Here is a 70,898-nt window from a genome sequence, read left to right as displayed (position 1 = left end):
ACATTGTTCTGCTGCATCCTCCCCAGGAACGAGGCTTCAGAGGTCACCCCTCACATCTGAGAAACTGCAGCTACCTCATCATGTTGGATGGTCCAGAGAGCCTTTTTGTTTGCCTTGGTGTGCCAGTGGGGAAAATCCAGCAGGGAATGGGGTCGGTGAAGGCTTCTGCCTGGCAGGAAAATAAAGAAAAAGGAATCTCCTCTAGGTTATGTATAAGAGATTTCTCCATATTCCATGCTGAGAACTACAGAAAGCTGAATTCAATACACAGGTGTTCATAGATTCATGAAAGTCAAAACTTTAAAACTACCCAAAGTCCCAGCATTGAAGTTTTGTGAGAAATTGCTGTGACTTGTCCAAAAACTGCTGTTCCAACCTTATAATGAACACCTGAGATAAATACTGTAATAACTGAAATATTAAGCTTATCTGAAAGGACTGAGGCAGGAGCTTTCTTGCTCTGGAATTCTTGCACTTTGAGAATGTATATTTCCAGCAAATATTTTGTGTGTGCTGATGACTTTGGTGCTGACTCTGCTCTCACCATTAAATACAGAAATCAGAGTGCAGTGATTTACTGAGAGCTGTGTTGTGTGGGGCAGGGTGAAGCTGAAAGAGTTTAGAGAAGTGGCTATTTCCTTTCTTCTTCCAGGTTGAGTTTTGTCTTTAAAACTTAAGTTGGATCGTAAAAAAAAAAGGAAAAAGGTGTCAAAATAACAGGATTTGGGTAAGCCTAGCAGTTGTTTCATTGTATAAGAATTCAGAGTTCAGAATTACATTTTAAGATCTACTGCACCTGAGAAACATGTGATAGTTGGGCTTCTCTGATTTCTGGCTTGAACATTAGAACATGAGATTATTCTGAGCTTTATCACTGATTTCCCAAATACCCAGGAACTTCTGTGTGTTACAGCCCATCTGGAAAAAGAGTTTAAGAGATCTTTCATCTCAATCTCTCTAGATACCACTGTACCTCACACAGACCATATCAGAAATCAGTTCAAAGGGCAGGATAACACTCAAGAGTTAAGAAACAGAAAAGCAGAATTAAGGTTAAAGCTGATAAAATTAAAAGCAGCTTGAAAAAAGAGAAAGATGAAGTATACCAGAAATACGAAGTTATCACCAGTAGAAATTTTTCTCTTTTCATTTTCTAATGTGAAATTGAATCTAATTACAACTACTTGAACTCTGAAGCCTGCTGCTGTTTCTTTGTACTCCAACAGGTCCTCTTACTTTTAATCAGTTAAAATTGTATGTGGATTTAATCATTAAAAATTACAGTTAGGCTTTAGTCCTTTTTCATAATATCTCTTTTTTTGTTGTTGTTACTCGGTTGCCAAGGACTGAGAAATTGCAGTGAAAAAATTAAAAGCCTTTGGTATTTTCATCTCTGCAATTTACTTAGCTGCTGGATGTAAAAAGACAAAAAGAGAATAAATTGCTTGAAAGCAAATAGAGGCTTCATTTTCCCCTGCCTTTGAGTTACTGATATCACATTGGACACCACATGGGAGGTTTTGGCTGAGAAATTAGCATGAGACTATCTGGCACATCCTGAAACACATTTTCGAGGCAATTTTCCAGGCAGAACCGTTTAGCACTGAATACTGAAATACATTGTGATGCTGGTCATTATCAGCTGGCACATGTGCTTCTTCAGCAGGAAACCCCATGGCCCAGGGGCTCACTCTGCAAGAGAGGTCACTTGGGCACGGGGACAGGGACATGGGCACGTCTCCTGTGCCCCCTGCAACACCTGGGCTCCAGGCACCACAGGAGCACCCTGTGCTGTGTCCTTAAGTGCAGGGCTGCTAACATTTCAGCCTAAGACTTCCTCAGATGATTCACATCTCTACTTTTACCACACCTGATTGCTTACCAGCCTCCCATGCACCTTGAATTCCTTCCAGTTGCCCTTTCTGGGTTTATTTTGAATTGCTGGGGGTCTCAGATGCCTGTCCCCTGCCAAGCACCCCCAGCCCACCTGGGGTCCATGCAGGAAGGGCAGTGATTTCTGACCCTCTGTCCTTGCAGGCAGAGCCAGTTCAGAAGAGGCTATAGCCACGCTCCTGTGTGTCCAGAATTAGTGAGGGCTGATACTAGCACTTATGGATTCAAGAAACATGGGATCAGCAGGCTACTCTCCAACCTTCCTCTTGTGACAGATAAAATGCCAAATGCTCTGCCCGGGAACACAGTGAGCTGATGTTTGGGGTGAGATGCTGTGTATATACCCACCTGGTGCTCCCCAAGGATGTTACAGCAACATGTCTGGGGTCAGGATAAGGATGAGATAATGAGGCTCCTCTGGGTTTGCTTCCCCTCCCCATGAGCCTCCAACCCTGTACCATGGCCAGGCTGCTCTCTGGCCACCCAATTCAGAGCTCACCTCCTCTCCAGGCTAGTGCCAGGATGAGAAACAACGTCTGGAAGACCAGATGGAGAGCTTGCATCTTCCTCCCTGCTCTGCAGGAGTTTTCTGCATATATAAACAGAGAGAGATATGGGGGATGCTTCCAGGGCAGACAGGGATTGCAAATAAGACCACGCAATAGGAAGGCTTACTTAGCCCTTTCTCCCCCTCAACAGCTTTACTGTTTTACTTAATCTCCCACTTTTACATCTTCCCCAAGAATATATCTGAAAAACACACTCCTGTTTATAATTTCAACACAAACAGCCAGGCTCTTCACACTCCTTTTAACTCACCCTTTGATTCCCCACCGACTCCTGCTTCTGCTCTCTCAATTTCCCTCTGGTCAACCAAAATTGTCCTAGCAACAAGGATCTTCTCCAGTCTTTCCCCCTCCTTAGAGACCTGCTTAAATACACCAAACCCCCTTATCTTACTCTAAAGCAGATTTTTATAACCTCTCCCACAGGTCTTTGCAGCTCTGGAAGCAAAAGGTGCAAACAGTCAGAGCTGCCCTTGGAACAGGCGAGGTTAATCCTGTAGGACTTGTTCAGCAGCAAGGGGAAATGAATCCCCCCTCCTCACTTGCTCTAATGATAATCTGTCTTGTAGAGCAAACAAACTCAACTGGGCAACTCCTTCCTTGTATATGTGGGGGTCCTTTCTGTACTGCAACAGCACTTAGATGTGCGGGTGCCATGGGCTGTATAAATGTAGGGCTCCTGGTATATATGAGAGTCCAGATGTCAGAGAAGGGACGATTTCCAACTTCTAAGTGGCAATCAGAATTAGATGCAGATCTATTTTTAAAATCTCCCCGTTCTTACAAGGTATTACTCTTTCATCACCTTTCCACTGTGCTACAGATCTCAATGAGCTCTAATTCTATGAGAGAGGAAGAAAACATTTATCTTCATTCCCAGCGTGGTCCATGGACACACGGTTTGTGTGACAGAACAGTCTTCCAGGGTCTCAGTGGAAGCACTGGAGCTGGAACCCAGCAGTGCTGAGGTTCAACTGTGTTGTGTGGAATACAGCAGCTTCTATTCCCAAAAGGTATCCCTGAGGAAATTTTTCTAGAGGAACATCCTTACAGCAATGCCAGTACAAACACTGAAAATCGTAGCTCAGACACTCACCTCATCTCCTGTGCACAGACCTCTTCCTCCTTGATGTTCTCATCCACACTCCCATGCTCTCTTACTCTTGCAACCCCTGATGCCAGGGACAGAGAGAATGGGCCTAATCCCATGAGATGCAGAGTTCCCAGAGCCTGCAGGCAGGGTGGATGGTGCTGGGTCATCCTTGGGGTGAAACCCGGGCAGTATGGTCCTGCCAGGTAGGATGTTGCACCAAGGGCCCAACACTGGTGCACAGTGGGCCCTGAGTGGAGCACGACCATCTGTGAATTTACTATTCCTTCTCAAATGCTAATTAGTTATTTACATAAAACTTTGGAACATTTTAATTAGTTGTGTTAATTTAGAATTCACAGAAGAGAGCTATAAAAGTCTATTATATGGGACGCTTATTCAAATGAAGCTTGAAATGGCACATGGTGATGTACTCACAAATCTCCTGCCAACACAGTGAGAAAAACGAGAGGGTGGCCAGGCTTTGAGTGAGACAGCAGGAGATTGGCATTTCTGATGCACTGGGTAAAGCTGAGAAGCTGGTCCTGGTTAGGGAGATGGTCCTTTCCCACTTGAGGTCTCAGTCTGACAGTTCCAGATTCATATTGTCCCAATGTTGTTGCATTTGATGTGTCCTCCTCCTCCTCAGGGGAGGATTAACAGTTCTCTCTTTTCTATCTTTTCTATCTGTCAACTATTTTTTTTTAACTTGCAGGAAGTCATGATTAGGTTTGAGTTGGTTTGAGATGATTCAAATCAGGCTAAAAATGGCCAACAGTTTATTCAGCCAGAGAAATTAGATAGACAGACATCAATTCATCAGCCATATGTCCAAACCACCCTGTTCCTTTAGGAGATTAGGTGATGCAAACAAATGCACTTCAAATACAGTATTTCCAGGTCTAGAAGCACCCCTTGCTCTGCTTCAGCTCAAACTCTGGGACAAGCACCACAAGGCAGCAAACCTCCCTCCTGCTCTGCACAGGCTGTGACAGCACTCCCAGACAGCATCACTCTGCCATCCCACCTGTGGGTACTGCACTGGCAGTGAAGGCACAGTGTGCTGGTCCTGCCTCAGCTGAGCCTTTATTCTCAAGGCAGGTGGGAAAGGCTTTCCTTCATCAAGTTCATCTTTTTCACAGCACTAAAAGCAATTAAAGCAAAGATGCCTGTAAGTGGCTAGACTGATAACTCTGTAAATCCAGCTATCTCAAGTTGCTACAGAATCTAAATTACCCCATCACCATTAATCCCGAGATAGAGAAATGCCCAAGTAGCTATATAAGATGAGATACTCTGCCCTAAGAGTCATCTGGCAGGGAAAACCATTTTCTGTATAAAATACAGCCCACTTTACCTCTTGAGGTTTAAGACTTGATTCAATAAATCTGGAATTATGCTATGGAAAATCATCTTCCTTGATGGAAGGTAAGTGCCAGCATCACATTCAATTGTGACAGAGCTGCTGTCTGCCTAAAGAGCTTGAGGACAGCATGGAGCAAGGGAAACACAGTGGTCTATCCAAAACATTATAAACAGAATTCATGGGTGGTGACATTAAAAGTGAGAGGAAACAAGAAGCTCTTATGTGGTCCATGAAAAAACACCTGTTTTCTTGGTGCTCGCAAGATATCTAGGAATATTTTTATGTCATTTTCTGAAAAACAACAGAACAGCAGGAGCATTTCACTAAACAGACCCACTCCACTAAAATCAGTGCGTTAGCTGGGCTTCTTGTACTCCTCTGAGGACCCACAGTCTGTGTTTTGCAGACTGTTGGGTACATCATGCTAGAAAGGCCATGTTTGCCAAACAGAAAGAAGTTTTGGGCTGCATAGATTCCATGGATGTCTATAACTCTGTGCAAACACTGGAGAATGTGGCTGTACATAGCAGGGAGAGGTCACAGAGGGCTGCCATGAGCAGCAGCAAGTGTCCTGCTCCTTGGTCTGTGGCTTACTCTCGCAGAATAAGAAGCAGAGATCAGTCCTGCTATCAAAGCTGTTAAGAAGGGGAGTGGAGAACATGCTGTGAAGTTCAGCTTTATGTTGTCTGGGAAAGCAGATGGACCAACCCAAGGATGGACTAGTTCACCTGGAGATGAAATAACCAACCTGGAGGTGTCTGCTTCCATCTCTAACGGCTTCAGGGAAAAGGATCAGGATGCACCTCAAGACTGTGCAATCCCATGAGAGTAATTTGTTGACTTAATGGAGGCCAGGCCAGCCTGAGATTGTTCAGCTCTTATCAAATAAGATACTTTGAGAATCATTGTCATCATCAAGGCAAATTGGAAATATTCTCTGGGCAAGAATTTGCTTGATAACAACACAGAAGGGAGTGAAGCTGGAAGGCACTGTCAGCCAGCTGGCAGGTAGTTCATGGGTGTCAAATCCTTTAATCAAACCTTTTAAAGCTCATCAGAAGATTTTACAGCAAGTGTATAAATGCCCTGTGAAATCCAAGGCTGCTGGAAATTATTTAGGACAAGAGCCAAACACAATTCAGAAAAAAAATTAGACATCGCCTATGGAAATTTGCAGAACAATATTTTTTGGAAAGCTTTTCTGTTATGATACATAAACTAGATTCATACTAACAGAGGTGCAGAAGAAACATAATTGACAATTGCTCTCTTACTTTCCTCTGGCTGTAGTGGGAACCAGAACACCAGAATTGTGCTCAGCAAAGCAATCCTTATTTCCAGTTTTGAGCTCTTCCTGTTTATTCAGAGCTCGCCCATTGACCCATCTTCCTGTCACAAACTGATTAAGTGCACATGTCAGAAGGATTGCCAGCAATCGACAGCAATCACTGGAAAAGAAAAGGGAGCTGGAGGCAATAAAACAAGCAGCTTTCCACTAGTGACTTCACTGTGAAGGAGCTGGAAGTCATGACAGGCCAGTGGCACATGTCAGGGTAGTCCAGAGGAAAGATGGAAATGGTTGGGGAGCTCAGTCAAGACAAAGTGCCTGCAGCCTTGACTCGACCTGAGCATTGATCCTTTTCTCCAGGTTCATAAAGGCAGGCTCCCAGGGTGGGCTTGGGATTGTAGTCACAGCATCACATCATGCATTGCTGTGCATGAGATGCATCCCAAACCTCACCCCTAATGCCTCCACCCCTCAGAAGTCTGTCTCACAGTGCCCAGCATGAAAGCCTGCACGGAGGAGCAGCCTGTAGGAGGCAGGACATGCTGCCTGTCTCTGTGAGAGGATGGAGCAGGCTCTGTCTCATCATCAAGAAATGAATAGGCTTAGTCTCAAAGTCTTCCATCTGCTGGAAAAAAACCTGTGGTTTTAATTAATCCAAGGAGGAAAAGACAGAGGAGGAATGGTGAAACAGAGTTTGGGTGTGGAGGTTGTGTTTTTCTTTTGTTTGCAAGTTCAGTATTTTGTGCATGAGAAGAAATGCCCCAGCATAGTAGAAACAGGTGCTGGGGTGAGTTTGTCCATAGCATCAGGGCTGATCTGTGCTTTGATATCTGCCAGCCTGGCCAGGACTTCCCAGAACTGCAGGCAGGGTGAAAAAAATCACTTTCAGAAAGGGGTAGGTCTTTCCTCATCAGCTGGGAGGGGTGAGTAGATCTACTCTACACCTAATCAGAAAACAGTTTTGCAAAGCTTGTGTATCCAGTTGATGAAGAACTGCACTTGGCAGAGAGAAAATGCACAACACATCCTGTAAACCTTTCCTAAAAGGGCATCACAAATTAATCACTCTGATTAAGTTCTTATATTTTTTTTAGAGCATCATTTATCAGTTTAATTCAATGTTACTTCAGTTGCTAAGGAGCCATGATTGCAAACCTCCACCAAATAGGAATTTTGAACACTAATGTCTGGTCATCTAATTGGAAAATATTACAAAACTCAAGCTGAGGTCTACCCTCTCCAGTCACACTGCACAGTGAGACATGGAAATGTTCTGTATTATATATAATAACACTATTTATTAGTCAAGACTTGTAACTGTGGGAGAGAACAGCAAAATCACAAAAGGCTCAGTAGAAGAGACTTGCAAATTAGTCTCATTACTCTTGAAATTGAACTGCTTTCTATGCTCCTGGCAGAGATACCTCAAGGATACTGAGATTGCCTGTGTATTGCATTTCAGATCATGATCATTCTGCTTTACACAGTAATGTACTAAGTCTCCATCAGGCCAGTGATGGGAATGGGGATGTTTACTTAGTGATGTGTGAAATGATGAATAAATCTTCAGGAATTATTTTGGGGGAGAGGGCAATGAGGGAAGAGCTTTATTACATTCCTGGATCACCACCAACTGCAGAAATCCAGAAATTTTGCACATCTTTCAAATAATGAGCATCAAATGGGGGAAAAAAAATAAAGGAGGTTCAACGCTGGTTCAAATTTCTGCACTACCAAAAACGTTCCTTCATTTCAATTAAATCTTGACCTATTTTTAATCAGAAGAGCCTGCTGTGTCTTTCTGCTTCAGAAGACTGCCATTGCCAGCAGGATGCTGCAGTGTCAGGTCCCAGCTCCCTGGGGAGTGGTGGAGGCTTTCCTCAGGGCCACTGGGGGTGGGGATGCTCTGCTCCATGGAGCCATGGATTCCACGTTGTCCAGAGCCCCTCTCCCCACTGCCATCCCTGCAGGGGACTCACCTGCTGTCACACGGGAGCTCTCAGGTGAAGCAGCAACTGGAACCCTAAGAATGAATCAGCCCTCAGCTCCCAGCCCAGGCCTGGCACAGGCTGGGTCATTGCACTGCACCCACTGTGGGATCACAAAAAGGGACCTGAGCTGGCACTGAGAGGGACAAGGCAGAGAGACAGGTCTGTAATTTTTCTAGATGAATGTTTTCAAAGAAAAAAGATAGAGCAATGTTTTGAATAAGCTCCTGTGACATAAATAATAAATAAGCAATATAAACCATATATACAGACATATACACATACATGCATGCATTATGAAGAGCTCTTCTTTACTCATTAATTCCCTTAGGAGTTAGAAAATCACAGCTAAAAACAATGATTTGTATGCAGAGATAGACTGCACAGAGAGACAGAATTTTCTGTTCTTACCAAGACAATACTTTTTGGAAAAACCCCAACAAATTAATGTGAGCCATACTCAATAATTTTGTCTAAACAAATAGCAGAAGAGATATTTTCAAAAGTAAGGGAATAAAAAAACGGATTGATTTTTATATTTGTAATTTCATAAGCTTTGATTTTATAACACTGTTCTCAAGACCTGAGCAATTCCACCCTTGTATGATACTTCTAAAAAACTAAGTGTTTATTGTACTAGCATGAAACAGGGACAAGTACTCCCCAGAAAATAAAAAGGTAGAACTCCATATATTTGATTTTAACAGTCTTTAGAACAATTTTTCCACTTTTTTGATTTGTTTCCAAAGTCAAAAGGTTGCCAGTTCTCCCAGGGAAAGTCCTGTGTCTGACAAGTGGGCAGGTGAGCCCTGAGCCAGCAGCTCTGCTTGTCCCTGCCACTCCCTGCTCTCACCACCAGCCTTGGTGGGCACAGGCAGTCCCACTTCTGTCCCAGCACTTCCACTTCAGGTTGCATCTTTAAACCACAGGGCACGAATCCTTGAGCAATAATATCCAGCCTGATATTGCATAATCAGCTGAGCATATAAAAATCGGGAAGATTAGAATAATGTCTACCACCAGAATGACTTTGTTGATACTGACCGATTAAAAAAAAAAAAATTAAAAAAATAAATGTGTTCCCTGGACATTATGAGGATGAGATGCTCCCTTAACACTTCATGGGACTTTCAATCAGTATTTCCTGCTTTTTCCTGGCTTTTTGCAGCATCCCCCTGACTTTATTTCTGATCTTGAACACTGTAGGTTTAATCAATCATTGCTACTCCTGCTTCTGGAATCTAAGCGGTTGTATTTACTGAGTGTTATTAGGCCATGGTGATGAAGCAGCTCTGCTCGGATCTTTAATCCACTCCTTGTTATAAAAAAATAGCCATAAGATAGAGCTGCCTTTACCTGGAAGCATTTTATCAGTTGAAGCCCTGGACACTACTTGGAGAGGAAAAGGACTGATCTTCCATGTTTCTCTTGGCTAATCTTAAGGTTAATAGAAAGAGGACAACAGATGCTTTGTGAATTATTGCTTTGCAAATTAAACCTTCTTTCTTTGTTGAAGGCAAGGCTGGAATGTTCCCTATTTTGTTACAGAAACCAGCAGTAGTTGATTTGATCCATAGTACCACCAAATTTTATCTACTGCACGCCTGGAGAGTTGTTTCAGGAGATGACAGATGCTACCAGCCATAATAAAAGCACAAATCCTTTGGATCTGTAACTGCAATGCAAATGACTTGCTTAGCTGCTTCCAGAGGTACAAGCACACCTGGCTACAGTGGGAGAGGAAAATTGGAGAGCTGCTCCCTGGGGACTTGAACAGCTCCCTCTTCTGCAGGCAGGCATGCAGGAGGCCCCCAGGATTCACAAGCTCTGCTACTGGGTGTCCATGCTCTGCTTTAGGCAAGTCTCTAGCAACCCTCTCAGCTTGGTTTTTCACTATATAGAACAAACCCCAGTGAGGGCTTGTGCCAGGGTTTTTAAGAAACTCAGTTCCACAGAGCCACAAAACTTCACGGTGCCAAACAGTCCCATGTTTGGGCTCATCAGGAGTTAACTAATGATAATATCTGTCATAAATGCTTTTGGGAATGACAAAACATCAGCCTCCATTGCAGTTGTGCCTCATTCTTTGTAAATATATGAAAAATGTTTTGAACTAACAATTATTACACTTTAGACTCTCCCCTTCAAGATACTCCCTAGTGACAATTTTTGCTTCACATTGAAAGAAACTGGTCCTTCATTCAACAAATTAAATGTTTGCCAGAATGGCATATTAAGAATCATAGAATGGTTTGAGTTGGAAGAGACCTTAAAGATCATCCAGTTCCAACACCTTTGCATTGGACAGGGACATCCTTCACTATCCCAGGTTGCTCAGAGCCCTATCCAACCTGGCCTTGAACACTTCCAGGGATGGGGCGTCCAAAACTTCTCTGGGCAACCTGTGCCAGCTTCTCACCACCCTCACAGTAAAGAATTTCTTTCTAACATTTAATCTAAAAGAAATCAAACTCTGCCCCTCTACTGCCAGGCAGGGTGTGGCTTTACCAACTGGTAGAAGGGACCCAACAGTGCATCAGGCAGGAACTGCCCTGAGCCTTCTTTGAATCCCCAACAAATCCCACAGCTGTTTTTCCTTGAACATCTGGAACACTTATTTTGTTTGGGCAAGTCATCAGTAAGTGTTACCTCCCCTATATGTAAAAGAGCACTTAAACTTTTCCTTAATTTGCAAATTCTTATTTAAGGTTAAACTCATGTTTAAACAACAAGCAATTCTTCTTCTTTTAATTAAGATTTATACAGGTTCCCATGTGTAGATGAAGCAATGAAGCTCTAATGAGCAGAGTCTAATTATGATCATTCTGTAATTGAAATAGTGGTGTGCCTCAGAATAAGACTGTTATGTTGCCAGATAATGGACTAATGAGTGCCAAAGAAGCAGTGAAAAAAGTCTATAAAAGACTCTTGCAGTTCTTATGAGGACAGGCCTGACTGTGAACACCTCCATGTAGTATTCAAACATGTATAACAGAATATATAATGCAATATGTCCAAAGATTTATATCAAGGTATTGGAAGTGGCTGAAGTTCAAGGGCATACCAAAAGCAGTGGAATTAATTATTAATGCTAGACAGAAGAAAATAAGCCAGAGACAGCTGCATGAAGTGATTTAGGAGACAGATTAAAAATATAAAAAGGGAAGTCAGTAGGAGGCAACATTGGGAAAATTATCAACATCCACCACAATATTGGTCCCATCAGCTGAAACCAGCTCCCTCCACGTTCTGATTGATGAAATACACCAGAGTCCGATATTTTTTCTTGCCTAAATGACCAGCTCTAATCATGAGCTCTACACATTGCTGCTTTCTTCATCGTTCAGCTGGTCAGGAAAGAAAAGATAATTACAGAATGTTTGTTTAGTAATTGTCTGCTTCTATTTTGGAGTTTGCTTCTGGTGCTAACGAATGCGACTCCATTATGTCATTTATCATGTGAACAGTCAGGTTGAGGAACATTTTAAATCAAGAACTATTTTGGTTTGCATGAGAAATAACCCCACAGAACAACTGACAGCATGTGTGAGCAGAAAAATTCCATGCCTGAAAAGGATAGGTTAGGTGATTTCACCAGATAAAAAGCTTAAGGATGTATCTTTTCATCAGCACAGCAGAGTGTTCATGGAGAAGGAGAGAGCTCTAGCCCCATATTTTTCCTCACAAGGAAGTCCAGATTTGAAGTTATTTACCTGGCTTGTTAGGTAACATTTGCTTTCTATTACCTTTTCTCCTATCACCCTTTGCAAAGGAGAACTCTTATTTCATTGGATGTGCTAAAAATTTTACTTTAAACCTGACTTAAGTACAGGTAACACAGGTTGTAATTATATCTCAGACGTGGCAAGAGCAGAAAAGTAGAGCTAAAGGAAAGAACCAACCAGATATACCCACAGATATATCTGGAAAGTGATGGGGACTCACAGTTTATTTATAAACAGCTCCCTCCCCACAAACTTGTGTTGATATCCGAAACACAAAATTTCCTGTATTATACTGTAGCACCAGGTACATGATGTTTTCCTGACTTAATTCAGCCCAATCCAATGCACTTTTCCATTAGGGTGGGATCTCACATGTGTTCCCCATCCTATGGACAGGTGTAATTCTTGGTGAACCTGAACACGGTGTCTTGGGCTCAGTCAAAAGGCTACTGGGAGCACACAGCCATGTGAGAACAAACCGGAAATTTCCTCCAAGGGTGTTTCTCAGCCTCAATTTGCTACCTGATTTCACAACTGTGGGTTGAGAAACCTGTCTGAAGAGAGTGGCCAAAGAAAAACCCCCATCATTTTAATAGGGTGTCCTCCCAGTAACAGTGGAACAGAAGTTGTTTGACAATACTTTGGGTAATGTCTTGAAGCCTGTAGATGACTAATAATAGCAGTGCCTTTTTTTCCAGAAATATGAAAGTCATAAAAATGATGGTTTAGAGGGACCAAAACTATTTATAAACTGAAGAAGAATTCAGTGAAGAGTTTTGACTAAAAAGGAGTGGAGGGGAGAATTTTAATGTGCTTGAAATAGAAGTCAAAATCTTAAAGAAAAAAATGCAAATCTGAAGTATTTTAAGTGGTTTAAAAAAAAGTTGAGTGGCTCAAACATGAAAGGACACCTTTTGTTTCAGATCAGATGAAGATTTTATGTTTACCAGGATGAACAACCTTGATTCGAAATGTCCTCTAAGTTCAGCCTTCTCAGGATGGGCAGAGGACTCCAGTTCACCCAGGATCTTTCATCCACGCTACATACAGAGAAATAGTAATACAGAGACTGTTAACTGAAAAAATGTAAGAGTTCTCAGGAGCATTGACTTCCATCACAGGGTTTATTGTTCATTTCCTTTTGGCCAATTACTCTCTTCAGAAATGTCTCCAGCATATTATGAAGACTAAGCGTTAAACCTGGGAGGTCGTTTCGCTTGCAGCCTGTCGAGAACATCTTTACATTGCTGGTTAACGACTTGTGAACTTCATTGTCAGCTGCTGCTCTGCGACTTTGCATCTCGCAGCTGATGGCTCCGTGCCACCAGGCGAGCGGCTGCCGGGGCTCCAGGGCGCCTCTCGCCCTTGTGAAATTCGAGTTCATTCTTTTTCTGCTCCCCGCGCTTTCTCCCTGCAAATTTATGACTTGCTAACAAATGCGTTGCTCTTGATTCCCTCCTCTTCAGTGATCTTTAAGATCTCTCATTTCATAAGGAAGAGGCAGGTGGGAGATCTGCTTCCAAAAAAAAAGAAGTTTCCATAAGCATGATTTGTGGAGTAAGGCTGCCTGTATATCCATCCAATTTCCATTGACTTATTTCAGTCTTTTTTTGTCAAGTTGCATAGCAGTAATTAACTGCCCTAACTGAAGTGTTTTCCTCAAGATGCCCACATTCCTGTGAGAGCTGGAGGTTTTACCCACACATGCAGGCAGCCTTTCATCGTTCTCCATATAAATTGAACACTTCCTCTGCTTGCCTTTACAGCTGTTCTCTGAACACCATCCACAAAACTAATGAAATATTCCTGTGGCTCACTCATTCCTCCAAATACCTTTGTCCAGGCTTGTTTTATCCTGGGAGGCTAACAATATTTTTTTGCACCTTTGCAGTGGCACAGGGCTGCATGGTGCTGATCTGGCACCTGGGAATCAATAGCAGTCAGGGTGGGAGGAATTACCACATGTTCCTAGTAATTGTGTAAATGCAAATTTATTACTCCAAAATCCTCTCTAATGTAAATCCAGTGAGGTCAATAGAGGTAGAGCAAAACTGGACATTCTGCTTCATCTGTTATCCCCATTTTTATAAGGATGGATAGCAGCTGTTAAGGGAAAGGAACTTTCAAATGCCTGGAAATACACTGACCTGGGAAAAGAGCTGCAAGGATGCCAGAAATGATTCTCTGTGCAGATGGGTATTCCGCCTAACCAGAGCAATCAGCATTGCCAAAAGCCTCCACCAGTGTGAACTGCTACATCTCCATTAGCAGCGCTGATTAACAGGAGCAGAGGGTCCTGTCCTTTGGTTAAAACATGCCAGCCTGTTACAAAGGAATTCCCCATTTTGGCAAGTAAAAGCATCTCCCACGTCAAGGTCTTGCTAACCTGCAGCTGCCCTTTCCAGCGACTGTGAAAGGTTTTCTGCAGTTTCTTGAGTTTGCTCCTAAAACCTTCTGTTGCTTGTGTAATCTTTTTATGAGCTACACAAAAGAATTGTTTTCCTTAAGAAATCCTTAACATATGCACAGATAAACTCAGAGTCTAAAGGTTAATGTTGCTTCATCACTGCTGAAGTGAAATAAATATTTTAAAAGTCATTCTGCAGAATGATCTTGAATTTTTAGGGGAATATAAACTGTTATTGACTATAATAATAATATTTTGGAATATGCTAATGGAATTTTTTTCATTTACCACACTTGATGCTCTTTTCTTCCATAACCATTGCAGTTTATTATCAGACACTTACACATAGAAGTTGGGTTTTGTTCAGAAAAAAAAAAAGACTCTTGAAAAATTATTAAAGCATCAAAACACCTGTATAAACCTATGTCAAGACAGGAGGAACTCTTACAAATAGATAGGATAAAAATACACTGTATTAAGCCTTTTCTTGCTTTTATAAGATCTTTTAATTGGCTCCATTTACCCAGGAAAGACAGTGTGTTAATTCAGTGTCTTTTCCCTTCTGCAATGGTGTCAGCAAACCATCAGCCAGAGAAGCCAGGAGTTTGAAATCATCTCCAGAGACCACTCCCTGTAGAAATACCCATCAGTAGGGAATTGCCTCGATGCCAAGGCTGTACTCAGCCTATCTAGCTTTATTAATCTGCTGACAGCCTGCCACTTCTCCCTGGCATCACTGAGCAAGCAAGGTAAACTGCAGCCTAATTAATGGCCAGGCTAGAGGCTTTCTTCAAAGACTGACTGAGACAGATGCTGGTCTTGCCCAACAGAAATGCCAACCCAGTTTAAGTGTTCCTACAACCTCCACAGTCAGGCAATTTTTACAAATTTGGTGTGCTTGAATACACGGTGCAAAAGGATGTTCAGGCATCCTAAACACAAATGGTGTCCAATGTGCATGTACTTGTGGGTCAGATACCTGGCAAAAGACAAAGCCTTCAGCAGGATGAGAAGATATTCCTCTCCATCACTGCTTTGAAATAGCTTTAGTTTGTATGAAACACAGACTCATGGGACTGGAAACATCTCCGGCCTTAGGCTGCATCAAAACATGTGTGACAGAGATTTAAATGGACTTGGATGCAAGTCATGTAAGGTCAAGTTTCCATTTAAGAGCCATTTGCATTAGCAGTCCTACCACCATGGTAACACAGGGGAAGAGACACTAACGATATTTAGCACATTAATGTGGACAAAAGCTATTTGCTACATCCTCAGGAATAAACAGAGACAATCTCATAACGAAGCTGTGCTTTCAATCTCCCCTCATTCTCAGGGCTCTTACAGAGGTTCACACAAAGTGCCTCACTGGGCAGTGAGATCCAAGATCTGGCTGGGACATAGTCAATACAGCAGAGAATCACAATTTCTGTCAGTCAGGCTCACATGACACATAACTGTGACTACTCGTGCATTTTGGTGACCAAGTAGTTCATACCTGTCTGAAAGCCATGCCTGCCTGCTCAGCCAGGCACAGGTTCCTCACTGCAAAATGGTCTCAGCAGAAAATGTTCAGCTCCATGTGTGGGTAACATCAGCTGCCTTGACAGAAACAGATGGGAGGTCCATGTGCTGCTATGTCAGAAATATCTGTCATTCTCCCGTTCTCCTTGTGTCCTGTATCTTAGGTTATCAGGCGTGCTCCTCTCAATGCCAGTTAAAAGGTAGGTGTTGAACACAGAAGGCACATTTATAACTACACAGACTATAATTATATATGGTCTAGGGCTTATTTCCTGAACTAGGAAGTAGGAAAAATGGGTTAGGTGGGTGTGAGTAACAAGCAAGAACATGTCTTTTAGAGGTTATGAAACTACCTTGATCTCCCAGTATCAGAAATGCTGGCTGAGAACAAACAAATCAGAAAACTCCGTGCATGCTGAGAGTTGGGACAAAAACAAGAGAATTGGGAACTGACAAGGGAATAGTAACAAGTTCCTGATCGAGGCTGGGAACTTAGTATTGCAAGCAAAAATGGAGGAGAAATATGAGGTCACCACTACAGCTTATTTGCAGAAAGATAAATGCAATCTTGGGATTATCAGGTGAGATATTTCAGTGAGAAATGGGGACTTTAATGTCAGTGTGTAAAGCATCAGAGAGACCTCCTCCCATTTAATACTCTAACTACTTTTGGTAATCCATATGAACTTTGAGATTAATTGAAACCATAGCAGATGGAAGGAAGAGGTCTGAGGTGAACTGAGAGTCATTTAGGAAAGAAGATTGAAAAGCCAGTCCTGTGTAGCTCAGCGAGAAAAGGAGACAAGAACCATCTCCATAAAAACACCTGAGTAAGGAGAACTGAGCAAAACAGCTACTGACATGAGAGCCAGTGCTGGTGCCAGAACATGTGGGGAAAGGTTCCTGACCAGCAGGGACATGGACAGCCTGGGAGGATCTCGCAGGGGTAACAGGCAAAAACACAAAATTGTTTAAAGTTGGAGCATGGTCCTTTCATGAAAAGGACCATAACCAACATTATTCCTGGCACAGCAGAGAACTGGCTCTGTGATCCAGGATCTTCCTGCGCCTGTAACTTTAAATTGCCTAACGGGACTAGAAGAGCAGAAAAACAAAGCCTTTGGCCACTTGTTACTGGAGGTCTGTGGAATATTTTCACAGCAGTTGCAATGCCAGAAGCTCCAGTGTCCTGGCTCAACACCAACACATTCCTCTGCTATTTAAGTCCCCCCCGTGGTTTCACTTAGTAATGCTACTCTTTGCTCCCTGTCCAAAAATTGTGGAACAATGCTGACTTTTGAGCTTAGAAATGTTTTCTATTTACTGAATTGCTCTTCAAAACGTAGTATAATTCACTCTAGGGTGTAACTGTGTTGCATTTTAACCTGCACAGAAATAGTATGTACAAGTGTGGAAAGAGGATGGGAGAAAAAAATAGCAATACAAAAATATCCTTATGACAACACTGAGCCTAAGTGAGAAATATTACCCTTATTTTACAGTAGGAAAATTTTGATTTTTTTAATCCATAAACAAAAGGGTTTGAAACCTTTCCTGTGAAAACACAATACGTAGGTGTGGTTTAGGGCTTTGCTATCAGCTGTAGCTTTTAACCAGTCTCTAGAAATTTGGTCTTGAGATTTATTTTATGAGTCTTTTAGTGAAGTCTAAAGTTGAATTCTGGCTTTTCATCAAGATCAGAGAAAATTAATGACCCTGGCCTAAAGACCCTAATTTGCACTGGCAGGCTTGGATTTCAGAACAGTATGAATTTTCCAGGGTGTGTGTGCTGCTGACTGTTAACCTGCATTACCAGTATTGCAACAGTGCCTGGATCCTCCCAAACAAAAATAATGGCATGTCCTATCCCAAATCTCTATCTATGGATGGCAGACATTACATAGAATAAGGAATTATTATTATTATTATTATTATTATTATTATTATTATTATTATTATTATTATTATTATTATATTCTTGTAACAATCACCAGACAGCTGAGTTAGTCCCACAGCTGCATTAAGTATCATGATTAAAATATGCAACCTTTTTGTTATTTCATCTTCTATGAGAAAAGTGGATTGCCGTATTTCAACAGATGATTTTAAGCACATATTTCTCAGTAAGTATGTTGGAAAATACAGCTCATAAAATGTGCCTTGCTATTCCAGTTTTGTCTATATTCAGTATTGCAGCCAAGTTACACAGACACCTAAAGTAGCTCCAGACAAGATTGGGTCCTGGAGCAGTGCAGGTCGCATGGAGTAAAATATGCACCGATCCGCCCTTAGAGTGGGGTAAATTAGCCTTCACAGAGCTCTGCCTTAACAAGTTGCTTTAATATTTGGATGGAATTGGGTTAGAGATGGCTTGAGTAGAGCTGATTCTAAGCATAAGCCAAGTAGGCAGATTTTCAAGGGCATTCACCACCAGGACACAAAAGCTGCTGAGATAAGAAACTTTCTGCCTAATTTTGCTGTGCCAGAACCCTGGGAAGGAAAGGGAAGGAGAGAGAAGTACAGGAGGAAGAGTTTTCCTGCTGGAGCTGCAGGAACAGCACTGGCTTCCCACCACAGCTCCTTCCCAGCCAGCAGCACAGCCAGGCTGCAGCTCCTCTTCCTCAGGACTGGGGGGAGCTTTAGGTGTGCCCACCTTGGAGGGCTGGTGGGGCTGCTGAGGGCAGGGACCCCCTTTCACTGCAGCCATGTGTGCAGCAGTGCCTCATGCAGCCTTGCAGAGGCACGGGGAGATGGGGCTATCAAAGGCTATGATGCCTTGGCCAGACCCTGCTCTCCAGAACAGGTTTGTTGCAGATGCACGGGGTGAAATCTGCTCTCCTAGATATCCTGGAATCACCTTCTGAGGATAACAACTGAGGTGTTGAACTCCGTCCAGGTGTCGTAGCCAACAGTGCTAAGAAGTGCTGCAGCACTTTGAGCAGACGGGAGTTTCCTTAGCACTACAGGCTTTGTGTCCAGCCATTCCACTCTGCTGTCAGCCTGCCAAGAGGTGATAAAAGTACCAATAAGGGCAGGTTACTCACTGCCAGCATGCAAGAGACTCCAGGCCAACCTGAGAGGACAATGAGCTTTCCTGGGCAAGGGCACTCCTACACTAAGGGCTGCGCTTAAAATCGCTGGCCACGTTCTCCAGGAGCAGGTGCTGGCCCAAATCTCTGCAGATTTTCATTCCACTCCTCGGACTCCCTGACACTGCCCTTGCAGTCTGTTTCAGGTGCCCACTCCTCATCCATCAACAATTTCAGCCTCTGTATCTGTGCCAGCTATAGAGCAAAAACGGTGCCACTTCTCTGGGACGAGGTGGCATCAGAACGTCCTGGCAGGAAATCACTGGGAAAGGATATCAGCATGCCAGAGAGGAGAATGGCAAACTTTCCTTTCCCAGGGGGCAGGTGGCCCGCAGAGCGTTCAGGGGCTGCGGCAGCAGAAGGGCTGTGTCCGCCAGCCCGCTCCACCCAAAAAGTGTCCAGAACGTCCCCGAGGGCTCCGGGCCGGCTCCGAGGGCTCCGGCCGCTGTCGGCCCCGGGAGCTGCCGGCGGCAGGACGGCTCCGGCCAGGAGAGGGAGCCGTGGCCCCGCGCACCCCGCCTCGCACCCCGCCTCCCCGGCCCGGCCCGGCCCGGCCCGGCCCGGCAGTGCGGGCGGACGGACGGAGCCGTGCGAGCCCCGGCCCCGCAGTGCCCGCGGCGGGACCGCCCCGAGCGCGCACCGAGCGCGGCCGCGGGGAAAGGGGCGGGCGGGGCGGAGCGGAGCCCGGCGGCGCGGATCGGGAACGACGGCGACGAGGCAGAAGAGGAGGCAGACGAAGAGGCAGAAGAGGAGGAAGAAGAGGAGGAAGAAGAGGAGAGCGCGGCGCGCCGGGCACAGCGGTGCGCTCCCCGCGTCCTCAGGTGAGCCGCGCTGCGTGGGGGTGCGCGGGGGACGCCCGTGTTCCTGTAGGCGTGGGCAGCGACAAGGGACAGGGAGCCTGTCCCGCCCCGCCCCGCCCCGGCCGTGAACTTCCCCGCACGCGAAGGCAAAGTTTGTGTCGGAGGAGGCGGATTCCAGCCCGGCGCGGGGGGAGCCGGGCGGCGGCAGCAGCGCGCAGCTGGCAGCGGCCCCCGCTCCTCGGCTGGCACGGGGGGAGAGAGGAAAGAAAGAAGAGGAACGGCTCGGGAGAGCCCGAGGAGCAGCGCCCGGCGGCCACGGGCAGGGAGGACGGGTGGGCACGGTGAGAGCGAGCGTGCGGGGCCGGGGATGGGCGAGCGGAGCGGGGCGGGGGCGGGCGCGGCGGTGCCGGTGCCGGTGCCGGTGCCGGTGCCGGTGCCGGTGCCGGTGCCGGTGCCGGTGCGGGACCCCCGCACACCCCGGCGGAGCCTTGGCCATGCCTCGGTGTGCGGGGACCGAGCCGAGCTGCGGGACCGTGGGTTTGTCCCCGCCGCTCCTGCAGCCGCGCTGCCGTGCCCCCGGTCCCCGAGATGCGCAGGGATTTGCTTTAATTCGCTCCCGTGGGCCCTGGGGATCTGGGTATTCCTGGCTGGAGCGCTGCACGCACTGAGAAATGCAACTTTAATTTTCATCCGGATGGCAAATTCTTGAGCCTCTGATACCTGCGCTCTGCTGTCAAACGGGTCTCTGAAATGGAAGTGAGGAGAGGAAGGGGTCAGGCTTAAGCTGTAGCAGGGAAATAAAGAGGAAGAGACATGTCCAAGAAAACAGACTGGAAGTGATTAGATGCTGGCAGCGATATGGCCTTTGCTGTGTTTGTTGGGGGCAGCTGCCCCCTTATGTGAAGCAGTTTGGGAGGGTATCTGGAGGGAAACTGGATGGTAGGAATTGTTTCCTGGAAAAAAAGGGAGAAAAGGAAACCATCAAGGCATCACTGCTTCAGGTGTCCCTTTTCTGTGCCAATGTCGCTTTCCCCTGTTACAGTGGCAGTGCTTGTTCCTCACACTGGGCTGATTTCTTGGAGTGTGCCTGTACAGTGCTTGGCACAACCGAATCCTGATCTTGGGGCCTTAGGATGTAACAGTAAACTGGATTATAAATGCCCTCTCACATGCACACTCTATCTTTTCATCCTGACCTCGTCTTTGTGAATAGCTGGTTATAATGCTTGGATAAAATTCTGGTTGGCTTACAGATCTTTCTTTTCTTATAAAATGATGGATTTTGTTCCCTGTATTCAGTTTTTTGTCCTAGGAAAGGCTTTTCACTTCTGGATTTGTGAGATTGCAGCAAGCTCCTTATATTTTAAAAACATCTATCTCCTTTGTAATTAAAAAGTATTATTTTCCTGACACTCCATTTTTAATGTTGCCCCTCTTGGGCAAGCAGAACTGTCACCCAACATACGCTTCTGTACCTAGAAGGATTGTGAGGCGTTATTTATTAACTGTACTGTGGAGAGTCCATATCTCATAACTTAGAGGGTCATTTATAATGGGTTGCTTTTGGCAGCTCTAGAAGATTTACTTGCTGTCTTGTATTCCATGCAGGAAAGGCATCCCTTTTTTTCATGGAGAGCATCACTCCAGCCCACAGGCTCTCGAGTGGGCAGGCTTGTTGCTGGAAAGGGTCCTGCTTTCTGTCTCCATTGCCTGCTTGTGGTGAGCAGGAGAAGGCAAGCAGAGAGGATTGAACTCTAAAACCCAGATATTCTTCTTCCCAGGAAGTAGGCATGGTGTTGTTGCTGGGAACACCTTGTCTGGAGGAGCAGCTAAGGATGTAGGATAATGAGGGACACGGAGAGTAAGCCTGCGAGGACTTGGAGGTGGTGGAAGCCTTCAAGGCATTGCAGGGACTGGGAAATGTTAAGCTGGGAAGCTGGGAGCTGCAGGAAGGGGCTGTGGGGTGAGAGGTTGTGTTTCTGACTCCGTGCCTCTGTGCAGTGCAGAGGGCAGGGCTGCATCCACACAGCCCTGGGACTGCTTTCCATGTCTCTGCTTCTAGCTTGAGTTCAAAGTGTCTGCATTTGATATGATGTTTGCTGATGTCTGTCCATGCCTCCCCAGAGTCCAGAGGCTCCTCTGATCCCTGCAGGGTGTGGAAGGAAAGCTCGTGTATGAACACTTCTCCCCTTCCAGACCCTGTTGGTCTGTGCAGGTATTCTGCATTTGAGCAGGAGCATGTGCAGTGGGGATGAGTACTGCCCTGTTCTCATCCCCAGGGTCAGGTAGTGCTACCCAAAAACACCTGGCACCCCAAAGCACACACATATAAGAGAGACTTAGGAGGGTAGGAGGAGTGGTGTAGCAGCCTGGATGCTTGGAGGTGTGGGAAATGCCTCCCTACTGGCCTCAGAGCTGTAATTGTAAGCTCTAAAATAAGCACTTAGGAAGAATGAGGCAGAGAGATTTTGTCCTAGCCTTATTCTTCAAGACCTGCATGAACCATATGCCAGCTCTAGGGAGGAAGAATTATACTCTTTCAGAATAAGAGGCCAAATGTGGAGGTTTTTATTCCTTCTTCTTACCTCTGTTTGGATTTCTCTGTTGGTTATTTTGGCAGGCACATGATTCATATTTCTTTCCCCATCTGTCTTGAGTCCCCTCTCTTGTCAAGTGTCCTCCCATTTCAGCAAGACTCTGACTTGCAAAAACTTGCCACAAAGCCCTTGTGACTGATGGTATGGGAGAGGAGGTGCCTCAGTCTGGCTCTCAGAGCACAGGTTGCATTAGCCAGGTGGACAGTTAGGAAGATTATATCAGCATTTGAATGCATTCATGCCTTTTTTTTTTTTTTTTTTTTTTTTATATCGTACAGTAACGGGGAGTGCTTTGGGAACAAAAATAGAAATAGGGAAAAGCCTATATAAGCTGAAATCTGTGAACAGCGCCGCGTTATCTGGGAACTAAAACACATTCTACAGTGGAGCTCTGCTCTCCTCCCTCCTCCCCTCCCTTTCTCCTGACACAGCTCATGGATTTCAGTGCCCCCATGAGCAGAGCCCGTCTCCTCTGTGCTGCCAGGCTGATGCAGCCCGGCCGCTGGCAGCTCTGTACCTGGCGGGTGGGAGCTGGAGCATCTCTGGCTGGGCAGGGTGGGACAGGTGCGAAGGCAGGAGGAGGCAGAGCTGCCTGTCAGGTGTGCCATGCTTGAGCTGACCCTTCTCCACACCCCGAGTGAGGCTGTGTGCAGGTGGGGCTCTGCCATCCACGGTTTGGAGCTGCTTTGTTCTGCTCCACCATCAGCAAAACGTGCGGCTGAGATTCACTGCTAAACTGGAACAAAGCAGCTTCTTCTTTTGGGAGGTGTTTTAGGATTTCTCCCCCCACACACCAGTGCTTTTGCCAGGCAGAGGGCTAATCTGACATTCCTCAGCCACAGCACTGGTCCATGTGGGGCTTTTGTATGCAACTGAGCTCTGAGACGAGCTCAGAGACAGTGCAGGAGGGAACTGATTTGGGGAAATTATTTCAAATGGTGCCTAGGCTTTAGGGAATTTCGATCTTGGCCAGTGTGTTTCCTGTGTTCAGCCTCAGAGGTCCCAATAAGACACATGCACAGAACATGATATTCATAAATTCAGTCTGATTTTACAGAAAATAAAATACAGGAAAATGAGTGTACTAGTGTATGTATTTTGTTATAGGGTTCTCTAAAAATAGTTGCTTGTAAAGAGGTATTTTCACTACAAGTGAAGAATCATGTCTTTAGTCAATCCTTTGTTAATTTAACAACTCTTAGTTTCATCAAATGGGAATATATCCCCAGGAATTCCTCTGACACTGGTTTCCCCTGAGTCTGGATGATTATCCAATTACAATTTAAAGAAAATTACAGCCAGGATAATTGGCTAAAGATAGAAGTATCTGAGAGCCTTAGGGAAAGAGAAGGAGAGAGTGTGAGAGAGTGAGAGCTTCACTTTCTCATATGAGTAAATGAGAATTATTTCAGTCCTTAACTTTTGCAGTGAGTGGATTCAAGGTCCCTGGCGTTTGGATCTCCTTCTCTCTTCTCTCCCTCCTCTTCTCTCCTTCCCTCTACACTGTCTTGTTGACTTGATATTTAGAGGAAAAAGTTACATTGATTCTTACGGAGTCCTTTTACATTTACATGTGTTAACAGAAAGAGAATGTTAATTTAAACGCTCTATTTGCATGAGGGAATGAGAGATTTCCATGAATCTTGGGCTCAGTCAGGGAAGGTGGTAGGTGGCTCCTTCTCCTGGGGACACGATGAAGGTGCCAGAGAGCCCTTAGCTTGTAAATCCCACTGAGAGTAGGGCCGTCAGGAGCTCCCAGCTCTGTCTGCGTGCCCGCAGAAGGACCCGGTGCCATCCATGCCTGCCTGGATCCCTGGCTGGTCCAGCGCTCCCATCCCATGTCCATCACGGGCACTGAGAGCCTGAGCTGCCTGGGCCGACTTTCCTTTGGCTCAGAAGCATTTGGTGCTGCCTTGGAGCCCACTCACTCTTTCTTTTTCATTGCTAACAGCTTGTTTGGGCAGGGCTGGGCAGGCTGTGCTGTTTAACCCTTGCGGTGCTGGCTGTGGCCGTGGGTCAGGGCTCTCTGGGTGCTCCCTGGTGCAGCCTGGCAGTGCCATGGTCAGAGGATGGAGCTGGGCTCCCCATGCAGCTCCCTGGACAGCTTTGCTGAAACACCAACATACCCCCTGAATCATTCACTTACACAAACACTTCAGAAAGCCTCTCTGTCTTTACTAAGCCAAGGTGTTATCAGAATTAGAAGAGGGCTTTAAATAAGAGTAAAGAAAAAAGAGTAAGTTTTAATACCTCTCTCTTTATCTGGAAAGGCTGCTGGGTTTGCTTTTTGTTTGTTTATTTGTTTGTTTTCCTCACAGTTTTGTTTAATCCCTCTCGGTACTGAAATAAAATTGTCGTGGAGTATCTTGCCTCTCTTAAGCCTGATGCTGTTTATTTAGAGGGATGGGAGATTTTCCCAGTGTTCTGAGGAAGATTCTTAGGTATTTGATCAATTTGTGTGTAAAAGCTTACAAAACTGTGACTTAAATGTTTATCCTTAGTGCTGACAGGATGTTGTGGAGTTGTTTAGCTGTATGTTTGTAACAATTATGCTGCTTGGCAAGAAAGAAATGTTTTCTTCTCAGAGGGAATTTTTGTTGGGTTTTTTTTTGGCCTTTTTCTGCCTGTGAGTTGTGGTTATAGCTGCCTTTCTTTATCATTTTACTTTTTGTTTTAGATGTAAATAAAGAGCTAATTACGGTTAATCTGAGTGCAAAGGAATGAAATTTTAAAGAGTGAAAAATAACTCCCATCTGTTGGATTTGCAGTAACGTTTTGGGGTTTGCCTTCTACTTGGAAGCATGCCAAAACTTATCTTGCTCAATTTAAAGTTTTCTTTGCACTGTTTAAACTGGATTTTTAATAATTTATAAAAACAAACAGAAATGGAAATAGCTTTTCAAATTATGTTTGGTCATGTTCTTTATGTGGTGGTTGCTAAAATGTGAACAGCTCTAACTGAAATGAGTTCAAATCCCACCACCAAATTCTATAGGAACAGGTTGAAGACCTTCTGGAATAGCATCTATTTTTCGTAGTAGTGTATTGCATTTCTCTGTTTCCTGCCTGCTGGGGCTCCATGTGCCCAACTAACCAGCCCCAAAATGACTTGTTCCAAGGGAACTGTTCCTTAAGTAGTTACTATTTAAGACAGGCTCAGAACTCCTGTTTTTTGTGGTGGGTATGTGTTACTTTTAGTCCCATCAGCTCCACTGACTGTTGAGCTCAGGGAATTAATCCATACTTCGCACTCATATGTTATCTTTCATCTCAGCATCTCTAAGCACTTTAGAGATATTAAGATGCACTGCTGTGGTGTGAGATGGGGAGAGGCTGTTCTAAATGTCGCTGGGGAAACAGAGGCACGGATTTCAGAAGCCTCTACTAATGCACTCAGTTCAGGGGACAGCCATTTATAAGTTCTCTAATGCCTGATTATCAGGGAGGCACTACAATTTTTCATGCACTGCGTTTGGTGATTGATGCCTGCATACAGATTTCATGTATATTAGCCAGAAACTCACATTTCTACCCTAAACTAGAGACTGTTTTAAAATCTTCAGCCTTAGAGAATGACAGGAGCCTAGTAAATGGCAGTGTAAGGAGTCCAAATTCCTAGTTATTTTTTTCGCAGGTTTGTCCTGTTGCAAAAAGTAAAACCTCACCTCCCTCCCACCATAGTAACATCCAGGGCCCCATCTACATGAATTTATTAGCAATCTGTTGAGTTAAAGCTCTGAGACTTGTAAAAAAATTACTTAATTTGGCAGTAAGAGCCATGCAAATTGACTAATACAAATAATTGGATTTGTTCTTTTGAGAAATAGCCCCTCCAAGCACAGATGCCTCCCAGCCCTTATTTTTAAGAAGGGATCTGGGTGGTGGGAGGAGGATGCTGCTGCCCAGCTGGCAGGCTGTGGAGGTCTTGAGGGCACCCAGCCTCTCTGAATGAACACAGATGTGCTGCTGGATCCCAAAATGTGTTGCTCTAGCAAACTGTGGTTGCACTTGAGCAGATGTGTTGGGGTGACTGAAGGACAGAACTTAGACTCCACTGGAATAACATCCTTGTGGACTGGGATGGGATGGGATGTCTCCCATATCCATTGGAAAAATAGCCACAGTCTCAGTTTCTCCTTCCTTGTCCTCTCTCATGTTGCTATGTGGAATTTTGGGAGGGAGGCTGTTTAACTCTGTCTCCTTGGGAGGTTTCACACACACAGAGTCCCTGACCCCGGGACACAGAGAGATAGAAACACTTTTCTCCAGGCTCGTTGTGCCTTCCTTTTCTCCCACTGCACAGGGGATTTGTACCTTGCATTTCAGCCCTGTTGAATAGCCGTGTTTCCTCCTTATAATTTTTTTTTTTGCCCCCTTATCTGACAGGTGCAATGACTAGTTGTTGACATGAAGTGTCAAAGAGCAGGAGGGAAACTCAATCCAGCTGTGTTGATTTTGCACAGCCTGGTTTTTGGTGGTGATGGAGGGAGCACAGAGGTGGCTTCTGTGGGAAGGAGGCTGCTGGAGGCTTCCACCATGTCCAGCAGAGCTGGTCCCTGGTGGCTCTGAAGATGGACATGCTGCTGGCCAAGGCTGGGCCAGTTGGAGAGGTTGGTGGTGCCTCTGTGATAATGTATTTGGGAGGAGGATCAAGACAAAGTGGCGCAGTTTTTCTTCCAGTCAGAGAAGAGGAGGAGGTGAGGAAGTGTGAGGGAAAAACCTGGGGACACCAAGGCCAGTGGAGAAGGAGGAGCTGTTCCAGGCACCAGAGCTGAGATTCCTCTGCAGGCTGCAGGTGAGACCATGGTGAGGGAGTTGTGCCCTGCAGCCCATGGGGATCCCTGGGGATGCAGAGATCCACCCACAGCCCATGGGGATCCCTGGGGGATGCAGAGATCCACCCACAGCCCGTGGGATCCATGGGGGATGCAGAGATCCACCCACAGCCCGTGGGATCCATGGGGGATGCAGAGATCCACCCACAGCCCCTGGGGAAGGTGCCCATGCTGAGTTGGTGGATGCCTGGAGGAGGCTGTGATCCAGTGGGAGACCCAGTGGAGAGAGAGGCCCTTGCTTCCAGGCTGGAGCAGCCTGTCCTTGGAGGACTGCACCCCAAGGAAGAGTGACCCACACCACAGCAGTTTTGGGATGACTGTGTGCCCATGAGAGGGACTCATGTTGCAGCAGTTTTGGGAGGACTGCTGTTAGTGAGATTGGAACCACACTGGAGAAGTTCATAGGGAACTGTTTCCCATGGGAGGGACCCCACAGCCTCACAGGGGAAGGACTCCTTTCCCTGAGCAGCAGAGGAAAATCTCAGTGATAAACTGACCCAAAAACCTCCATGCCCTGTCTCGCTGTTCTGTTGGTGGGAAGGAAGGAGAAGCTGGGGGGGAAAAATGGTGTTTTATGGGCTTACTTTTACTTCTTATCTTTGTTTGACTCTGCTAGTAATAAATTCACTTTGTACCTCTAAGCTGAGCCTGTTTTGCCCTTTGAGTGTTTTTTCCTGGTCCTTATCTAAACTCATGAACCCTTCATTAATTTTTTCTCTCCTCTGCCCAGCTGTGGCACGGGAGGGTGAGCGAGTGGCTTTTGTGGGTGCCTGGCATTGGGCCAGTGTCAAACCATGGCACCAACTTCCCAAACACAGTGATTACGTCCTCTCAATGCAAAAATATGAGACAGCCTGGGGATGGGGTTAGCACAGATTGGAGAATATGAAGGCATCTACTTCCTGGTACTGAAGGTGCTCAGAAATGAAAATTTCAGAAGATTTTCAGATTTTTGGCCCTTTGCAGCAGGGCTTTAGTGCATAGCAGTATTTCCTTGAGTCTGTGCACCTCGTAGCCTTTGGAAATGTCAGCAGTGCATGTATTGCCTTTTGTTTGTCATTCAGCTGGAGGAATGAATTCATTGCCCTTGTGAGATCAATCATATTCTCCCCAAATAATTAATATTGATGACAGTCACAGCATACTGCTGCCTGCAGCTCCATCTCAGCCTTCCCACTGTGTAGGTGCTGTGGGTCACAGAGCAGACTTTCTCAAAGGAGGCTCCTGGACTCCAAACTTCAGGGTGCTGTTCTTTGAAGGTTGAATTTCAAGCTGCACTGATGGGGCCAGTGCAGGCAGAGCCTGAGCAGGTTCCCTGTGATGGTACAACTGAATATTTGCAGAGGGAAATGTTAGAGACATGGGGAGCAAAAGAGATACACATCACAGGGGGGAAGGGTTGTCTCACTCTTGTTTTCCTCCTTTTGTCTGTGTGTACATAGCTTTTTCTAGTCCCCTTTGCAGAATGCAACTATACTATGCTGACCAGAAAGGGACAGATATGCTAAGGAAAGCTGCTCTGATAGTCACCAGGACGACCAAATGGGTGGGTTGGGAATGTGGAGGGCTGGAGGGAGCTCCATGGAACTGCTTCTAAGTGAGGTGCTGTCTTGGGGGAGGCTGGTAGCTCCTGAGCTTTCTATTTTTATATTGCTTTAAGTTGATTGATGTGCAAAGCACACTTGGAGCAGCCTGTCTGAGCTGCAGGACAGGGATTGAAGCATCTTGATGTCTTATTCTTGTTTGCTTTTACTTATAAGGTTGAATGGGATTAAATTAACATGATTAATATAAGTACCAGGTGTGGAAATGCTGTGTGGCCCAAACTTGAAAAAGAAAAACTCATCTGACTTGCTTTTACCATGAATATGTTGCTCATCCCAGGATACCCAGAGTCACTTGAGGAAATCATTCCCTTATGCTTCAGGAAGAGCTGGTGCTTCCCCACTGGCAGCAGCATGGATAAACCTGGTAGTGGTGCTGGAGACATTGCAGCTGCCTGAGGAATTTGTGGCACCATAGGAAAGCAGATTCTTGGGAAGGGAAGTGAAAGACAGTGATGATGAGCTCTGGAGTGTGGTGATGCTTGGAGGATTTTTGCCTGTTTTATCCCTCTCTGGAGGAACAAGAAGGGAAGGATGTATTCTGAATATGGAGCAACCCTGCTGGAATCTGGCCCTCAAGCACTTAGTGCTGTGCAGGGAGGAGATGAAGTGAAGGAGCAGGTATGTAGCTGCCAACAAGGGCTTGAACTTAACAAAAGGAGCTGCTGGAGTGTTTTTTGACGCTGAGAGCTTTTTGCAGGTGGTGCTGAGCAGGGCTGGGTGCACAGGGGAGATGTGGAGTGGGGCTGCAGGGCACTGGTTGGACCAGGCTGGGCTTGCAAGGAGACACCTCCTGGGAAAGCTGCTCTGGGGTTTGAGAGTCCTAGGCCTGCCCTGGAAAAGGCATTAAGCCCGTCTGAAAACCTGCTCAAATCTGCATTGTATTCTCTGGATTTAGAGACTCGAGCTGAGCTAGCTTGGGGCTGCTGCTGTGCAATCTCTTGCACAGTGTGGATGTGCTGTTATGTCCACTGGGGCAGTGGAACAACCTCCTAGGGAGGGTTAGTGGAGCTGCTTACATTGTAAAACCATTAAAAAGGTCAGGAGGCAGAATGTATAAATTAAATGCTCATTGTCAGATGTCTCCAAGTGTTCCATGACAGTTAATTGGAACTTTTCCAACGAGGGGGGGATGTCACTTTGGATTCCTTAAGTCTTCTCAGGTCTTTGAGGCTTGCTGATTGCAGATTTCTTTTTTTCTGTGCAAAGGTTAGTTTCTCAGTTTATTTTGTGGTAGCACAATATGTGCATGTTTCTCAGAACTCTGCCTTCCCTGTAACATAGCTGTCCAAAATAGAAGCATTGTGTCTGGCTTCATGGAAGATCTCAGCTCTCTTTGAAGCACAGTTGGAAACTTTTCATTCCCTGGCTATTCACACATAAAAAATAGACTATCTTAGCTGGGTACCTTTTGCTGGAGCACAGAAGTGCTCTTGTAGCTTAGTGTTTGAACTGCTTGGTGGCCAGCGTGGATCCATTTGTAATCCGTGCTGTTTGATTTTATAGCTGTGGCTCTACTTGCCCTTCTCCAGCCCACTCCACACATCTCTAGGCAATAGTCTCAGCTGCTTATTTGACTTGTCCAGGTGTGCATATTTTGTAGAGGTGACAGAGAGCTCGTTTATTTTCAGTGTGTGAAATGCAGTGTGCTCTGCCTGCTAAATTGCTGGCAGAGTATAATCAGTGGCACCCTGGACTCTAGCAGAGCAGTGTGCAAGTTCTGTAGCATTTCTGCTTTTCCAAGTCTTGAGAGGACCCCAGGAGAACTGCAGAGGGAAGCAGGAGATTCCATATTTCTTCAGGTACATTTTCAACTCCCCCCTACACTTCTTTCCACGTGCCTAGATTGCACTTTTTTTCTTTTGAGAGGGAGAAAAAAAGCTTCTTCCTCTAAATTCTCTTTGTTAGTGTTAAATCTGCAGAGCCAAAAGGGTGCCAGGAGATGGTATCTAAATGCCAGTAGCAAATCACAGATTCCCTGCCTGGAAATCTCGCCTCCATGTCCCAAACATTGGCACTGGCACAGGCAAATCTTGCACTACCAAGGAAGCTCCCAGGAATGACTCACTGTGAGTGAAAGTCTCCACACTTTTTCCTCTGAGCTTGAGGGGAGGCTGCTGCCAGCTCTGCCCTCCCTCAGGAGCTCTTGGTGCTCTTGGAAGGGCAGCCTTGCTTCTGCAATTTGTGCTGCTCCATTGAAGGAGAAACAGCTTGGGATCACCTCCCATGGTGACTCTGGAGCATCACACTGCTAAACTTGTTCATCCCCACGTCAGAGATTTTGTAAAATGTCATTATTAAAAAGCCATCAGGCTGCAGCCCTGGCCTGGATGTGCAGGCAGGAAGGCAGGGAGGGGCTGTGGTGGGTGACAGGCACATGGAGCCTCCTTGGATGCCTGGTGCCATGTCCTTGGCTTGCAGTGAGCTGAGGTACTGGTTAAGAAGACTATTTCCAGATTTTCTTCTTGTGTGTTTGGTTTTGGTTTGGTATTTTTTCTCTTCAGGGTGCTCAGTAGCCCTGGCTGTAAAGCTGTGTGCCAATGGCCAGGTCTGGCCAAGCAAGACAGAAAATCCTTCATGCTGGTGACAGGAGACACCTCTCACCAGGGCAACTTTCCATCTGACTCCCACCAGTTTAATTTTTTTTTCCTGTCTACAAAAGCAGGTGTGTAATATCTGCTGTGATTCTAGCTGATGAAAAGCTTTCAAGCTGCTCAAATTTCAGCATTTCCTTTGGTTCTGATGACATAAATTACTTTTGTAATAGAAACATTTCGGAACAAATTCCTTTCAGCCCGCTCTGCTGTCAGGCATGCGATGGCCTGGTGAGTGCAGCTACCCTGGCACACGTGGGACTCCAGCACTGATTTTGCCTTAGATGTGCCACCAGTAGATGCAGTGATTGGGTCACAGCTATGGCTCCTGTGATATCCCTGATTGCAGGGCAGGCTCCAGCTCTGCTTGATTCCTGCTGAAATGTGCCTGGCTGTTTGGGAGCTGCTGCCGAAGATGAATCGTGTTGCGTGCCCTTAGGAGAGATGTGAGTGTTTTTGTAACATTTCACATTTTTTCCGAGGACAGCGCTGGGGGCCCCCTGGTCACTGTGCCCATGTTTGAAGTGATGAGTGTGGCGTAGCATGCACGAGAGCAGGGAAAGTGCTGCGAGCTGCTTTTGGTGCTCATCATCAAACTGCTGCTGGATTCCTCCCTGCTCTCTTCCTGGGAGATGTCTGGGCATGAAAATTCCAATGAATGTGGTTATTCCTCCTGGGGAGTCAAGGCTGGACTTCCAAAACCCGTGGCCTGTCTTTCTGCCCAGGTTTCACGTTCTGTTCCTCTGGAGGGCTGTCCCTGGGACTGACCAGTTCCCTTTGGGCAGGGCAGAGAGGGACCATGGACACCACAGCAAAGGGCAGTGCCAGGCAGTGCCCACGGGGCTTTGGGAGGAGACACAGGGTCAGAGAGACACTGCAAACCCTGGCTAAGTTAAAAACCTAAACCAAGATGGTTTATGCTACAGTAATTTCTCCTTTTGTGTGACTTACTCCTGCACATACTGAAAAAGCAAAAGTGTTTCCTGGAGGGCTGAGGGGCCTTTTCCCATTTTCCATTAGTGTTTTTGTGCTACTTCTCTGCAGCTGCTTTTTCAGGCTGCCCTTTGTCTGCCTTTTGGATTCTTTGAATTTATTTGAACTGTGCATCTATTTTTCCCTATAAGAAAACCCAGCAAACTCATCGAGCAGCCTTCTCCAGGGCTGCTGTGTGGTGATGCAGGGACCCAAGGTTTGTGGGCAGGCTGTGATTGGGAGCAGAGAGCTGTGCCCCTTTCCTGAGCACAGCTCTGCTCTGCAGCCCATCAGCAGCCTTCATCTCTGGGTCCATGTGGCACAGAACCAAAGCATTTCCTAAGCTAGCCCACTCTGCATTTTGCCAGCCTTCCTGTCTCTGCATCCCATTTTTTGGGGCTCTCAAATGCTTTTGAGTTGGGACAGAATTACGGGAAGAAAATAGTATGTAAAACCTGCTTTGGCTGAAATTATTTATTCCGTCTTTCAGAAACTGCTTTATTTTATATTCCCTTTCAGTCAGAGCACTTAGTGGCAAGGTTCTGAAGGGTGCTTTTGTTCTGCAGGCCGTACTGTGACTTCTCAGTGAAAAGCAGAAAACCTATCAGCTCTCCCTAGAGACCTGTGGTTAGGAGGGACAAAGGCATTTTTCTTGGAAAATGCAGCATTGTTCTGTAGAATTGTACAGTGTCTTTGAGAATAGGTGTGCAGTAGTTACTTTGAGTGCAGTTCTCTTCGTTAATTACTTGACATCTGTCTTTGATTTTATAATTGTTTGGAAAATGCGTGGGCTTTGCAGGGTCCATGCTGCTAAAGGCAGGAGGGAATGATGCCTTGCTGAGGTCTCTTTGGCAAGGATGTTTAATTAAAACGTGTTTAATATAAAGGTATTAATGTTTTTGGCCACTTGTGACCAGTATCAAATGAAAAAATCAAGCCTTTCCACCCCTTTTGATGTTAAGAGCATGAAACACTTCCATGACTGTGCTTCCCCCCACCCCACTTTCCTTTGCTCCTCAGTAGACAGAAGGTGAAAGTTTAAAGAAAAAAGTGCTCAGGAAGGAAAAGGGAAGAATTTCTGATTTGAAACAAAGTGAACATTTCAAGTTAAGTTCCTTAAAAAAATTCTAGTAAGGGCTGTGATGGATCATTTTCCCTAACCGCTCTATGAATTATTATTAAAATGTTAATTTATGGAGACATTAAGAACACCTCAGAGTATATTGGTCTCGTGAGAAGTTCCTGGAGTGCTGAGGATGTATCAGAGCTCTCCATCTGCCTTCTGGCTGCTCTGATTGCCTGCTTTCTAGCTGCGGTGTGATTTCTGAGCTGGTAAGCTCTCCTGCTCACTGATTTTATTCCTGGCTCCTTTTAGTGTTTCCTTTTATTTTTATTTGCACTGAGTGGATGCAGTTGGGTGCAGCCTGGGTTTGCACTCCCTGGCCTCTGCCTCATTTTGCTGTAGCCACAGGAACTGGTGTTTTGGTGCAGTTCTGCAGAATTGCACAAGAAGTTCATCAGACACTGCTGGAATTGCATCACAGGCAGGAAAAACGGCAACATGGTCTCTCCTGTCATGACACACAGAAACAGGCTGCTGGGAAAGGTTGAGAAAACTCTTCTGTTCCTGGCAAGACCAGGGTGGGTTGTAGTCCTGTGGTGTGAGGTTCTTAAGAGCATTGCAAAACCCACCCCTCTCTGCCACGGGACGCAATGTTCTTCTCCTGTGTCACCACAGGACCGCTGTGGGAAAGCCTTTTTATTTAGGGGATGTCACAGTTTGGGGCTGTTTGGTTTGCGGGGTTTTTGTGAGTAATCGTGTGCCACAGGAGTGGAGCTGTGCTGGCAGATGCTGGCATGGTCAGGGCATGCAGCAAGTTGTGATGCCTCCCCTTGACCAGCCCTTGGCTCTGTGCGTGTCCCTTCCATGGCCCCTTGCCTTTAGTGTAGAGTGGGAGCAGCCAGCACCGTGGTCAACTGTGTCCCCTTTCTGTAATGGAGAAATTGCTGTAATCTGACAGGCTCTGTGTCCGTCTGTCTCCACTGATAAGATCTCTGGAAAGCCTGGAATGAACCAGAGGTAAATCACTCTGTGTGTAAGGCTTCTGATTTTACAGCTGGGTAGAGCAAGAAAAAAGGGATTTTCTTACTAGTAGGAAGAACATGGAAATCTTGGATACCTTGCTTATGGGAACAGAGACCTGGTGGCTCTGTGAGACAGTTGAAAGGAGCATGTTCCTGTGAGCATAGCTAATGGATGTAAATATTAGCTCGCTGCAGAGTTCATGTATCACCGAGTGAAATGTAGTAGTTTATTTTGGCCTCAGGCCACGCAAATGGCCTTGCTCGATACAAGGGAAACTCATCCAAAGTCTGTAGTTGTTCCTGCTTGCTTCAGGGCTGAATTCAGTCTGATTTGTGCGAAATGCAGGAGAGAGTCACTGGAAAATAAGGGTGAGTTAGGACACGCTGTGCATTTAGCTAATGACAAATGGAGAGGGAACCACGAGGGATCTTTATTATGGGAATGATTCCCTGCCACTGTTTAAACCTCCTCTCTTCAAGCATCTCAGTTACCAAAACTTTCTAAATTCCTGCCAGAGGTGCAGCTTGTTGGATCTTCCTGTCCAATATGATGACATAAAGATGTTTTATCTTTCTTCAGCATTTCCAAGGGGTGGGAGTACTTAATGTTGTTTCTTCCCTATGGAGTCTTGAGTAACATTGCTGCAAACAGAGCTGTTTGTAGGTGGCAATAGAGAGGGGTTTGATAAGCAGCTGGCACTTCAGTTTGGGGGAAGGTGGTAGGGGATGATCAGCCCTCTCAGCTAGACCCCAGGGAAAAAAATCCTCACTTTCTTCCTCCCTTCTTGACCATTTTTGAAAGCCTGATGTCTTCAGAGGCAGTGTGCAGCCCTTTCCATGGACTGTGCAGGGAAGAACAGGCATGCTTCAGATTTCCTTTGTGTCTTTGAGATGAGCCCAGCAGAGGGAAGGCATCACACAAAGGCTTTTCAGATGTAAGCGCTGAAAAGGAAGGATTCAATATCCGCTGCTGGGTTTTGAGTTGTGCAGTTCACGTGTCGCATTCTTGTTAATCTCTGCCATCTGTGCAATCTTAGGTGTTCTCTGCTTATGCTCAAAGCCTTTCTGTGTACTGCATATATTCTGGACAGGTTTTTGAGGGACATGTTTAAGGGAGCTCTGTGGCTTCTCCCCCCACACTTTTAATGCACCCTGATGGAGCAGGTTTCTCTGTCATCTCATGAGCACATTCCTGACAGTATCACCATGCTCATTACTGCATCTGCCTGGCAGAGCTGAGATGCTTTGATGAAGTTCAGCCTTTTAACCATCTCTTCTCCCTTTGTGATCTGACAGCACCCAGGAATATCAAATATGACCTTAACCCCTTTAATGAGAGCATCTAGTAGATGTCAGTTTTCATGACTACCAGCTTATAAATTGCATCCTGAAAAACCTAGAAACAGGGAAATTTAATTCCAGTGAGTGAGCAGCTCTGAGAGCCGAATGCCAGATACTGGAGCGGGCAGCCAGTGAAACTCTGGCAGTGTACATTTATCTCAAATTACAGGAAATTGTGTTCTGTAGCAGGAATGGAAAAGTTTGGGATTGTTTTTTGCTTATCAGTGCTGCTTAGAAAGTATAAGCCTTTGTTTAGATCCTTTCTGAAAAGTCTACAAACCTGGGGCTTGTTTACTCCTGCGAGTTCCAAGGAGGGTTTGACTGGGAAGAGCTGGTGGGGCCCTGTCTTGCCTTCACTGCCTGCAGGAGCAGGCTGAAGCTGCCTCTGGCACTGGCCCCTTTTCAGGTCACTGGCAGCAGACCTTGCCAATTCAGACTGCTCTGGTGTGGCTGTCCTGTCAAAGTGTCCAACACGCCTTCAGTGCAGATGTGCCGCAGCTACCACTCTCTGCACTTGTTCTTAGACATGAGGAGAAGGGGGTCTTGGCCAAGGACCTTCCTTTGGGAGTCAAAGCTTGGGATTGTGGCCTGCAAACATCCATTTGACTCCTTGTGTTCCCTGATACAGACTATTTCAGTAACTTAAGGCAGTGAGCTGGGCTGTGCTCTTCAGAGCCATCACCTCCCAGGCTTGGCAAGCTGCCTGCAGGTGGAGCGACGCTGCCATGTGGGTGCTGTTCTTAAGGAATCTTAATGAAATAAAGTGGGGATGTGCCAGAATTAAAGGATCACTGGGTGGGTAGAGGGATAAACACATATAATCAGAGTTAAAAAACGGCCTGCAGTGATAAAACAGTGTCAAATAACCAGGTCTGTATGCTTTGTCTCCCAGGATGAAGATGGTCAGCATCCTGCTCGTTTCGCTCTGGCTGTCCATGGTCACCCTCTGCAGAGGCTCGGGTAAGGACATGGCATGTGATGGACCTGCCCACTTACTGTGCAGAGAAGAAAATTGTCTGCAGCGAGTTTTGAGCCTTTACAGTGTTTCTGGATTAAATGGTTGCGTGTAAAATACTTTAGTAAAATGCATGAACACAATGTTATTTCTGGGGGGAGTTGCTCTGTGTAGAGATGACCAGTGTGGTGTGAACAGGTGAATTAGCAAATAGCAGCATAACCTTGACCAAAAAGTGCTTTGTAAACTCGAGCTGCCCCCTTGGTCAGTCTCCTTATTGCCCTTCTGTGAGGGGTGAACTCAGGGCTCAGCCCATGGAGCTGCCTTGCCACTGAGTTGCAGGAAGGACCCAAGCTTGAATCTGAACTCTGCTATCCTTGGTTAGATCCAGAGGAGACTGAGATTCAGCTCTCCAATTCTGACTCATGCCTCAGCAATGCAAGGGGAGAAGGGAACTTCTAGAGTAAGAGGAGCTCTGATACTCGTCTCACTGAGTCACTTTCCTGACAGGAAATATGTTGTCATGCTCGCAGCTCCTCTGGCACTCGTTCAGCCCAGCTCTTGTGAAGAGGCAGATTGTGCATGTCTCGGCTCCGGACTTCCTATTTGGGGGTGGAAGGAGACAGCATGATTTGCAGGAGGCAAGTGGAAAGAGGGAGGGAGGAAAGAACAGGAGCTGGTTTTATGGGGGGAAATGTCCAGAAATAAGGGCTGTGCAGAGGTTTGACAAGTCCTGCCATGAACCCTTGTCCCTCTGCAATGCTGGCAAGCAAGCGGTTACAATATACCCCAAGCAGATGAACAGCTCTTCTGTCATTCTCTCTTGGACCACACTGAATTATTGTGGGCCAGATTCGCAACGTGCACTTCAGCAAGGTTCATCTCAGTGCAGTGCTCTTCAGCAGAGACTGAAGCCTGGGAGGTTTCTCTTCTTGAGCTGCCCAAGGGCTGCAGGCACTCAGAGTAGGCTGTGATCTTTAGTGAGGGATGTCCCATCCTGGCTAACAGGGGCTGGGTGGAAGTGGTGAACAAAGGGGAAAACTGCAAAGGAGAAAGAATACATGGTCTAGGTCTCCTCCACTAAGCCCTAGGTAGTAGGAGTGCATGGGGAAGGAGGGACCCAGCAACATGGAGCTGAGCTGCTCGCTGGGAAAATCCCTGCTTTGCTTGTGCTTCTGGACGAGCTGTTCTGCTCTCCACCAACGCAACATCCTCCTCCTGCTGAGGCAGCATTACAACACCCCACGTGCAGTCATCTTGGGCTTTTGCAGAAATGGGAGGTAGGTGCAGTTGAATCAGGATTGCCCAGGAAATGTTAGAGCAGCTCTAAAAGCTGACGCAATCGGCTGGGAAGAAGCTGATTTCAGTCAGGTGAAATGAGTACCCTGGCATTTGGGTCACACAAGCTTGTGCCAATTGATCTGGCAGAACCAGAACCCTCTATGCATTTTTGTAGGGCATGTAGTAATTTTTAAATATTTCTCCTTCAGGGGAGATTTGCTGGACAGGGTGGCCAGAGCCCTTGTAGAGTGCTGCAAGAATGTAAGCCAAGGGGTGACACATGAGACACATGACCAGTTAAAATACACTTCTTCTGCAAATCCACTGCAGTGTATGCATTTAATTTCCTGCAGGTCTGTGGGTGTCAGACATACTCTTCAGTTCAAAGCTTCCTTTTTGTGCCACAGACTTCATAAACCAGCCTGGACTGTCAGAATGTCCTTTGTTATTCATGATGGGCTTGGATGGCTGTTTGTACTTGGACGGAGGGGCAGCCGTCTGTGCAGCCCTCTGTTTCTCTGCAGGGTTTCCTGGGACTGGCACCAAAAGGAGACTGGAGCTCATTTCACCCTGGCAAAGTCATAAATACAGAGCAGTATGGGAGACTGGCCCTGTTCTGGAAATGTTACAGCATTTGGGCTTGCTTTTCCTTCTTGAAGCAGGGCATGTAGGTGGGGGGAGCAGAGCTGAGCTTACCTGGAGTGAATGCAGAAGGGCTGTGCAGTCTACAGCTGCCCTGGTGGTCACCTACATCAAGCAGGACCATGGAGACAGGTAGCTCTCCCTGGGGGACCTGGCTCCTGGGGTATTTAACACGTGTGACTTGGTAGGGATTTGTCATTTCAGCTGAGTTCTTTTCTATGCTTTGACTGTTAAGTCCTGTAGTGCTGTATTTTTGGGATCAGCTCTCTGTTCAGCCCAGGCTGAACTGAGGAAGGCTGGAGGCAGGGACAGGAGTCTTGTTGTGGTTTGCTGCCACTTCTCCTGCCCTCTGCCATCCGTCCCAGTGGAGCGATCTGGTCAGCAATACTGACCAGGGACTGCCCAAGCCAGGGGTACCAGATCTATTGAGTCCCAGGCTCTGTGAACTTACAGAGGAGGTGAGGAACCAACACCTGGTGAATTTCAGCTCTAAAATACCAGCACTGCTCTGGCTGCAAGTGGCCTTTCCATCCAGTTAATCCACTATGGCTGTCAGTCTCTCTGGAAGTGTCAGAAAGTTTTAGCATTATGCTTCACCCTGCTTCCTATTGGAGAGACAAGCCCACAAACTTTATTTCCCCTCCAGATTTTGCCTACAGCACTGTGGCTCTAAACATCTGTTCTCTGGGCTCTGCTGTTTCTGCTGCGTATGGAGGCTGGTGCTGAAACAAAATGAGTTGCTGAAAGGGAGGTGCAAGCTGTACAAGGGAAGAAATGTGATCTGAGTAGTGTAGAGTAAAAGATGGAGAGCCCGAGACTGAATTGGTGCCTGAGTCTTCTGTTCACTCACGCTGGATGTGTGGGCAAATCTTTTCCTAGTCTTGAGAACATACATGATCTGCAGTGCATGGGTTTGAATCCCTCACTCACTGACCTTTGGGTCAGTGTTTGCAGTGGTATTCATGGTCTTCTGCTTTCCTTGCCTTGCTGAGTTGTCCTTAAGATGGAGCTCATGTTGTAGGATGCTTAATGGACCCAGATGTTCTGATAGCCAGGGAAGGAGAACAAAAAATGATGGACCTGGGTCTGGTCGTACAATAGTTTCTTTGGTACTACTGAAGTCGTATAAATATACACTGGCTTGAAAGAGATGAAAAACCAGTCGGACAAAGAACATAACAACCAGTATGAATACAACATAATGTTATCTTCCTGTTTCTGAACAAAGCTGGCCAATGTTAGATACTGACTGATTCAGAAGATGTAGCTGTAATTTTGCTTCTAGTTCCATTTTTTTCTCTCTGCTAACCAGGCTGCTCTCTCACCCTTCAAGAGTTCTGAGCTTTTGCAGGGTGAAGGCTGGGGAGATGACCGTGGTTGGGAGTATTGTCTTAGGGAACTGCAAAAGCAAAAGCTGCCAGGAGAGGAGGAGCAGCCTCATTCTAATTATCTAAGGGACTCATGTAGTGTGAGCAGGTACCTGCTGGGTATAAATAGCCCTTTGGTGGGGGGAATCATCATGTTTGCAGAGAAAATGCCTCTGTAGCTCCCTTGGGGGCTATCAGAGAGACTGTGTGATAGGATGAGCCCAGGACTGGGGCAGAATGATGCCCCAGCAAGGCAGGTAGTGGTTGGAAGGCAGCCAGGAACTTCTCTCCTGGGAGCTTTATTTCAGGCTTTGCTGTTACTTGCTGGACTGTGAACATGTCTATTTACACTCCCCTATATCAGAGTCTTTCAGCTCTTTCAGCTACTTTGGTTTTATCTGCTCTGAAGTTGGCTCCAAAGTGCCAGATGTCACCAATGCTTCTGGGTTCAGGTGGTGGCTGGATCAGTGGAGTTCTGGCTGCAGTGAGGAAGAAACAGAGGTCTGGCTCCAGAGGTCAGAGCCACTGCCTGCACTGTCTCTCCCGAGTGCTGAACTGCACTGTGTGTCTCTCTCATGCTTAGCAGAGAGGCAGAACAGTTACTTTTGGCCAGGGGAAATTTGCAGATTAATAAATTACTGTCTGTAAAACACTTTGAAGATGGAAAGCCCTGTGCAGCTCCTCAGGATTATTACTATATGGTTCTTATTCTACTGATGGGGTTCCAGTGGCCTTATTTTCCTTATGATTTGTGACAGCCCCAGAAGCTGAGAAGCTTATTTTAGTGTGTAAAGTCAAAAGAAAAATAGATTAAACTGCATTATTGTTTTCTAAAGAGACTAAATCCCTCCCCCACCATCATCTCCTGGGATTTCCTGACTTCCTCCTACTCTTCCAATCTCAGCTTCTTGCTGTCCTAATTTAGGACGTGATTTTATAACCATCCATACCCATCTGTGAGCTACTGTGGTTGTAGAAGTTTATGGCACTTGGGGGCATGAAGTCATTTGACACTGAGGGTGTCGAAAGGTGCACAGCCCTGGAGTGCATGGAGATAAAACCCGTGGAGCAGAGCTGACCTGGGTGCAGACATGTCCCTGCAGCTGCCAGCCTCCCTCCACACCAGCCAGAGCTGTGCCCACTGAGGAGATAAAACCTCACATCTGCTTCTTGTCAGCTGAGGAAATGGGTTGTGAGGGGTGAGCTCTGTGCAGGCGTCACCATGGTGTGACCTATCTGCACTGAAGTGCAGGAATGAGTGGAGGAAAGCAGCCCTCTTTGGGTGAGTTGCTGATATGGTATTGAACAGTCACTTCTGCTCTTTTGTGTGTATCCAGTAGGGCAGCAGAAGCTGCCATGTCCCCTCCTGCAGCCACAGAGCTGTGCTCTCACTGTTTTGTGGGACCCAGGTGGCTCTGCTGGACTCTTGGACCCTTATAGTGCATTTCACTGCCTGCTGTGCTTATTCAGTTCCCATCCTTGCCCGAGGACAACTGCCGCAGCATCTTTGTAATGCAGACATCCCTGTGGTATGGACAGGGAAGAATTGCTGCCTATATTTTAAAGCAGGTAACAGAGCACCTGGCTAAGTGCAGTAACTGGCCTGCATGGGTTTAGCTAAGCAAGCCTGTGGGCTGAGCCACGAGTTTAGCCTGGACCTTGTCAAGTCCCAGTGTAGTGTCCCAGGCACACAAAAGCCCCTGCCAGCTTAAGCACAGTTCAGCAGTGATGCTGATCAAATAAACCCGCTTTTCATGCTGCCTGTCCTACAGATGATTTTGCAATGGGGTGTTTCATTTCCTGTTCCTCTCCTCTTCCTATGCTCCTCTGCTTTGCTTCACGTAAAAATTTTCTCAATGAAGCAGATGGAAAGAAGCTGTTTGCTCTTCTTATCCTTCAGGGAATCAGTTTATGCCCCTACCTTTATCGTTTTGATCTCAAATTTAAAGAAAGCCTCCAGAAAAATATGTCAAGCTTGCTAGAGAAATCTGAATATAAATTTTTTTTCTTTTTTTTTTTTTGGCCCGGTTGCTGGAGGTTACCAAAATATTCTGCCACATGCAGTAAACAACTTTATGCACAGATAGAGAGTGAAGTCACAGAGCTCACTGTGGAGGAGTTCTAAGAGACACAAATAACGACTGCCCATGTTACAGGCTGTGCTTGATGAGATAAGGCAATTCAGAGTCAGAAGCTCTGGGCTCCATTACAGAATCATCATTTTTCAGATGTCTTGTTTTGGCTGCTTCCCCTGAAGTCAACAGAAGTTTATGCAGTCAGCTTGTTTTTCATGACTTTGGCAGAGACAGGTTTTCACACCTGTTCAAATTAGACATTCAGGATCTAATGTTAATCAGCCACAATGTACAAGTGCTTTTCGAAACTGAACCATTCTGCAACAGACAGTCCTTTTCCTTCTTTTCTCAGCTATCCTACTTATTCAAATGATAAAAGCACCTGGGGGGAGAGAGAGAATCCATCCTAGTGTGCAGCATCCAGATGAGAGGCTTCTGTAGGGGCACCACAGCTCAGTGGCAGCACAGGATGAACCTGATGAAACTTGGGAGAAGTGTAAAACTATGTCAGCAATGCCATCACAGCAGAGCTATATGGATGGGGTTGGGCTGTGTGGGAAGTTTGTGCCAGGACCACTTCCACCTCCTTGCTCTACTGGAGAGGCTGTGGGAGGAAGGCAGTGAGGTTATAAGAGGCCTCTTTGGATGCATTTCCACTGGAAGTGAGATTATAAATTCCTGCAGAGTTGGCACAGCTTTTAGGCTGAGCCTCCAAGGCAGCATTCAGCTACAACCAGTTTTTAGGTGTTCTGTGGCCACCATCACTGCTGAGAAGTAGTGAGAGCGAACGGTGAGAGCCAGATGATCCTGGCTGTGCCTGTCCCAACTGCTGCATCATTCCCACCCATCTCAGCGTGTTTTGGTTTGTGCCTCTTCTCCCAGTTAAGGGCAGAGCTTCTCATTTGTTTTGTTCCATGCTTCTCTCCCTCTGCCCTGTTGTGTGGTCAGATGGGATAGTACTGAGCAGGGAGCGCAGCCGGGGAGGAGGAGGTGCTCTCGTGCAGGGTGGAAAAGGGAGAATGCAGACACAGTGGGGAGAGTGGGTGCTCCTGGCACTGGCATTAATGGGAGATGCACCCACGGGTGGTGCTGGCCACAGCTGGTGCCTGCTGTGCTCACAGCACGGATCCTCCATTCAGCCTGGCTTCCTCTGCTTCCTTCTCACTGACTGAGCTTGAAAGGTGTTGGTGAGGAAAATTTTTTTAAAGGTAGTAATGATTAATTCTTGCTTAATTGTTTTGTGTGATCAGCTTTTTCTGCCTTACCAATGCTGATTTGTGTGTCACAATAATGGGCTGACCTTGCTATGCCCCCGTGTAGAGGCTGACTCATACCAGCTTTGCTTTAAGGTAAGGCAGCAGGGGCAGATGGAGGAAGTAGGAAGCTGTTGGGATATGGCTTGGCAGCCCCAAAAAACCAACTGTGTCCTGGGTCACAGCAAAAGGAGTGTGGCCAGGAGGTCAAGGGAGGTGATTCTGCCCCTCTGCTCTGCTCTGCTGAGGTCCCACCTGCAGTGATGTGTTCAGATCTGGGGTCCCCAGCATACAAAGGACATGAATGAGTTGGAGTGAGTCCAGAGGAGGGCATGAAGTTGATCAGAGAGCTGGGGCACCTCTGCTATGAAGACAGGCTGAGAGAGTTGGGGCCACTCAGCCTGGAAAAGAAAAGGCTCTGAGGAGACCTTAGAGCCTTTCCAGTACAGAAAGCTGCAGAAGTTCTTCTCACAAGGGTGTGTAATGATGGGACCAGGGAGGGTGACCTTAAGCTTAGAGAGGGTAGGTTTAACTTTGATATTGGGAAGAAATTCTTTGCTGTAAGGGTGGTGAGGCACTGGGACAGGATACCCAGAAAAACTGAGGGTAAGTTATTCCTGGAAGTGTTCAAGGCCAGTTACAATGGGTCTTTAAGAAATGTGGTCTAGAGGGAGATGTCCCTGCACCCACAGCAGGAGTGTTGGAACTGGGTGGTTTTTAAGGTTCCTTCCAGCCCAAATCATCCTGTGATTGTACAGCCCCATCTGATGCTGCAGCTGAAGTGGTGTGAGGAGCACCATGATGATGGCTTCATGTCCTGCTGCCACTGCACAGTCCCAGTGTGCATGCAAGGCAGGCCCCCTCAAGGTGAAATCAAGGTGGGCATCTGTATCCTCCCTCACCCTTCTGCCCTGCCTGCACTTTGTCTCCCAGTTCTGGAGATGGGTGTTCCCTTCTACCATGCAGCCTCCCTGTAGCCTGTGTGATCCTCACCCCTTTTCCTAAGCAGGGCTGTGCAAACATTTCTTGCCTTTCTCCTGCGTTGTCTGTCCCAGGTGAGTATTATGGGTCATAGGCTGCCTCGCTGTGTAATTGCAGAGCATGCAGCAGTAAGAGAGGTCAAGGTATCTGCACTGCTCCTGATTGGTACTGAGAACAAAGTGGCTGCTTTCAAAAGTATTTTGCAGAGGCATTTCTAGGAAGGTGCATTTGTGGGATGGTGTATTTTTAGAGAATTTTACTGTGTCCCTCAGATGTGTATATAGTGCTCCATTTGCTGCAGCACAGAAGAGACGTGGAGTTGGATATGGCTCCATTCCTCACTAGTTTCCATTTGTTGGGAACCTCTGGAGTTACAGCATGAATGCTCAGTCCACTTGATTTAATCAGGAGCTGCTCTGAACTCCAGCAGCTGTTTTATGCAGGAAATGTTTCAAGAGAGGAGAAACTCACTTCTGAGGTTTAGCCAGTGAAAACAAGTGTGAGTTGCTACAAATGGGCACAGCAGTATAGAAATTAGTGCTGTTTCTGACAATTAGGACTGGATCTTTGCATCTTTTTTCTGCAATGCTCCCTCAAATATTATTGCTGGGATCAGTATATTTCAATTTTTTTTTCCAGGCTATCCCCAGTTTAGACTGACACACAAGTACTTGCAGGCTGATGTTAGCAGCAAGTAGGCTCTGAATATCCAGTAGAGCTTAAAATAGTGGAAGGAGCACAAAATGTTGTGGGGAGCTGTTGGATGCAAATAAAATTATGGCAATAATAACGTGAGTATCCCCTCTACTTAATGGATGTGTGTGGATATGTTGCCCCATCTGCTGGGCTCTGCTGCAGAAGTGCCACCACAGCAAAGGTTGCTGTTGTCACAGGGAGAAGAGCTGAGGAGAAGGAGTTTCTCAAAGGTGTGTGTGTGTGTATGAGGGGTGCCCTGCAGTTCTCACACATTCTATCAAGCAGAGCCTGGCTGTCTTGGAAGTAAAACACCCCAAAATGTAGAAATAGCAGTGTAACTGTCAGCATGGCACAGGGAGGAGGGAAGCTGTGCAAAGCACCACAGTTTCTGTCCTCAGTGTTTTATGTGCTAAGGACTGCAGGCTGTGGTGTTCCTGCCATCTCTGCTCTGAGTCATGGGTCATGGCATCGCTTCTGAGCACTCAGAGTCGTGCTGGGTGGCTTTGCCCTGGCAGCCAGGAGGAGTCCTTGCCTTGGGAGGGAGGCACAGCCTGGGATCTCACACTGCATGGCTGCTCCTGTGCTCTGGGTGTAGCTGTTCGTTTCCAGCAGCTCTGTGCTGTGTCTGGGTTCAGCTCAGAGCTTGCAGCACCCCAGGGCAGGGCACACACGTGGGGAGCCTTAGCAGCACCTGTTTGCTGTGACAGTGTCCCTGAAGCCAGGCCAGCTCTGAGACAGAATCTCCAGGTACAGCTCCTACAGTAAAACAGTAACAGTCCCCTCTTCCCGAGCCAAGAAGGCAAGGCCTGGGCATTGTTTTAGAGAAATGTAGGAAGAAAAAGAAGAAAACAGTTGTATTTATTTTCAATAACTCATTCAGGTTGAACGGGTAAGTAGTTTTACAGTGCTGATTTATGGGCTGTTGCAAAATGCAAGAGCTGCTCACGATTGCAAATTTCATTGATCTTGACTCGAAGAATTTCAGTACAGTAATGTTTTATATAGTTCCTCTCTCCCCAGTCCTGCCATTTGAAGTAGTAAGAATGATTTGCCTTTATGCAGCCCAAGAGGAGATGCAAGTCAGGTGCTGGAAAGAGAACCTGGGCATCCTGATTTACAGATCCAGGTCTGCTCCTTTCAGAGGGGAAGCCTTTCTTTACAGAAAAAAATGCCCTGTCTCCATGAGTAACAGTCCGTGCTTTATCATGCAGTTAGCAGGCATTCTCTGCAGGCTCATTTTTGTCATTGCCACTCTAAGGACACTTGACCATGCCTAGTTTGTGGCCCCACCAGCATAAAGCAGCATGCTGGTTCCAGTTTGCCCTGATCATGGTGGTAATGGGTCATTATACTCCTTCACATGGTGTGAGGCTTCCAACATGGTTTGGTCTTTGAAAATGAGCCTCAAAACTGCCTGTGGTAGCAGCCATAGTGTGTGGTGCTGTGCACCTTTGAAAGATCTATATGTTTTTAGATGATGAGCACTCTCAAGATATTTAGGTTGGATTCCTGTGGACAAATGCTTGTGTTCTGGGTAGCTTCACTGCCTTTTCCTAGTTCATTCTCTTCCTCCAGAAGTAGCACTGTGTCATATGGGTGTTTGGCATACTGCAGGAGGAGCAGTGCAGCTTGCATTTACATTTATGTGTAAACCCGCCAGAAAACATTTCTATTCTTACTGGCCCAGATTTCTCCTGCCCATGACTAACCATTGCTGAGCCATAGGAGTTAGCACTACTGCCTTAAAGTGCTGCAGGCCTGTCTTCTCAAAGGTTTATCTCTGCTTTTTTTAATTAAGCATGAATTTGGGGGCAAGCTACATCCCACTGTCTATTTAGGGAAGAATAAATGCCAGAAATCCTGCTTTGGGCCTGTGAAGTCAGTTCAGAAGAATTCAGAAGAATTTGGCTCAAAGAGTATATTGTATTCTGTTTCTCCTCTCAGTCTGAGTTCTTCTAATATCTGCAAATGGGAGAGGCTTTGCAGTGTCGTCTCTGGAGAGCCTGTGTGTGATGTGCTGAGACACTGCTCACAAGGACTGCTGCAGGCAGCACACCCCTCTCCTGTTTGACTCATTTTGGGTTCTCAGATGTCAGGCTGCCCTAGCAAATGCCTCCCAGCAGCTCCAAGAGAGGCACTGGGAAGTGTGCCACACTGTGCTCTGCCTCGTCAGTGTGGGGAGACAGAAGGTGCAGTGACAGCAGCTTCTCGTGTGGCTCACTTGGCTCTGATAGTGCAGGTTGCTCTCAGGTTTGCCCACACCCTGCTACTGTGCTTTGCTTGCACCAAGTTCCTGCCTCTCTGGACATCCTGATGGGTAGGAGGAATGGAGTGGAGAAGAGTCCTTGGTAGAGAAATGGGTTTGGACTGAGCTTTTTGTCATGAAACTGTTTGCTAATGACAAGAATATATTTTCAAAAAAGTAATTAAAGAAAAAAAGCTCTATACAGCTTTTTCTCATGCTGGCTGGTTTCTATCAGTCCAAGTCGCTGTGAGCCACACTGAGCCACTGCCTGTTGTTGAACTGTGCTTGGGGTTTGCACCTGGGCACTACCTGGGAATGCAAGAGAACCTGCTGCTACCTCCTCCATACTGTCCCTTCTGCCCCCCAGCTCCAGTTCTAAACTTTGCTATCAATAGTCTTTCTGTGTCACTTATTACTGCTTGTCCTCATTGTGTTATCCTGGTGTGCACAGGTGTCACATGAATCCATCACAGGAAAGACAGTCTGTACTTCTGGAACCCACAGTCCAGCTTCTTCTGGCAGGGAAAGTGACCCATGGCTCTAAGGGAGGGTTGATGTTTGAGTTTTTTTTTTTTTTTCCCCTCCTCTTTCAGCACATATGTTTCTGTCTTCCCTATCATTGTGTATGGATGCACACAAACCTCTAGCATTATTGTCATCTAAATTTTACCTTCCCACATACGACTTTCGTGGTAAATTTTCTTGGAGCTCTAGGAAGCCTAGTTTTATGCAGGAATATCGTATTCTATTGTCCCGATGAGAGATAAATAGCTTGGCAGAAACGTAGGAGGTGTACAAATGAAACCAGAAGTTTCCATGTTCTCTAGATATGAACACAATGTTCTTGTTCTGTTTTATAAAAGCCCAGTATGCTTTCATTGAAAACACTGTGGTTTTGCCTCTGATTTTGGTGGGGGCAGTACCAAGGGCTTGTGGGGAGCATGGGCAGAGCTGTTTTCCTCCTGCAGACTTGTGAGCCTAAGGCACCTTATTCTTTCTGGCTGCAGAGCGCTGTGATGACTGGGGTGTGGACACCATGAAGCAGATTCAGATTTATGATGGGGAGCCTGCCAAGATCAAATGCCCACTTTTTGAGACCTTCTTGAAGTACAACTATAGCACAGCCCATTCTGCTGGCTTAACCCTGATCTGGTACAGGATCGCTCAGGACCGGGATCTGGAGGAGCCCATTAATTATCGTCTCCCAGACAATCACATCAGTAAGGATAAAGACACCCTTTGGTTCTGGCCTGCTCTTCTCAATGACACTGGGAATTACACCTGCATGCTCAGGTAGGTTGTGTGGTGCAGTTTCTGTAGGTTTCAGTGCAATCAAAGGACTTCCGTGGAGGTGGGGAAATGATGCTATTAGCACCAGATCTTTTTGTGGGGAGACGACCATTTACATAAGCATTAATGGGAAAAGAATGTTAAAATTATAAGGCTGCTCAGTGCTGAGCCCAATTTACATGGCAATAATGCTTGGAGACTTGCAGACACTAATGAGCGTGCCTCTCCTTGCTGCAAGTGTCCGTGAAAATATTATTGCTGAGCCCATGGCAAAATCCACAGGCGCTCACCATTAAGAAGTGATCTGCATTTCCCGAGTAAAAATAGCTTCAGATGCAGGGGTAATGTTTTGACTGCACGCTAATTTGGCAAAGATTCATGAGATTCAGACTTCTAGGAAATTAAAAGTGTCTCTAACTGTGGTGCAAAATGAACATAGCATCTGCTATGCACAAGAGCTCTTTTTGATCTTCCTCACGTTGTCTTTAGTCCGTGTCTTTGACCTTATGATCTGCTTTAGCAGCAGGGGAGTGGATGTTGCTTGTTAGTCATCTTTATAGGCTTTTGTGAGCTTGTGTGGCCACCTCTGGTGGGGTTTTCTTTACCATTTATAAATGAGTCAACTAAGTCTGTACATACCTCATCAGCGCTATGATGCTTCTTATTGCAGATAAAATTTTTATTTCATTCCACTCCACTGCTGTAGGAGTAAACAAGTTTCAACTAATCAGCCCAGTTCTTGTCCACCCTTAGGAACACAACCTACTGCAGCAAAGTTGCTTTTCCCTTGGAGGTTGTTCCGAAAGACCAGCACTCTTGTGTGAGCCATTCCATAAAACCCACTGAGGAGATGTTCTACTTGGAGCACGCCAGTCAGAACATCACATGTCCAGATATTGATGGGTTTTACCCTGCCAGTGTGACACCAACTGTCAAGTGGTACCTGGTAAGAAGGACTTGCTTGGGCAGCAGGGGGATGCAGTGGTGTGTGTGAAAAAGCAGTGGTTGGCATGGCAGTCGTGGGACTGCATTTCAGAGTCTCCCCAGTGACAATATTGTTAATGAAGCTCTACTAATTTTAAGAGCTCTGCTTCCATTGAGTTCAAGGGTAAAACTGCTCTTGGAAAGGAATTGAAAGCTAACACTGAAGCTTTTTTGACCAGCATGCACAAGTGAAAAATCCTCCTAGGAGGGATTTAGGTGGCTCAGTTCAGTTATGGCTAGTGTGCTCGACCTGCTGTGTGTGAGCCTCTCACTTCCCTGTAAAGGAAACTGACGTTCATATTCCCTCTTCTTTAAAAAAACCCACTTGTTAATGAAAATTGCATCCTTTCCAAAATCCTCTGAGGTCAGGAAGTGAAGCTGTACATCAGACTCTGTGAGGACAATGGGTGTCCTGTTTGACACAATTCAGTAAACTTCTTTTCTGAAGACTGAGACATCTCTACCCAACCCTCCATACTTTTCTGATTATTAGAATGTCTCCAGCCGTCCTCAAGCTTTTCCCTGCAGAATTACTGCTCAATTTTATTAAATTTGATTTCACTCTTTCTCTCTAGGTGGATGCCTCTAGTCAGTAGAGAATAAGAAGTCTCAGGGGATGTAAAGTCTGAGAGTTATAGGAATAAATTCTTTAACAACATCCTATGAAGTGCTTTTGTATTTCTAGATAGAAGGTTTTGTATAAGTGAATTTAATAATAAGAGAAGTTGTCAACAAAGGAATCTGCTGATTTAAAAGAAAATTAAAAAGACCCAGAAGGAAACCCACCTCTAAAACCCTTCAGGAAAACTTCCTCTTGTATCAAGAGGAGCCGTTTCACTCCAGTAGTTTAAATGCTTTACTTGTATCGTTCATTGAAATGCACATCTCGGCAATCAATTAGCAGAATGAAACAAAAAGCCCCTTGGAAGTAATTTTTCAGGCAGCAAGTCATCCCATGCCTAATAAAAATCATTAAAAATGGTATATGACCCCTGTCTTAAACTACCCCATTAAGATGTATCTGATTTGGAAATGTACCATTCAAAAATAATCTCTTAGAAAATGTGCACATCTTTGGGTTTTATGACAATCAAGATGTTATCTGCATAACCTCTTTCTGAAAAGGGATCTCCAGCTTGGTATTTTGGCAGTTTTCCTGCCTTGCCTGACAGAAAGAGAGGAGTTATTAAGGTTTACGTACTACAGATTCTCATTTGCTATCTGCAAATTCTGGGGCCTCATCCTCAGCTGAAGTCAACCAGGAGAGCTTGATTAGTCCCGAAAGATGGACATCAATGGGGTACATGTCCTTTAGTCTGAGTATCCATTTGTGAATACATCATCATTTTCTTCTTACCATTTTTGACTTTTATTCTTCACTTGGTTAAGGTGCTCACTTTGATTGCCAAGGTACTTCTGGATCAGAGATCTCTCCTTTATAAAATTGTCTGTGTTTAAAGTGGGATAAAGCTATTAGGGTGATCTGCTTCATCACTTCATTTTCAAGGTGAACATAGCAGTCTATATGCCAACATGCTCAAAGTTCATGGTATGACCTACCTCATGATCCCAAGTGTCATATCAGTAATTTTAAATCAGATCTTTGTAGTAGCATTTAAACCAATATCTGTACTTTTGAATCCAAAAGTTGAATATTTTCTGCCTGACTCCAGGACTGCATCTCAGTGGATGGCTTCTATGAGCGGTATCCCCAAGGGCCCAGGCTTGTCATTGGCATTGTCCGCAGTGCGTATAAAGGGAATTACACTTGCATTGTGACCTTCAAGGACCACGGAAGAACCTATAATCTCACCAGAACCATAAAGATGAAGGTGGTGGGTAAGAATGATTTCAAAATGTGTAAATGCATGTGGGTAACTGCAGAAGTGATAAAAACAGCTGGAAGAGTTTGTTGCAGGTTTCATTTGTGGTTGTGTTCAATCTGTGTTACCCAGCTGACCTGGCGTATTTTTTCTTGCTGGGATCAGACTTGTGTGACTGCCCAGAACTTATTGCAGTAGAGGTATCTTCCACCACCCTGTCAAATGCCCCAAACACAGAGAGTGGCCAGGCTCAGGCTGGTGAGGTTCAGCCCGTGAGATGGCCAGGGGTACCCTCTGCTGGCATGTGAATGCATAACCTTGGCACGCCTGCTCGTCTCCTGTGCCCTTTGCTCGTCACTATTTGTGGGATTGTCACTTCATAGCCAGCTTGTCTTGATCTTCTTGGAATCTCAAAGCCATTTGTGCTGGAGTTGAGACTTCTAATCAGCCAGGCAGAGCTCTGGTTACCCACTGCTTGGGCACATCTGTCCCAGGTACAGAGGCTCAGCCTACCTGCCAGGGAACTGTAGAGTTTGAAAACCTAGTGAGCTGTAGGATACATTCTGAGTTCCATGGAAGCAGCTGTTTTAAGGGTTGAAATAAATATTTGTGACATGAAATGATGTTTGTATTTGTTTTCTAGAAGCAGCAGTAAATAGAAACTGGTGCAGGTTATGCCCTGGGGGAGATGAGAAGGTTAGGGAACTCTTCTGATGTGGATCTGGCCCTGAGTTTGGGGACTAGGATTAGATTTGTGTGTGCATGGAACTCTGCAGCAGGAATGCATCACGAGTTAGATTGGGGAACGTGTGGTGCAACACGAGGACATTGGGAGTGAGGCTGCAAGGATTCCATGTTTTCATGAAGTGTGGGTCCCCATGGGGGCTCTCTCTTGTCTCCTGCAGGATCTCCAAACAAGGCCTTGCCACCACAGTTCACCTCTCCAAATGAGAAAGTTGTGTATGAACTGGAAGCAGGTAAAGTCCAACACTCAAAGCCTGCCGATGGGACAGGGAGACCCAGCCAGGCACAAAGCTCTCCCCTGCCACTGCATTCCCGGTGCTTTCCCTCACAGAGCACACAAGCTGCCACAGGTTGCCTGGTGGACAGTGTGGGATGCCAATTCTTGATGCCAAAATAGGAGGGTACAGCTTTAAAAGTCGATTTTTTGCGAGCACAACTAAAGACAGATATTCAGGCATGGAGATACAGAACTGCAGCTGCAGATGAAATGGGGACACTCAGCTGCTCAGGAGAATTCCTGTAGGAGCTTGTCTCAGCTCTGTCCCTGGCTGTGGTTTGCTCCCATCCTCCCTCATTCACCCCTAGAGTGCCTTCAGCCTTCTAGCCAATTCTTGCTCATCTCCCTTTTTTTTGGCTAATGACTTCCTTATTAATGATAGCTCTCCTTCTGCTGACCTCAAAGTACTGGGTAATGGGGTAGCACACCCTTTCCCTCACCCCTTCTCCCACACCATGAGTTTTGCCTAATAGCTTTTTGGAGCAATTCCCTATATCAAATGGATTGTGTCCCGTTACATTGCTATAATAAATGTGGTGGCAATGATGATGATTAGCACCAGAATCTTCACTTTAAAGAACAGCTCTTTTGGCTCAGAAGGTCAGATTTCATCCACAGTCCTCTGTAAGATAAAATCACTTACAGGCTGATCACCAAGATATTCACACTCCCAAGTCTGATCTTCAGCAGAAGTCAAATTCCTGAAGAAATGTTTCCAAACCAAAATGCTTTTGTGGAGCTTGATCCTTCATTTTATGGCATCTGTCCCCTGTGCAGTGGGATTGATTAGCACTGCCCATCTTTCTAAGGAAGTGGTTGGCATGGAGTATGTCCCTTTGGGTGGGTCACTTGGTGCAGTCAAGGAATTTGTAACACATTTGAGAAGGCAGGACATTTTCTCCTATTTGTCTGTCTGTCACAAATCAACGTCCAGAGTTGTTAAGCTGTTATTACAGTTTTTGCCAGAAAGTGGATGTTGGCCTCATTCTTTTCTGAAGGGAGGCAGAGCTCAGGCTGGCAGGATTTTGGAAAGCACTAAAGTAAGGGTGGTGCTGTTCCTGCACTGCAATACCTTTTCTCCTAGGAGATAATGGTCCTTTCTTTGCAGGTGATGACCTTATCCTACCCTGTGAGGTTTTCTTCACATTCCTGAAGGACTCCCGGACTGAGGTGTGGTGGACCATAGATGGGAGAAACACAGATGACATCACAGATCCCAAGATAAAAGTCACCCAAAGGTAACATGTGACGTGAACCCTCATTTGTATCTAATCCCCTGGGTCCTGTGTGGGTACAGGCATGCGGCAGTGCTAATGGAGTGTGTAGTCTCCCTGTTAATCAGAAGCCCCTGGTCTGCACCATGCTGTGATGAGCACCAGGACCTCCAAGGAGGAGGTCTCCAGACCTGGACAGGGCATACCTTACAGATGGATTTGAGGGAGCTTTGTTAACCAGTTCACATCATCATTTGTTCAGGTCCTGGTAGTGATGCCAACAACTGCTGCTGTTGTGGGACTTATAAAATAGGCACAGACAATCCTGTTTAGAGGAGTGTTCCCAAACAGCATAAAGGATAAAAGTGTTTCAGAAAAACAGAGGCTGAAAACAAAAATGTAATACTATATGTAGTATTGATTAGGAAGAATAGAGATTCAATCACATAAAGAACCGAAATGATGATCAGAGTCTCATTTGCTGGATGGTGAATTACAAGTGGAAGGCAGTCACTGCCCCAGCTGGTTAGCAAACCAATGTAGAAAGAAAAGGAAAGGCAAAAGGAAATATTGTATCTTCATTTTGCAGACGGTCAGTTCAGGCAGAGAGAGACAAAGTGACTCATCCAGGACTGCATAGGGAATGTGACGTGAGCTCTGAATCTTGAGATCATGAGATCTTCTTGTTTATAGGCAAGAACTTCCATTTCCTCTAAAAGGCAGTGTGGCACAGCTGCAATGAGAAAATTACGAGTGGTAAAATAAATATTAAGGCAAATCAGATAAAGGAATAGCTGCAGCTGTATTACAATCTGAAGTGTATATCGATTTATAAATATCAAGTTACGTGTTTTGGCCTTTTTAAAGGAAGACATTATATCAGGGAAAGGAATACCTGTCACTAAAAACTTGCTGCACTTTCACATGTGTAATGCTCTAGTTTTTCTCTTGCAGTGAAATTACAAGAGATTTTGAAGACAAAACTGTGATAAGGACTCTAATAGTTGCAAAAGCCACAGCAGAGGAGCTGAAGAGGAATTACACTTGCTTTGCCAGGAACGCCAAAGGCGAGGAGCACAGCCAGGCCGTAGTGCGTGTGAAAGGTACAGAGCCTGCAGGGCAGGGCTGGGCAGGGAGGGGTGCTTGGGGGGGCTCTTGCTGCTGTAAAACAGGAAAGGACCAAAGAATGCCATCAGGCCTTTCTGCCTAACACAGTCTGTTCTGTAGGCACTGCTGTCAGACTGCACCACTTCTTGGAGGCAGGGAGCAAAGGGCCCTTCCATGGGCAAGTTCCTGGGAAGAGGAAGGACAGATCTGTTGTCCTTATCCCATCCATATGCCACAACTGAAGCAGACCTGAGGGGACAGGCTGCCTGAAACTATTTCAGGTTATTTGGTTGTGTGAGGGTTTTGCATGACACAACAGCTACCCGTTGGCATCCTCCAGAAGACAGTCTGCACTCGCTGGCATTGCTCAGGGAGTGAGACAGTCACACCACAACGCTCTCTGGTTTTACTCCTTGCTGTCATGATGCTGCAGTCTAGATACAGCCACCTCAGCATGGATGGTATAGACTGATTCAGCTCTGTTCTGTGTGGGTTTTTCCTACACCATTTTTTCATCAGAGATTTGGTTCTCGTTTCCCAGACCCACCTATCAGTAATAAAAGCTATGTGAGGCTTCCTGATTAAGGCAGATTTTTCTGCCTCCTTAGCAGTTTCATCTAGAGCTTCAACACCTGCTTTTACTGTAAGCCAGACCACCCCTCTCCCACAAGGAATGCTGCCATGCCTTGTGTAGCTCATACCAGACACCTTCTTCCCTCTACTCTGCATTATAAGCATGGGAAGGCTCGTGGAGATCTTTACTGGGAGATCTTTTTCTTCTTGGTACTTGTACTTGGTACTTTTTTTAGTCTGATTCCATTGAGACAAACCTTTTCTGGATTGTTAGGGAGAAACAATAGACCACACACATAACTGAGAAAGGATGAAACCATCTGTCAGTGTGTTCATACTCCATATATAATTCTTCAGGGGTGATAATATTTGTACATGGAGCAGAAGTGAATCTGAAATACTCAGATTCTTTATATATCAGTGCCTAAATACTGTTTTCTCATGGACTGATCTGTACTATCCTCCCTTTTCCTCCCCACGTCTGTTCTTGTTTAATTGACTGGGTTTGCTCTAAGCAGACATGCTTACCCACCACTCCTTCTTCCTGCTCTGTTCCACAGCAAAGTCCAAGAACCATCCCTAGCTGCTGCTGGCAGAGCAACCTTATGCTAAGCTCACTGCAGCCCATCCACTGCACATCCCATAGGAGCATTAGGCATGCCAGAACCTAACCCCTCAGCACCTGGCTTTTAGTAAGTGGCTCTATATGTTGGCTCCAACTCTTTCATTACATTAGGTTATATACATTTCTTGCTTTTTCTGGATGATTTCTCTCGTCTCATGTACTTCTGCTGCTCATCACCTAATGAACATTGATAAATTCCTTTCATTTTTGATTTTGTAATTCAGTTTTATTAGAAACTTATTAAATATTGGAATTTGGTGGTGTTTCCACTCTCTGTTGTTCTTTTATTTTGCAGTTTGCCAATTTGCACATCAACGGCCACCAACAGAGTTGCCCAGGGATACAGTTAGAAATTTTCTGTCTTTAGTACAAAGAAGCAGCAGTGGTATGACAGTGTATGAGTTGTAGGGGGCCTGTGATGTTCTGGCTTAATGCCAACAGGTTGTCCTGTTTGTTTGCAAGCATTTCAGCTTTTCTATAAGGAACTGATTCTTCTTTCGTGGTAGAAAAGAGTCAGGCCATGGCTAGTTATATCCTGGGTGTCAGTCTGGGACAAGCCATGAGACCTGTGTCTGATAGGGAGGGAGAATGGTAACCATTGCTTTTATTTTGCTGCAGATGCTTTATCTGGATCTCTTAGAAATCATAGCAGTTGTGTTACCCCAAGAGTTTGCTGATACTGCTGAGAAGGTCATGTTCATGTTCTGGCTTTGGTCTCTGCAGGTTTCTTCCACCAATAGGTTGTTCTGCCACCTGGCTATTCCCTGGGCCTCACTTAGAGACAGAAGTCCAGCCTGTGCTATGGACTTGCTCTGCCATAACCAGACCTAATAACCCAGAATGGGGCTCACATATCCTGTCAGAAAAGCCTTGGCTTGGCCACCTTACTCTGAAGGGTTGGCTCCTGGCTGTTCCTCTGTGATGTTTGGTTGCACACGACACAAGCTTGTTCCCGCCCAGCTGAAGGTCCAGCCTGTTCTTTAACTCTGACCCTCTGTTTACTTTTGTACTCAGTTGTAGCACCCAAGTACACTGTGGAGCTGGCCTGTGGCCTGGGGGCCACCATCCTGCTGGTTGTGGTGCTCATAGTCATCTATCATGTGTATTGGCTTGAAATGGTCCTCTTCTATCGGGCTCATTTTGGAACAGATGAAACCATTCTAGGTAAGGAGTTTAAAAGCTTTCATTTATTTATTCTGCTGCTGTCCAGGCCCATTGTTTTCACACAATAATTTTTCTTTAAGATATTCTTAATCCTTATCACAGCATAATCACATTTTGACCTTCCATTTCTCTGTCTACATGCAGTTGTGTGGGTCATTGCTCATTAGAGCAGGAGGAGTCAGGCTTTTGGCTCAGGGAGAAGGAGAAAGAAGTCCTCTGTATTCTCTGCAGAGGTGGAGCATGGACATGCCAGGCTCCCTGGAGCCATGCCCTGCTGATCTAGCTGTATCATCCAGTCTAGGTTGTCATGATACGTCATCAGGTTTCAGTAAGTCCCTTGTTTCCCTGGTGACTCTATGTAAAGGATTCATGACCTGATCCAGAGCGATCTGCTTTAAAATATGGGAAGGCATCCAAAAGGATGGATGTGGAAATCACCATTCTGTCCTCAGTTCTTCCACAGCTTCCTTGTGTTACTGGGAGTTCATTGCTGGGGACTCTGAGGTGAGATTTCCTCCTCTGGAGGGGGAGGAGGGTGTTTGAGCCCTTGCAGCTTGTGGTGTGAACCTGGCACGGGGGTGCTGCAGCTCTTGGAGGTGTAGGCAGGGTGCAAGTCTCTGTCTGGTGGGACTGCTCGTGTGGATAGACAGCAGTGAGAGGGAGCAGAGTCAAAGATGTCCAAAGGCAAAAGAAGCCTGGACAGAACGGGTTGGTCTGTGGAAATGTACGTGCCTTAACCTGCAGTGTCTGGGCTCCAGGTGAGCCTTCCTACGTGCTTCTCTTGCAAGTCAAAGGCCCGGCAGGGGCAGTGTCACAGTGTCCCTTGTGCTGTTTGTGTCTCCCTGTGCTCCCCCTGGCCAGACGGGAAGGAGTACGATGTGTACGTGTCCTACGCGCGCAACGCGGAGGAGGAGGAGTTCGTGCTGCTGACGCTGCGGGGTGTCCTGGAGAACGAGTTTGGGTACAAGCTGTGTATCTTCGACAGAGACAGCCTCCCTGGGGGAAGTGAGTATCTCACAGGGGCTGTGCTCCATGCACATCCTCTCTTTATTGTTCTTTGAGGTATTGATCATTGATTGCAACAGGCCTATCCAGATTATCTTCGGGTTTTCTTGTTAATGAACTCTTTGTGGTGTCTTCTAATGTTTTTACTTTACATGACAGTGTTGCAGATGCTCCAGGCCACCAAAATGGCTGCTGTGGGAATGGTGGTTGGTTGTTTCAGTTGCTCTTTTCAGGTGTGGTGTGCAGGACTGTCAACATGGGGAACCGGAAAACTGACTTTCATGCAAGCCCCCTGAGCTGCCTTAAAAAGTGGGATAAAGTCAAGGCTAGAAGAGGCAGGGAAAGTGTTATACTGGAGCAGCTCACAGAGGATCATGGTGAATCCTTGTAAAAACCATGAGTGTCTACTTCAGGAAGGAGTGGAAGGTTTCAAAATCAGTGAGGAGATAATGTGGATAATGAAGATAATGTGCATCCCATTCATCCTCATTAATTAGGGAGTTTATGTCTAATATGGCATACAATTAAGCTACTATTATTAAAAGTACTTTGTTGCAGGTAGCGAGACATCTCTTCAGTAAGATGTAGTAGTTTTTACTGTTTTGAGATAAATCATACAAGGTTCTGGACATAGTGTCTGCTGCAGGAAGGCAGGGAATCATCAAGAATGGAAGTTGGTGAACGTACTTTCACACAAGTTCCAGCACAAGGGCACAAATCTAGACAATGCTCCTGATTTTCAGTTTTTCAGAGGCTAAGTTGGTTGTATGATCCTGATGCCTATTAAAAGTTCAAAGTCTGAATTTCTGCCAGTGCAGACCGCCCCACTTTGAATTCATGGACTTCGGCTCAGGACCCCACTGGTGACAAAACCTGTGCTGAGAAAGTCCATTGGGGTGTCCCTTTTGAGTAGGAACAGGAGGGACTTCTGGATTCTCAGCCCACCTGCCTGAAAAAGAGAGCAGAATCAGTCTGGGTTCTGTTATCTTTCTCTCCTAGATTGTTGCCAGGATCTAGGAGCACCTGAAGTTTGAGGGTAGATACATATGTATGTCTTAGTGAGACAGCTACAATCCTGGTGCTGTTCCTTCTTCAAGAGAGCCTGAATGACATGGCAGGGCACCCTCCAGGCTCAAATTGCTTGATGCCAGTGACAGACTCAGAGCAGGTTTGCTTCTGAGCCATTTTCACCAGATGTCCATCTCCCTCCCTCTGCTGCTTCTTGCCCTGTTCACTTTGGAGGGTGTAATTTTCCTCCCAGCACAGCTCTCCTGGACTCTGTCCTTCACCTTACCCCCATGCATTTCCATCTCTGCCCCGCTCAGTCTCTGCCAGCCTCGAGCCAGTGCCAGTCCTGCGGAGCACTGCTGGAGTGGTTTGTCACTGCACTGCTGTCATAGTACTGCTGGGGCTTCCCAGAGCTTCTTAGCCAGGATTTCACTAATCTCCTTCTCAGGAAAGCACGGCAGGCCAGGAAATAGCTTTTGGCAGCTGGTGTCTTGCCTCCAGAGTGTGCATCTGTGACATGGGTAGAGTTATGTTGTCCTTGATGAAGAAACAGTGGGAGATGGATTATCCCGTGAGTTAGCTGACAGGAACTAATCAAACGTGCTTGACAGCTAAATGAAGTTGTCTGTCAGCATTATTTTACTCTCCATTGTAATTTCTGACCAGTCAAGAGTGTTCCTTTATCAAGGAAGTGTGGGAGATCCTGCAGCAGAGAGTACAAGCGCCCAGATTCATATTTACAAGGGACTTTTACATTAATTACAGGAAGGTGGCCAAGGACAGTCTACCTGCAGTTGTTAGAAAATGGAGGAGGATCCACAGTTACCATGACGCTTCTCCAGCTCAAAGGATGTCGTTTTTGGGACACTTCATTAAAAGTCCTCAGAGTCAGTTCTAAAAATGCTCTAATCTGCTTTCATAGAGGACGGCAGCAGGAACAGATGGATGAGTAACAGAAATTAGGATGGTAGCATTACCAAAGCAAATTATCCCATGAAGACACTCAGGGAGGGTGTAAATACATACTTCATTTGGGGAAACCGAGGCAAGAGGAGTGAAGGGAGTATCCAGAGTCATTCTGGACATCAGCCAGAGGAGGATATAAGCATAGACAATCACACTTCCTGAAGCCTCTTCAGGGTGAGGCTTTCCCTGGAGTTCATGTGTTATGAAGCTAGCAGTTTCCCTGTTTTGCTCCAGAGAGCCTCTTTTTCCCCTCTCACTAGAAGGAAGCTAAATCTCAGCCCAAGACCAGCAGCCTTCTTGGCCACAAGGCATCCTCACTGGGTGAGCACTGGGTGGTGTCACTGATGTGTTGTACAGTGACTTTTAGTGTAGCTCTCTTGGTTATCCCTGTGTAGCATGAGGAGGAGGAAATGCATCTATAGGTATTCTGGAGCTGATGGAGGAGATGTCACTGTACAGCTAGTGGGAACCAGGCATGGTGTAGGAGGTCCCACCTGGACTCCACTTACAGGGTTGGGAAGCACCTGTGTAGTCTAGGGAGGGCCTCCAAGGGATTTATTGTCCCCTTCAGGAGGCACCTGGTGTCACAGCAGCAGCTCAGCATCATGTTCTTGGGCATCACTAACCACCTCAATGTTTCTTTCTCCCAGTTGTCACAGACGAAACCCTGAGCTTCATCCAGAAAAGCCGACGTCTGCTTGTTGTCCTGAGCCCCAACTACGTCTTGCAGGGGACACAGGCCCTGCTGGAGCTCAAGGCTGGCCTAGAGAATATGGCCTCCAAGGGCAACATCAAAGTCATTCTAGTGCAGTACAAAGCCATCAAGAAGAGCAAAGTGAAGGAGCTGAAGCAGGCCAAGGCGGCCTTGAATGTCATTAAATGGAAAGGAGAGAAATCCAAGTTCCCAAAGGGCAGATTCTGGAAGCAGCTGCAGGTGGAAATGCCAGTGAAAAAAATTAGCAGGAGTTTAAGCCTTGATGTGTTGATGCATATCCCTGAAAAATGTTTGACACAATCAGAAAACAAACCAAAACACACTGCAAAAATCCACAAGTTAGGCCAGGGAGTGGGGAGGAACTCAGGGTTTTTTCCATGAAGGACCATGTCCCAAGCATTTCAGAGAATAGTCGTGTTTTCCCTGCAGCTTTGATATTGCTCTGTCAGTAGAGAGACCAAAGTTGCAGACATCTCCTCTCTGCAAATGTATGCCTTTGTTATCAACCACACAAGCCCTGGGCTTAAGGTCTAAATTTGCTGTCCAGGTGGGATGCATCCAGCATCTCGTGATAGCACGGCCAGTACTCCTAGATCCAGTTCCCATGGGCCCTTCATTAGCATCCAGGACAGAGCTTCTTTCCACTCCTAAGTGCCTACATTCCTTTCTGGTTCTCAGTCCCTGTTGCAGAGGCCGAGGAACAATTTGCAAGATGGCTCCAGTGTAGAGCCTTTCCTGCATGTCCTGGGTCTGTAGTCCCAATCAAGTGTGGGATCACAGACTCCTGCTGCACTGTGGGGAGTATAGACTCTTGAAGTTCCTCATCTGTGCTCCCCAAATTTCCTTTGAAGCAGATGCATCCAGGTAGTTTGGCAATGAGAAATGGCTGTTCCAGAAGCATTAAAAAAAACCCCACAACTCTTCTGGGTGCTATTTTTATTTTAGCACATCTAGCAACAAGTGGTTAGTCTCTGGGACTCTGCAGACTCACAAGTACCCCAGATCCTTCAGAGCTGCTTGTAATCCAGGGAAATATCTCATGAGTACAGGCCATGGAGCATGTGAGAGATATTTCTTTGTAGAGTAAACTCAGGGACTTCACAAGCACTACAAGGAACCCCAATGTACTACTGAACCCTCCTACTGTCTCTACCACTGGCTGGGGGAAAGCATCATGCAAGGTGCTCCCAAGGTCTTTGGGATGACACTGGATAGAAGTCCAACTCAGATGGACACCCCACAAACTTACTTGAACTTCCTAAAAACTACTAGTTCTGTCCATGTAGGTAAGACTGTGAGGACAGGCTGAGAAAGCTGGGGATGTTCTCCCTGGAGAAGGCTCCTGGGAAACCTTTTTGTGGCCTTTCAGTGCTTAAAAGGAAGCTTATAAGAAAAGTGTGTACAGACTTTTTTGTAGGGTCTTTTGCAATTACCCCTTTTAGGGACAAAGGGTAATGGTTTTAAACTAAAGGAGAGTAGATTCAAATTATATTTAAGGAGGATGTCTTTTACAATGAGGGTGGTAAAACACTGGCACAAGTTTTCCAGAGAGGTGGTGGATGGCCCATCCCTGGAACCATTCAAGGCCAGGTTGGACAAGGCTGTGAGCAGTCTGATCCAGTTGAATATGTCTCTGATGATTGCAGGGAGGGTGGCCTTTGAAGGTTCTTCCTAACCCAAATTATTCTATGATTTTATAAAGACTGTCTTCAGTGCCTGGTTATGAACAATGTTGCCATCTCTAATTCAGGGTTCTAATTCTAATTTAGGTTTAAACTAGCTTTGGCTTTACAAAGCAAGTCTCTCCCCATCTTGATTCCAGTGCATAGCTACAGAACAGAGGATGTATCTCAGCTTCTGCAACATTTGCACAAAACGGAAGCACAAAAACCCGCTGTATAGGTGTCCTTGCTGCAGCAGGAGAGGGTGTGGTGAGTTAACCCCCATCACACAGGTCATGCTGAGGAGGGGATTTTCCTCTCTCTTGGAAGAGAGACAGACCAAAGCACAGTGGGGCCCTGGCATTGTCTGGTGCTATGGTTCACAATGTTTTCAAATAAAACTTCAGGCTTTGGGGGTGTCTCCATACTCCTGCAGCTCCTAGTGCAAGGACCTGCCCACTTCATTGTGGAGTTCAGTATTACACACACCAAGTGCATGTTTATTTTTATTGGTGATGGTTGCACCTGAGTGACCTTTCACTCATCCATTCGTTCTGTTGGTGTCCAGTGGGTGAAGCATAAATATTCATAATAGCACTATAAAAGCACTACAATTAGGAATCTATGCACTATTCACCCAGCTGAATGAGGGCATCCCAGTAAAAAGCCGAGCTTTAAAGGTACGGGACTGAATCCTGGTGTCAGGGAGTCCTTTTTCCATTTGCATTTTATGATTAATAATGTTATTCCAGGGCTGCAGGGAGCTACAGCCCCCCCATGCCCTTAATCAGGTACTGTATGTCATATTTAGGAATAGTACCGCACAATTCAGTGCTTCCCCTGAAACCATATGCCCCTCATTTCCCCCCTCTCCCTCTCCCTGCAGGGAGGGAGAGAGGAGAATTGGAGGCACAAAGATAAAGATCCCACTGTGAGATATGAACAATTTACTGGAAACAGCAATGAGATAAGAAAATGGACATTAACAACAACAATACTGGTGACAGAGGGTACAAGAAATTAACAATTCCCATGGAAAAACCCCCTGACAATTGACCATATCCAACCATTCCTTCTGCTGCACTGCACTGACCCAGCTGCACTGTGCTGGGACCTTTTGTCTCCAAAAGAGATCCCCTTCCCCTCACCCCTTGCAAATAGTATAGAATAACTTCAGTGTCCTGGACATGCCCCCTCCTGACTACTGCAAAAAATAACCCTGTCCTGCTGGAACCAGGACAGTGTACAATGTGTAACATATAGGGCTTCTTTCTTACAATACTCTTCATCTTTCCCACCCCAAATAAACTTTGATTTTAGCAGGTAATATTGCAGTCAGCTTCACTGGAGGCAGTGGAGCTCTTCATCTGCTCAAAGGTGCTTAAAAGAAGTTTTGTTACGAGCTTTTCTACTGTGGTTGTCTGTGGAGGGACAGAGCTGCTTCCCACACTCCAGAAAACTTCATTTGTAAGAGATAGCACCTAAACCTGTGCTTGGCTTTGTGAACCCATTGCAACCCTGTCATTGTGCCCAGCTTCACCTTTTTGTTTGTGTTTTAAGCATCTCTGTAATCAGCTGCCAGATCCGCAGGCAGAGGGAAGGCCCTGAGGCCAAAGCAGAGCTGTGTTAGATTCCCATGTGATTTTTAAAAGATAGATTGCCAGTTACTCATAAATTGAATTGACATCGCAGACCTCACTACATCATATCTCACTTTTGGCTGAGTTACCAAGAGAACTTATGCTGATGTTTTGGTAAGTCTGATTATTTTAGGAAGTTAAATCCACATCATATATTTTGCTGATTTTATTGAAAGAGTTTTCCAAATAATTAATAGACCTGAACTTTCTCAGGCATACACTGCAGTGGCCTTGGGTGTTATTGCATCCCCAGAACAGGGTTACTGAGAGGCATCAGCAGAGCACCCACAAGGCAAAAGGTGTGATGGTTTGGAAGGGGCCTGAGAGGTCAGAGGGAGCAGTGTGGAAGGAATAGTCCTGGAGCAGGCTCCACTCACCTAGAAACATTACCACTGGCTTTGCTGGGGTCTTTCAGGCCAGGGGAAAAGCCCAGTCCCAACTGTAAAGCAGATCTTCAAGTGCCTCACATAGGCCTGTCATTTCATTCTATGCCATATGCAGTTTCCATGGGATTCTGTCACAGCATCTGTCTGAATCAGTTGATTCATTTGAGTTTCTGTGCTCTAACCTAACATTTATCAATATGCAGCTCATGCAAAGTTCCTCATTATTTTTTCATTGGGAAACAGCGTGGCACAAATTGGAAAAAAAAACTTCTTTCCAGTGCTGTTTGATGTTGTACACCTTCTTCCAGAGTTTTCCCTTTTCTGTATGTTTTTGCCTTTGTGTGATTTGGTCTGTGAAGTGTCAGTATTATTTTATTTTGCTTTTCAATAAAACATTTTCATTTTTGCATTTCAGTCCTTGTGCATTTCTCATAAGTACCATCTTCCCATTATGTCTGCGAAATGCTGTTAAAGAAAGATGATTGTGTGTAGTCCAAGCATCAAGATTGATCGGGGCTCCTTGGAATGGGACATTTTCCTGGCTCTTTCATGCTGTGCCTGCAGAAGCACCTGAGCTGCCAGGGCCATCCAAGCAGAAGCCCAGTGACACACAGCATTCAGATGTCTCACAGCAGTGGACACGCAAACACAGAAAGTCTCTGATCTGAAGAATGCTCACTTGGCAATCAAAAGACAGAAAGATGGGAAGGCAACATAATCTCTTTGCTTTAAAGATCAAATCAGAATTTTAGAAATCTGCCCAAACCACTGAAATAAAACTCACTCTCAGGCTGCTTTGCCCATCAGCCTCTGGGTTCAGTCAGCCTCATTCCAAGTCACTTTTTTTCTTGCCCGTTTCCCATGTTTGTCTGCCCACAGGTAAGTTGAGAGACAGCCCAGCACTTCCAGACCACTGGCAAAATTAGTACCTGTGACAATCTATGGATTTGAGGTCTATGGCTATGGGATCTCTGACTCTAGTCCTTATAATCTGTCACATCTCTGGGTGCACTGGGGAGACACAAGTAAACCAATAAAAATACAGTGTCATTTGCGAACATTTAGTAAAGATGGAAGGTTTTTTAGTAAAAAGCAGCTAACCAAGAGTATTGAATCCCCAAGCCCTCTGCAGTGTTATTGCTGCCTGACCCATCCTGTGCTGTTTCACTGGGAGAGAAGATCCTACCTGCACACTGTGAAGTGTCTCTCAGGATTTTTCCTGAGCTGGGTAAACGTTGCAAACTGAACATCTCAAGGTATCCTGGTCAGCCAAGTCTAAATGCATCCCATTCTCAAATACATCTTTGGAAATTTGAACACCTTCTCTGCCAAAAAAGTCTCAAAAAATGAGTCTCAAAAAGTGTTGCAAATTCAAAATTGATAAAAGAAAACCAGCACTGTCACCTCAATCAAAACATTTCATTTCAGCAGCATCAGAGTAGTTCATGTTAATTGAACCTGGGCTTTTTGAGCCGGCAGGTAGAATAGGTGACCTTCCGGAGGCTGCTTCTGCTTATATTTTGCTGTGATTCTGTGATTCCAGTTTCAAAAAGAAAGACCTTTCAAACCAGCAAAAGAGCTTTTTCTTTCACAAACTGTTGAAGCCTGGCTGTTTTCAAAATAGATTTCAATCAATTGTAGAAAAGTTTGAATGAAGTCTGGACTTAGTAAATTGGAGATTGCTGCCAATTTTTTATGCCTTTGAAATAGGATGGTTAAAATGTGTCATGGTGGTGAGTGATAATTCTGACAGAACTGACTATCATCTACTTTTGGTTTCAATGAATTAATGTTTTTCTGTGTGTGTTGGGGGTAAAAATCCCCCCAAACTTCATATACAAGAAAAAAAACCCTCAAAATGATTTTATTTTAATTCCAGTATTTTGTTAACCAAACAGTGCCCTACGTTCTCCATTGGGATATTACTGTATGATCATTTTTCCTGTCTTGGTCTCCTAATAATCTAGTGACAATGAGTTTTACAGCCAGTCATACTTCTTTGAAAAGTATTGTTCTGTGCAATATTAAAATAAGGTGCATCCAGATGCAATACAGTACACCTTCTGCTGTGAGCTAAGAGACAACTAGTTGCTGGGAGAATTAAGAAGCATTGCCATTGCAGGGAAGGAACAGTATTTTTATTCATGTAAAAGACCAGTGTTCCACCGTCAGGGAGAGAGGAGGATATCCAGCCTGAGGAATGAAGGCTTTAACAGTGTGAAATGGAAGGGAAGCAGGAGGCAGCTCTTCTTCCCAGAACAGCTCTTTGAAAGACATTCCTAGAGGCACATTTTTCTCTCTGAATGTGCAAGAGCTCTTACTCTAATGATCCTTGTCCTGCTTGAACACCAACTTGTCCTTGGGTCCCCTCTCATCTCAGGCACCAGCACTTAGTAAGTGTATGGGGTTTAAAATATTTTTAGTTTTATTATTCAGCTTTTGTTAAATTGCTGAGTGCCACAGCCATATAGTTCCCATCCTTTCCACTGCTCACCCTTTAGCCACTACACCTTCAATATGCTTTCTGCATTCCAAGCCCCAGGTAGAAGTCCAAGGACACCCTTCAGGTTTGCTGCTTTTCAAAATTCTTAATAAAAGAGATGTTGTTCTTGCCTGGCACTATTCCAGCTGAGCTTCTTGCTGAGCTTTACAACTTGTAATTAATCCCAAGAAATGCTTTGAAGGACAGTATTTCCACTGCCCATGATGCCTAGGGCAACTGGTGGAGGAGTTTAAGGCTGACATTTTTGCTTTCTGCATTTGGAGGTTTCTACTTAGAGATGAGAGAACATGATGGGGGGAGGTGGGTCAGTCCCTGCATTTCGAGCTGGGGCAGGATGACACAATTGCTTTGATCCCCCTATCCACAGAGTTGCTCAAGCTGTGGGCAGGTGGCTCCCAAACAAGACCCACCCTTTATCAAATGCCTGCACTTCCCTGGGCATGACTGATGCTGTGCAGGGTAGAAGTCAGAGTACAGGCATGGCATATCCTGGCTTTTCATTTACCGCCTCAGCCTTCTCAAAAACCCACTGTACAGCAAAAAAGTTGCCAGCAGGAGTGTGGGCAAGTCGAAAGTCACAGTGCTTGTGCCAGGTTTCCCTCTGTGGGAAGAGGGATCTGTGTAGGTATGCCACCAAACAGCTTCCTTAGCATTTCTCTCCCCGCTCCTTTCTCCTTCTGCACCCCTATTCCTCTGCCTTTGTACTCTTAGATACCACTGAAGCCGTGTTCGACTTCATCCAGAGGAGCCGCAGGATGATCGTGGTCCTGAGTCCCGATTACTTGACAGAGAAGAGCATCAGCCTTCTGGAGTTCAAGCTGGGCATCATGTGCCAGAACGCCATAGCCACCAAGCTCATCGTGGTGGAGTACAGGCCGCTGCAGTGCACCCACCCCAGCATCCTGCAGCTGAAGGAATCTGTCTCCTTCGTCACCTGGAAGGGGGAGAAGTCCAAGCGCTCCGGCTCGCAGTTCTGGAAGGCGCTGCGGCTGGCCCTGCCGCTGCGCAGCCTGAGCGCCAGCGCTGGCTGGAACGAGAGCTGCTCCTCGCAGTCAGACATCAGCCTGGACCCCGTCCAGAGGAGAAGGAGCCGCTTGAAAGGGCAGCCCGACCCACGGGGTGCCACTCCTGTGACTCTCACTCACGGAGGGACGGCCTCAGCCTCCGAGTCAAAGGCCAAGCAGCGAGCCAAGCGCTTCCTGACGTGCCGGTGTTGTGGGACCTACTGCGATGGCAGCAGCAGACACAAGCAGCAGGCCGTGGCCGAGCCCCGGTGGGACAGTCACCTCTGCAACCCGGGCTCGGGCAGGCCCCCGGCACAGGCCCTTCAGGGCAGGGCACGAGCCGAGCCCCCGCCGGCACAGGGCCCTGCTCTCGCCCTCTGCCATTACAGTGACCTGTCAAACAACAATGACTTCTACGTGCTCTAACACATAGGCTGAAGCACTGCTGGTGCTGGGCCAGTGAAAGAAACTCACTGCGGCCTCAGGATTCTTTCACCATGTTACAGGCTGGCACAGTGCCATTAAGTGTCAGTGCCATGCCTGCATGGAGGACTGCAGCAATATCACCGCTGCTGACCTGAGCCAGGGGCCTGCAGCCATGCACAGAGCAGTGGCTGGGGACTTCCTGCCCGGGTACTTCTCCTCAATTTAAATTGCAAAGTGGAGCTGAAAATGTTTCTCTGGCATTGCTTTTCCCACACTGTGGCTGTGTTTGCGACAGGGCTGCTCTGGGGTGGGGTGCACAGGGCAGGTCCCCAGCTGGGGCCTGGGAGGGAGGGAGGGAGCAGGGAGAGGCCATCCTGCTGCCAGTAACCTCTGGAGAAAGGGGAGCAAGCCTGCATTTTGCAAAGGCTAAAAGTTTGGTAATAGGGTAGTGGGAGCCCCTGCAACTGCAGTTATCCACTGTGGTCTAAAAGAATATGCTCAACAGTTTTAAGACAAGCCCTTTCTCTCTAAATAAAATTGATTTCTTTAACTGGCTGTTGTTAAAAGTTCCATAGGAACTGGTAAATGCGGTAGCATTGTTCACCAGGCAGTTTGCCCAAACTGGCTGAGGTCCCCTCCTGTTCCCAGAACTTGCAGTGGGATCATGGGCTTCGTCCCTATCCCTACTTCACTGTATGAGGAATTTGTTCTGTCAGTTGAGTGGCCTTCCAGAAAAGAAAACCATTACAGGGAATATGATTTAAAAAATCCTCTGAGTAGTCAGTGGACTCAGGGATAGAAGCAAGACCTCAGATGCTCATAGAAAATCTCCGGCACTGAATCTGAGGGGTTAAAACTCAACCACACTTCATTAAATAACCAAAAGAGCCTTTGAACAGTCTCCCTGGGGCTGCTGTTTCATCAGACTGTTGAGCTGGCTGTCAGCAGTGTTTTCCACTCTTCTCCTGCACTGAAAACTTCATTTGTCTCATTCCACATTGTGTAAGGCCTTCTCTCCCCACCAAGGAAGGGTGCTAATCCTGGGAGTCGGTTGCTCGCCTTCAGCTGATGTTCTGGCATGGCAGACCTGCTAATACACTGCATTTGTTTCCTTTCCCTGAGACCAAAAACGGTCTCCTTCACCACTCTAGTCAGTCTAGTAATTGCATATCAGGTTGACAAGTAATTATTTTTCTTCTGCCTTGAAAATATGATCTGAGCCCTTGGGGTACAGGGTCTGATGGCCCCAGGACCCCTATTTGATGGCCTCAGGTGAACTTGCTGGAGCTGTGAGGAGGGGGGAGGCATGTCTCACCCATTTTAATAGTGCTGAAGTCCAGTTATAATTCATATATCACTTTCCTTCCCTCAGCAGACCCTCTTCCTCAGTATCACCCTGACTTTTTTGATCCTTTCCTTCTGAGATCAAGCACAGCTGACAGCTCTCCTGTTACAAGGCTCTGTGAGCTGAATCCTAACAGCCTTCTGCAACAGACTGAGAAATAGAAACCAGAAAACCTGGTGCTGAGTCAATCTAAATAAAACAAGGGCAACAAACCTCTACCAACTCATAGGAGTTAAAAATTCAGACTCTGCAGAACTTTCCAGGTGTGGATTTCTCTCTAATTTCCATCAGAAACATTGTAAATTGTTCAGAAAAGCTTTGTCCGTACGTGGTTATTCTCAGTGATCAGAGGAGAAGCAGGAATGAGGTATTTGCAAAGCAAGCTGATACATTGCAGGATGCATTGTAAGACGTAATCAAAATGCCATGAAATTACTCCGGTTGTTTACAATTAAATGTAGGATGGTACTGTCAGTGAGTCTGGTAGTGCTGAAAAGTACAGCTACAAAATATAAATAATTTGTAATCAATCAGCCTCCAGAGTCAACACATTTGTTATTTGCTGGCATTTAAACAGCTTTATTTACAGATTTTGCCCTTATTTGAGTGTGGTATTGTCTCGGTCGACTACAACAATGCAAAGATAGAGGAAACAACAGCTGGAGCTCCTCATAGCTGCACAAAATGGCCAAATGCAGCCTTTTGGGGCAAACTGTCATTTCCTCATGGAAGAACAAATGCAAACTAGTAATTGCTTTTCCTCATGCTTCAACAGAGCTAGTTCAATTTTACCACTACTTTTCTGACCCACTGAAAGGATCCAGGGTCTTGTTTGCTCTCTTAATAAATACTGAGACATGGTGAGTTCCAGTGTGTGCAGAGACCCTGCCTCCCAAGGCCAAGGTCCCAGGGCCAAAGGCACATCATGTTGGAGGGATGTCTGAGCAAGGATATGGGAACAAAACCTAGAACCAATTTCCATTGTGTTTGTCTCTCATGCAAAGGAAGTTGTTAGATATACCCTAAGTCCCAGATTGATGTCCTACTTTAGGACCAGAACAAACTCGTTGCAGAGTTGAATTCTGCTCTCTGGAAATCTGCTAAAATCTGTTCATGCCCCATCTGACACTGACTGGTGCAGATGGACTGTAGTCACTGCTCTCTTCTCTGGTACACATG

General features: G+C 46.0%; 1 protein-coding gene across 3 annotated transcripts; it reads left to right on the top strand.

Moving 5' to 3' along the window:
• Positions 1-19,616: 19,616 nt before the first annotated feature.
• On the top strand, positions 19,617-69,270 carry IL1RAP (interleukin 1 receptor accessory protein). 3 transcript variants are annotated; one of them, XM_088170905.1, is made up of 11 exons: positions 19,617-19,757; positions 36,657-36,724; positions 48,267-48,552; positions 49,303-49,495; positions 51,207-51,372; positions 52,262-52,333; positions 53,486-53,615; positions 54,546-54,694; positions 56,911-57,060; positions 57,922-58,065; positions 67,656-69,270. In XM_088170905.1, the coding sequence occupies exons 2-11, from the start codon at positions 36,658-36,660 to the stop codon at positions 68,372-68,374; spliced, it is 2,076 nt and encodes a 691-aa protein (XP_088027031.1). In that variant the 5' UTR covers positions 19,617-19,757; position 36,657; the 3' UTR covers positions 68,375-69,270. The 3 variants fall into 3 exon arrangements, with proteins under 3 accessions (XP_088027031.1, XP_014747083.2, XP_088027030.1); XM_014891597.2 differs by lacking the exon at positions 67,656-69,270 and adding an exon at positions 60,690-61,271 and having other exon boundaries at positions 19,636-19,757; XM_088170904.1 differs by lacking the exon at positions 19,617-19,757 and adding an exon at positions 19,932-20,077.
• The last annotated feature ends 1,628 nt before the right edge of the window (positions 69,271-70,898 follow it).

Source organism: Sturnus vulgaris, chromosome 10, assembly GCF_052056855.1.
Source record: "Sturnus vulgaris isolate bStuVul1 chromosome 10, bStuVul1.hap1, whole genome shotgun sequence".
Lineage (NCBI taxonomy): Eukaryota > Metazoa > Chordata > Aves > Passeriformes > Sturnidae > Sturnus > Sturnus vulgaris.
The sequence above is the reverse complement of the archived record's forward strand: the minus strand, read 5'-3'. Positions and strand labels throughout refer to the sequence as shown.

Bases quoted from the DNA above. Each gene is read 5' to 3' on its own strand.
- IL1RAP (XM_088170905.1), top strand. From the start codon at position 36,658: ATGAAGATGGTCAGCATCCTGCTCGTTTCGCTCTGGCTGTCCATGGTC. The intron at 49,496-51,206 runs GTAAGAAGGACT...GCCTGACTCCAG, and splicing joins CAACTGTCAAGTGGTACCTG to GACTGCATCTCAGTGGATGG. The intron at 57,061-57,921 runs GTAAGGAGTTTA...CCCCCTGGCCAG, and splicing joins AACAGATGAAACCATTCTAG to ACGGGAAGGAGTACGATGTG.